This window comes from Pituophis catenifer, unplaced genomic scaffold (genome assembly GCF_029215685.1).
Source record: "Pituophis catenifer annectens isolate HBS135680 unplaced genomic scaffold, rPitCat1.0.hap2 SCAF_4, whole genome shotgun sequence".
Taxonomy (NCBI): Eukaryota; Metazoa; Chordata; class Lepidosauria; order Squamata; family Colubridae; genus Pituophis; species Pituophis catenifer.
Window position 1 is genome coordinate 85991061 of NW_027256884.1, and position 72089 is coordinate 86063149.

Here is a 72089-nt window from a genome sequence, read left to right on the forward strand (position 1 = left end):
AATGACCATGAAGTAAGTATAGGAATTGTTTGAATATTAGAACAAAAAAAAAATGTTGGTGGCATTGTTTCTGACTTCCAAGGATATTTTTGTCTCAGAATATAATAGAGTCATGATAAATATATTAAAGCAATAGTTTTACAATAGCTCGTAAGAAAACAAAGCTATTGCCAAAAAGGATCAATAACTGCATACAATTGCAGTTATCAAACTATTTTAGTAATTTGTTTGATTTCTTGGTGCAAATGCTGGACAAAACTATTGTTTCTACACTTTTATTACTTGCAAATTATACCACTGATTTAATGGAAATTGAAAATCAAACTGAACCTTTATTCAAATATGCAAACACACAAATAAAGTATAATTAACAAAATATTTAAACAAATGATTTAGTCAATATTTAGTTAATAATTATGGATGCTAAAAACCATAAATACAAAGTTTTTCTCATGCTATTATATTGTATTATATTGCCTACTGTATGTTAGGCAAAATAAATTAGAAGCTGGTAGCACCATTTCTGATTAATAATGTAGGATCTAAAGGAAATCAAGAATCAGTTTGACTTTGTGCATCTGAAGAAGTGATCTGCAAACTTGTGAAAACTTATGATTTTAAATGTTATGCCCAAAAACGGTGCTTCCAAAGGTTTTCCAATTTCAATATTTATTCTAATATAACTTTCCAAAGTTATGATCATATCAGTATAAAATTACATGGAAAAATTTATGTACCCCATCCTCCATTAAATCCATAAGTTCATAGAGCTCTTTATTTATAATCTAGATGTACAATAAACAAAAATTATGCATTTCAATTCATTAAATGTCATGACTATTTAAAATTATCAATTAAATCAGAGATGCTGAATCTGTCAAGTACCCAATTCTCTCCTCTATTATTTGTTCTCTTGTTTCTCTGTCTTTTTTAAAAAAATGTGTGTGTGTGGGTAAGTATCACTGTTCTAAATTTATGTCATTAGTTTGCTTTCCAGGGAGTGAACCAATTTGCCTTTCATAGATTAGTCTGTGCTTCATTAGGTACTGGTTTAATCTTTTATTGAAAGGCCAGAAAAAAATAAAGAGTGGGGGAAGGAAATGTACTCTTAATAAATATATTTATTGTCATTGTCCCACTGAAGGATATTTCATTCCCAGTTAGTCCACTGGATTTTTTCTGGTAAATGTTTCACTTTTTTAAAAAGTGTAGGATAATCTCTAGTTTTCAGAACATTAAACAGGTCTGCAATTCACTGTCCTTTATGATTTTGATACATTACAGAATAATATGTCATAATAGGTGCTTGCAATGTTTCACATATTTATTATCATGAAGTAACTATTTCATTAAAAATTACTGTAATCAAAATTCAGTCACTATATAGTTAATTGTATAGGCTTGTTTCTGTCATGGAATGGAATGGAATGGAATGGAATGGAATGGAATGGAATGGCATAGCATAGCATAGCATAGCATAGCATAGCATAGCATAGCATAGAACTGTAAGAGACCTTGGAGGTCTTCTAGTCCAGCCCCCTGCTCAAGTAGGAGAACCTATACCATTTCAGATAAGTGACTGTGTAGTCTTTTTTTTAAAGTATCTAGTGATGAGGTACCCACAATTTCTGAAGGCAAGCTGTTTCACTGGTTAATTGTCCTCACGGGTATATATGTGTGTATAGTTAATATTTCGGGTTTCTTCCCGTGTAATTGTGGATATATCCCTAAAAGGGTAGAAGCGACGTTTCGACAGAATCTCATCTGCCATCATCAGGCTTATGTATATCGTCCATTCTGAGAAACCCTAAGGACAAAATAGAATTAGAAAACCAAGGCATATACGAAATCCCATGTGCTTCCTGCCCATCAACATACATTGGACAGACCAACAGAAGAATGAGTGTGCGCATCAAGGAACACAAAAACTCAATACAAAAGCAAGAACACACATCATCATTAGTTCAACACATAAATACAACAGGACACAATATTAATTTTAATAACACAAAAACAGTTGCAAAAATAGAACATCTCAATGGCAGAATAATCAGAGAGGCAATTGAAATAGAGAAAAGACCATATTGCATGAATAAACGGGATGACACTTCATGTCTGCCTACTATTTGGAAACCTGCTCTCATAGATAGACGAATCTTAATACCAAATATAAAACATAGATCAAGCATTAATAAAAAAAACATGTACAAATCCCAACCAAATCATATTCAAACCAGCCACAAAGATGAAGCCCTGCCACCTAGTGGAGAAAAACCGACCATACACCCAAAGCCAAGCCAATAAACACATACTGGGACTCCCAACCAATCAGAATGAAAAGGTGGAGCCATCCCAGACTACCAGCACCAGATTTGAAATAGTAATGGCAGTTACTGCAAAAGACTCCTCACATAAACCTGATGATGGCAGATGAGATTCTGTCGAAACGTCGCTTCTACCCTTTTAGGGATATATCCACAATTACACGGGAAGAAACCCGAAATATTAACTATACACACATATATACCCGTGAAAACGTACATACATACATACATACATACATACATATATACATACATACATATATATATACATATATATATATATATATATATACATGTAGGTCTTTGGTTATTCGGGTCTTCTCCCACGTAGAATTGGAAGTGTCTTGGCGACGTTTCGACGAAGTCTCATTCGTCATCTTCAGGCTGGTGTTCTCGGCTTCGTGCTTCCAGGAGCAATGTGAGATCTCAGCTGTCTCTTCCTTTTAACTGCTAGTGGGGGTGTGAGCTGATTGGGTGGGGACTTGGCTGTGTTCTGATTGGGTGGAGGTGTGTTCTGATTGGTTAGGGGCTTGGCTGTGCTCTGATTGGATGGGGGGTTGGTTGTGCTCTGATTGGCAATTGCCAATCAGAGCACAACCAACCCCCCATCCAATCAGAGCACAGCCAAGCCCCTAACCAATCAGAACACACCTCCACCCAATCAGAACACAGCCAAGTCCCCACCCAATCAGCTCACACCCCCACTAGCAGTTAAAAGGAAGAGACAGCTGAGATCTCACATTGCTCCTGGAAGCACGAAGCCGAGAACACCAGCCTGAAGATGACGAATGAGACTTCGTCGAAACGTCGCCAAGACACTTCCAATTCTACGTGGGAGAAGACCCGAATAACCAAAGACCTACATACAAACACCCGCGAAAACCTGAGAAAACAAATATCGCACCTCTACGGGGAGGAAATCCACCATCTGACCAGGACCTATGAAAAACTCGAAGTCCAAAGAGCTTCCATTTTATGTGACCTTGCATTCCTACGCAACTGCCGAGATCAAAATTTAATCCCCACAGGCTTCCAACTGAAATTCCACTCCAACTCTGCAGCCACCAAACGCATTCTGAAAAGAACAGAACTAGCCCTAATCAGAAATGAACTCCACAGAAAAAGATTCCTCCTAGACCGAATCAACAAGGATCTCCTCACACTTCACCTCAAACTCAGCAACAAGATCCACCCCGCACTTTGGGACAAATCCAAACAACTTGCCGTCTGGAGAGCCGAAACACAGACCACCCTCAAGACAGACACACACACCAACAAACTCCGAAGACTACAAGAACGCCAGAAACAATCCCCTCCACCCTCACAGCCACACATGAAACAAACAGTGCATAACATCTCAGATAGGATCCTCACCAAAGCCGAAACCAATGTCCTCTCCAAAGGATTCAACTTTGCAGTCGCTCCCAAAAGCATCCCCACTGAAACCATTATATGCGGAGTTGAAACCAGCCTGACCAAAATCAACCCCGACGACGCAAACAGAATCAGACTCGAAATCACCAACATCCTCTGCACCAGCAAGCCACCCAAAAGTAACTTACCCAAAGAGGAACAGACAGCACTACTTAACCTGAAAGAAGACACCAGCATAATAATCCTACCAGCAGACAAGGGCAATGCCACGGTGGTTATGAACACATCTGACTACCAAACCAAATTAACCAACCTACTCCAAGACTCCATATACAAACCCCTAAACACAGACCCCACCACCTACCTGGAAAAAACCACCAGATCCAAAATAAAAGCCTCCCCCATCAGCGAAGAGATTCAGCAAAGAATCATACCCAGAGAGAAATCATCCAGATGCCCTAAGCTTTATGGTCTCCCCAAGATACACAAAGAAGGAACCCCACTTAGACCCATAGTCAGCTCCATAGGCTCACCTCTACAAAACCTAGCCAAATTTCTCGCCAAACAACTACAGCCCTATGCAGAATCCATCACCTCATATGTAAAAAACTCATTCCAGTTCATAGACATCATAAAGCAACAAAACTTACAGCCCAGTGACCTACTCGTGAGCTTCGATGTCATATCCCTCTTCACCCAAGTACCAATCAAAGAAGCCTTGACAGTTATCCAAAACAAATATAACCCCCCCAAGCACATCTTAGATCTGACCAACCACTGCCTATCCAACACATACTTCATCTATAATGGACAGAAATACAAACAAACAGAAGGAGCACCCATGGGATCACCCCTCTCACCTGTCATTGCCAACCTCTATATGGAATACTTTGAAACCCAAGCTCTAGAAAAATCTGATCACAAACCCAAACTCTGGCTCAGATATGTGGACGACACCTTCATAATCTGGCCACATGGGAAAGAAAAACTGGACAACTTCCTCACACACCTCAACAGCCTACACCCCAAAATACAGTTCACCATGGAAACAGAAGTGAACAACCAACTTCCCTTTCTGGATGTCTTAGTCTACAGAAAATCCAATGGCTCCCTAGGACACACTATCTACCAGAAGAAAACACACACAAACCGCTATCTGCACGCACTCTCACACCACCACCCTGCCCAGATCAACTCTGTAGCCAAGACACTCATTTCCAGAACAAAACGCTTAGCTGACGAACAACACCTAAAAACCGAACTACACACTCTTACTAACGTACTAACATCCAATGGATTCCAAAGAAATAAGATCACCAACCTAATCCAAAAAGAAACCCCCACTAAAATCCAAGACAGAGAACAAGAAAACGGCAAAGCCCTCCTCCCATACATAAAAGGCACCACAGACAGAATAAGCAAAATCCTCCACAAACATAACATCAAGACAGCATTCTGCACAAACCGAAAAATATCCACCATCCTAAGGAACCCCAAAGACAAAATTGAGTTAGAAAATCAAGGAGTATATGAAATCCCATGCACCGCCTGCCCCATTACATACATCGGACAAACCAACAGACGAATAAGTGCACGCATAGAAGAACACAAGAACTCAGTCAGAAAAGAGGAACCAACTTCTTCCCTGGTCCAACACCTTAAAGCCACAGGACATGATATTGACTTTAAAAAGACCAGAACTATCGCCAAAACTGAACACTTTAACAACAGAATAATCAGAGAAGCCATCGAGATAGAAAAACGCCCACACAGCATGAACAAACGAGACGATACCTCCCGCCTACCAGCCATTTGGAAACCCGCCCTTATTGACAAACGAGTCCCTAACACGACAAATGACACCAGACCCACACTCACCAGAGCCACACAGGATGTCACCACCACACATCCACGCAGAAAGCAGACTCAAACCCACACTGATAATGAGCCACGACCAAGGACCAGAAGCCAGACCGCAGCTGCATCATTAGCCACTTTAAACCCCTCCAATCCTTACATGAAGCAGACTGACACCCACCATGAAGAGCTCGCACGGCCACAAACACGAAGCCAAACAACAACAACGCAGCTCACCAGCTCAAATCCCCCTGCAACTCAGACTAAGCTGAGCACAACCAAGCCCCCACCCAAACAGAACACACCCCCAGCCAATCAGAGCACAACCAACCCCCCATCCAATCAGAGCACAGCCAAGCCCCTAACCAATCAGAACACACCTCCACCCAATCAGAACACAGCCAAGTCCCCACCCAATCAGCTCACACCCCCACTAGCAGTTAAAAGGAAGAGACAGCTGAGATCTCACATTGCTCCTGGAAGCACGAAGCCGAGAACACCAGCCTGAAGATGACGAATGAGACTTCGTCGAAACGTCGCCAAGACACTTCCAATTCTACGTGGGAGAAGACCCGAATAACCAAAGACCTACATACAAACACCCGCGAAAACCTGAGAAAACAAATATATATACATACATATATATATATATTCTCAGGTTTTCGTGGGTGTTTGTATGTAGGTCTTTGGTTATTCGGGTCTTCTCCCACGTAAAATTGGAAGTGTCTTGGCGATGTTTCGACGAAGTCTCATTCGTCATCTTCAGGCTGGTGTTCTCGGCTTCGTGCTTCCAGGAGCAATGTGAGATCGCAGCTGTCTCTTCCTTTTAACTGCTAGTGGGGGTGTGAGCTGATTGGGTGGGAACTTGGATGTGCTCTGATTGGATGGGGGGTTGGTTGTGCTCTGATTGGATGGGGGTGTGTTCTGTTTGGGTGGGGGCTTGGTTGTGCTCAGCTTAGTCTGAGTTGCAGGGGGATTTGAGCTGGTGAGCTGCGTTGTTGTTGTTTGGCTTCGTGTTTGTGGCCGTGCGAGCTCTTCATGGTGGGTGTCAGTCTGCTTCATGTATGGATTGGAGCGGTTTAAAGTGGCTAATGATGCAGCTGCGGTCTGGCTTCTGGTCCTTGGTCGTGGCTCATTATCAGTGTGGGTTTGAGTCTGCTTTCTGCGTGGATGTGTCGTGGTGACATCCTGTGTGGCTCTCGTGAGTGTGGGTCTGGTGTCATTCGTCGTGTTAGGGACTCATTTGTCAATAAGGGCGGGTTTCCAAATGGCTGGTAGGCGGGAGGTATCGTCTCGTTTGTTCATGCTGTGTGGGCGTTTTTCTATCTCGATGGCTTCTCTGATTATCCTGTTGTTAAAGTGTTCAGTTTTGGCGATAGTTCTGGTCTTTTTAAAGTCAATATCATGTCCTGTGGCTTTAAGGTGTTGGACCAGGGAAGAAGTTGGTTCCTCTTTTCTGACTGAGTTCTTGTGTTCTTTTATGCGTGCACTTATTCGTCTGTTGGTTTGTCCGATGTATGTGGTGGGGCAGGCGGTGCATGGGATTTCATATGCTCCTTGATTTTCTAACTCAATTTTGTCTTTGGGGTTCCTTAGGATGGTGGATATTTTTCGGTTTGTGCAGAATGCTGTCTTGATGTTATGTTTGTGGAGGATTTTGCTTATTCTGTCTGTGGTGCCTTTTATGTATGGGAGGAGGGCTTTGCCGTTTTCTTGTTCTCTGTCTTGGATTTTAGTGGGGGTTTCTTTTTGGATTAGGTTGGTGATTTTATTTCTTTGGAATCCATTGGATGTTAGTACGTTAGTGAGAGTGTGTAGTTCGGTTTTTAGGTGTTGTTCGTCAGCTAAGCGTTTTGTTCTGGAAATGAGTGTCTTGGCTACAGAGTTGATCTGGGCAGGGTGGTGGTGTGAGAGTGCGTGCAGATAGCGGTTTGTGTGTGTTTTCTTCTGGTAGATAGTGTGTCCTAGGGAGCCATTGGATTTCCTGTAGACTAAGACATCCAGGAAGGGAAGTTGGTTGTTCGCTTCTGTTTCCATGGTGAACTGTATTTTGGGGTGTAGGCTGTTGAGGTGTGTGAGGAAGTTGTCCAGTTTTTCTTTCCCATGTGGCCAGATTATGAAGGTGTCATCTACATATCTGAGCCAGAGTTTGGGTTTGTGATCAGATTTTTCTAGAGCTTGGGGTTCAAAGTATTCCATATAGAGGTTGGCAATGACAGGTGAGAGGGGTGATCCCATGGGTGCTCCTTCTATTTGTTTGTATTTCTGTCCATTATAGATGAAGTATGTGTTGGATAGGCAGTGGTTGATCAGATCTAAGATGTGCTTTGGGGGGTTATATTTGTTTTGGATAACTGTCAAGGCTTCTTTGATTGGTACTTGGGTGAAGAGGGATATGACATCGAAGCTCACGAGTAGGTCACTGGGCTGTAAGTTTTGTTGCTTTATGATGTCTATGAATTGGAATGAGTTTTTTACGTATGAGGTGATGGATTCTGCATAGGGCTGTATCCATACATGAAGCAGACTGACACCCACCATGAAGAGCTTGCACGGCCACAAACACGAAGCCAAACAACAACAACGCAGCTCACCAGCTCAAATCCCCCTGCAACTCAGACTAAGCTGAGCACAACCAAGCCGCCACCCAAACAGAACACACCCCCAGCCAATCAGAGCACAACCAACCCCCCATCCAATCAGAGCACAGCCAAGTTCCCACCCAATCAGCTCACACCCCCACTAGCAGTTAAAAGGAAGAGACAGCTGCGATCTCACATTGCTCCTGGAAGCACGAAGCCGAGAACACCAGCCTGAAGATGACGAATGAGACTTCGTCGAAACTTCACCAAGACACTTCCAATTTTACGTGGGAGAAGACCCGAATAACCAAAGACCTACATATATATATATATATATATATATATATATATATATATATATATATATATTCAGCATATAGAATATGTTGCTTGATGTAATACTGTAATCAGATCAACCATAGTTGTCCAGCATCTTAAAATCTAAATTGATTTTAGAGATCAATAATTCAGAAATATTACTGCATAAACACAATTCAATATTATACATTTAGACATATTATTTATCATTATTTGCTAAATTGCCAACTGTGCAAATACTTATGATTCAACTTTATTACTTTTAATGTTGTTAGTGGTAAATTTTTCATGTGATTGTAGAGAATGAAGGCAGAGGACATTTGAATCTGAGCAATTTCCATACAACTGTTAAGTGAAAATTTAAAAGCACTTGAAGGTGGACTAATGCTAACTTGCCATCCCTTTTCTCAGCTGAACAAATAAGAGGAGCTACTAAACTGGTAAGACAAATTAATAGCAATAAGTACATTCATAAAAGGACTTTCAATTTTAGTACTAAAAGTACCCTATTATGTGTGGCATAATGTAAGTTAAAAATTGCACTGATAAGTGGCAGTGTTGAAATTCATTTCTGTAACCTATTATGTTCTTAGCCATCCAGACCAGCACTCACTCTGGCTTTTCACTAACCTTTAGCTCACCACCATGACAATCAAATACTAACACCTTTCTGTTCCCAGGGGTTCCTTAATTAGCATCACCTGTAGTAGGCTATTCTTGAAGCTGCATCATCAGCAAAACACACCTGCTTTAGCACCTGCAGGTAGACTAGGGTTTAATGTTTTAGGGCTCCTGGGCATCTCATCTGTCTGCTCTAATGCAATTAGAGACAAGAACTGTGCCTGAATACATCTCATCTTCAAAGAGCCACTAATCCTGATAATTATGGCCTGGGTAGAGTAAAATGATAAATGACATTGTAAACCTGATTCATACTTCAGAGAAAATATTTCCTTGCTCTGTGTCTGAGAAAAATATTTGATGCAAGATAGAACTTAACTATTAGGCTATTCATTGTCTAACATTTGGAATTATTAATAACTTCTTAATTTATTCTTTTGCATTGGAATTACTTTTATAATTAAAATTGAGGTCGTTTGATTTGTGGAATATATATTACCTCTGCAATAGATTATTGCATAAAGATTTGGCCTGCTTATTAATAGTTCAAATATGGAAATTAGTTAATGGGAAATTTATCACAGTACTATACACTTAACTTTTGCAAACAATTTTTTTTATTGAAAAAGTTTTTCAAATACAATTTTTCCCCCTTTTCCCCCCCTCCTCCCTAACCCCCCCTCCCCTCCCCTCCCCCTGTGGCTTCTACAAAAAAATCCCCAAATTCATAACAGATTATATAATACTTTACCATCCCTTTGCTCCACCCCCCCATACGCTGACCCTTTCTTTCTAATAATATTATTATATCCCCCTTATACTATACATTTCAAAATAACATTCAACTATAACATTATACAATAACTCCTAATTTAGCATAATAATATTCTTATATCCCCCAGTTTAGCAATTTCTACTCATAATCTACCCTTTTCCTCCTCCCTCATACATATATCTCTTAATTCAAATCTTTTATATATATTAATATAACATTTCAAAGCAACCTTCAACTATAAAACTATATAATAAATCCTAATTTGACATTTATTCAACTCATAGTCTGCCCATTTCCTCCACCCCCATACATATATCTCTTAACTCAAATCTTTTACATGTATTCATATCTAAACATAATATCCCTTTTCTTAAACTAAACAATCAATAAGATAACCTATCTCCACCCACTCTCCTACAGAACTACCATTCATAATAATTTTTAATATCTTTATTCTTCTGCCCACACCACTAAGAAGTATTCCCTTATATAAATAAAATCCTCAAATGACTTTAAGCTTGTAATCCATATGATATCTTCTGTAATGTCTTTCAGCTGGATTGTTAACTCCATCACCCATGTTAGGGTAACATCACATCCTAATTCCAACAGTATGTTCGGTATCTTCAATTACCATCTGCCCCCATCAATAGTAGATGTCTTCATATATAAAAAAACCACCCGAGTGACTTTATATTTGTATTCCATATAGTGTCTATTGTAATGTCTTTCATCTAAATTATTAATTCCAACCACCATAATAGGGTAACAACCAGATCTTCTGCGTGCCCCAATCCCATAACTCTCTTGCTTTGTAGCTCAGCATAAACGTAATACATTTATCAAAGAATCCAAAATAGATAGTTCCAATCCATTCAGTTTAAGGCCATTTTCACATCCAAAAGTACAGCACTGCAGAGGTCTGTCACTCTCCTCAAGATAATATAAACCAATATTTTGCCTCAGCTATATTTTCATGTATTCAATCATCTCTTAGATAACTGGCATTACACTGTTGTTTAGTCTAAAAGTTTTTATTTTTGTAGGACCTGCTTCTTCTTTTCTTGACTTTTTGTGGGTTAGATCTCCATCCTGGTTTCCTTTCTATAAGTTGTATATCAACTGTTTGGTTTCCGTGCTGATCTATAACTTGATCTTGTTGGTTTTGCTTTTGTGGCTTAAGTCTCCATTCTGGTTTCTTTTCTATGAGCTGTATATCAACTGATTGATTTCCATGCTGGTCTGTAACTTGATAAGTCATCACATTAGAATCCAAAGCTGCCTCTCTTGTATTTGTAAATAATCCAGCTGAGACCTCTGAAGGAGAATCCAGAAGCGGCTCATCTACAAAGACCTCTGTAACTTGTTGTTTTTCCATTACTTCCACCTCCATCTGCTTATCATGAATTTCTATCTCTTGTTGATTTTACTTTTCTTTATTCCACTCATGTATTATACATGGAGATGTTGAACCCATTTTGAAAATCTTGTAGTAAAATTCTTCTGCTTTTTCAACAGTATTTAGTTGATATCTTTCTCCTTGATATCTCAATATTATACCAACTGGAGCATCCCACCTGAATGAGATGTTTTGTTTCTTTAGCTCAGTCACCAAAAATCCAAATTTCTTTCTGTCTTTTAACATCTTGGGCGGCAACTCTTTATATATCCAGATCTTTCTTCCATTCAGTTGTAGAGTAGAATTAAAGGATTTTTGGACAATATCATTTCTTATTCCTTTATCTGTAAAGTAAATCACCACATCTCTAGGCAGTTGCCTTTGCTTTGCAATCCAAGAATTTACTCTATAGGCCTTGTCAATCTTACAAGATACCTCCTCAGGATGAACCTTTAAAATCCCAGCCAGAACTTCAGCAGATATTTTTCTTAAATCATCTCTATTATTTTCCTGTAACCCTCTCATTCTAACCGCAAATTCCGTGAGCCTGTATTGCATCATTGTAACTTCTTTTTCAATCCCTTGTTTTATATTTTCTGCATTGTAAGTCTCGTGATCAGCTTCCTTCTTAGACTTTACTTCTGAGCTATTATCTTGAATATTTATCAAATCATTTTCAATTCTTTGTATTTTATTGTCCAAATTATAAATCTTATCATCAACTTCCTCCATTTTAGACTCTAATAACTTGATATTTTTATCCATCTTTATAACTATTTCTGAAAAAGCATTAGTCACTGTTACAATCTTTCGTTGCAAATTATCATATTTTAGTTGTATCAATTCTTTAATTTCCTGCCTAAATTTTTCAAGATTCTGGTTCACAATCTCGTCATGTCTTGCCATCTCCTCCAGAACAAATTCTTTTAGGTTAAAGCCATTCTTCTGAGTCTGCAAGTTGGAAACTTGTTCACATAGTTTGTAAATGGGGGAAACCCCCCCCCCCCCCGCTGCTTGTTTGTCTGGCTTTGTTAGTTTTGACGCCATCCTGCCACACAGACAAACTCTTTTTAAAGAAAGAAGACTTCTCTCCAAACAAAGTCAATATCAAATCTCCAAGAGAAAAGAAACATAAAATAGAAATTTTTCTTCTCAATTCTAGCCAGTGCTGTTTATTCTGCTACTTTGTAGCTTGTTAAACTATTCAGACAGAAGGACTTTCGCTTTCGGCTTTCTTCTTCTCAAGCCTCAGCAGTTGCCATTTTAAACTTTTTTTCCCCTTCCACTTTTAAAATCGCTTATAAATCATTAAAAATACTTGCGATTTAGGGTCCCAAGTCCAGATCTCATCCTCTTTAATTAAGCAATCTGTTGATTTTCATTGAAAGGCTTGGTCTCGTCGCCTGGCTCTGCAAAAAGCAGAGTTCTCCCGAAGCCCGGAGCAGCGGCGAAGAAAATAGGGAGCCTCATCCTGCTTCGTCCCCAAGAGTAAAACAAAAACTCTGGGGACTTCGCAGAGGGCTCTACCTGCCCTCACCTGCTCTATCTCACATTTCCTTATGGAAATAGAGTTTTTCAAGCTGCCTTTCAGCTGTGAAGGCGGCTCTTTATGGGCGACGGGGCTGGTGGTCCCGAGGGACCGTCTGACAGCGACGGAAGCCAAACCGGAAGCCAACTTTTGCAAACAATTGATGGGCTTTGTGGGGATATATGTTAAGTTAATATCATTTATTGAATATCATTCCTATTTTCTACTGATATTTTTAAAACACCGATGGATGAGAGGAAGCCTTCTTAGTCTCAGATTGTATTTTACCTAATCTATTATACTGATCTTGCATGACATACAAATGATGCCTGTGATTTTGAACATAAAGAAACACAAGTTTAAGTTCATGGATGTTTTTGTAGTCTTTCTGCACAGAAAACATGTTCAATTCAGTTTTTTAAAAGTTCATGGCTAAAGAACAGTAGGGTAAAAAGAGTATGTAAGACAACAGAAAACACTGTACAGTGACTAATATAATATAATCACTAGTGGTGGGTTGCTACCGGTTCGCACTGGATCGGGCAAACCGGTAGCAGCAGGAGGCTCCGCCCACCCACCTGGACATTTCTGCACTGAAGCATTGCGTGTGCATGCACCCATGAGCGAACCGGTAGCGACGGGTTTTGAAACCCATCCCTGATAATCACTAATCAATATAATAAATGTATTATTTCTTCAAGAGATCTTCAAAAAGTGAATTGTATTTATTACAGGGCAATTAAGTGATTTCTTGGTCAATATTTTCAGTTCCAGGGAAAACTTTAACTTTCAACATATAGGAGTGAATTATGGCATTATGAATATTGACTAGTTATAGGCTACAGGTCATTATAATCCAAAACCTGGACTGGTATCTAATATGAAGAGCCTTATAATTGTTCAGAGAGAGAGAGAGAGAGAGAGAGAGAGAGAGAGAGAGAGAGAGAGAGAGAGAGAGAGAGAGAGAGAGAGAGAGAGAAGGAGGGAGGCAGACAGATTGAAGGTTATATACCACGTTTTCCCAATTTTTTCCCAACATTCTCTACTAATAAATCACCAATAAATCATTTAGTTGATGCTATCTACCTATGTGAATTTAGCCTTCAATTACAAGTTCCATTTTAATATTAAAAAATAGAATCATTTCAAAATGATTTTAAAAAATTCAATAATAATTTTACACTTTTATAAGAGCATAATCTTTCAGTTTAATTACAAAATTCCATATCCCTCATTCTGGGATTTCAGTTATTTGAAAAGTGCTTACTTGACTTTTTCCAAGCAAACACATGCTTAGCTTTGTCGTCACCATAATTGCTCAGTTGCCAGTATTATGATCTTTCCCATTGTCCTTCTTTTACAATTAGTATAATTTTTTTCTGAATATTTCATAAATTTTGGTTCCAAAATTTGACAGAAAATTTGAAAAATCTGGTCAGTATAGAATATACTGTAACTTAAGGTGACCAGACGTCCCACTTTTGGCGGGACAGTCCCGCTTTTGAGCAATTTGTCCCGCGTCCCGCGGCGTTTTAAAAAAGTCCCGATTTTTCATTCTGCCTCCTGGTTCCCGGCTGCCTCCTGAATCCCCGCTGATGGCTAGAGGGAAAAAACCTGTTTAAACTCTTGCCGCGGGGCTTCAAAGGGCCGCCCTACGTTAATTAGCTCGGCTTCCCCCTCTCAGCTGATTTGCACAGGGCTCTGCTCTTGCTAAATTGCTCAGTTTTTTTTTCCTCTTTGTGCAAACCAAGCTCAAAACGAAATTGAAAGTAAAACAGGCTGTTGGCTTTGCGGTTTGCTTGCAACGTTGGAAAATTAGGCAGCAGATTTATTTTCCTTTTCCTCACCAAAAAAGGTAAGTGCAAACAATGGAAAATTATTTAGGGCAAAAGAGGAGAGTTCAAGATTTTAAAACACAAAAGAAAAAAAAGCTCTTTTTAACTAGGGAATTGTAATAATTGAGATATTATTAATTGTATACTGTGTTGAAAGCAGAAATGGTTAAGTTGTGGTTTGGAGGAATATATGGGGGAAATTATTTGGTTTATTATTATTGGTAAGTATAATTAATTGATTTGTAAGAAATTGGATTGCATGGAAATAATTGGAATATTCATGTTCATATTGATTAATATACAAAAAAGATAGTTATATAACTAATTGATTTATATTAAAATGTTGAATTTATATTAAACAATTTATTAAATAATTTATATTAAACACTGTATTACATAATTACATAATTACATAATTAACCAATGTGAGGATGGATATAAAAATCGATGACAATGGGAAGGGGTATAAAATAGAATAGAAGGGAAAAATTGAATTTGATTAAGATTAGAGATGAGGATGAAGGGTAATATTGTTTTTTTTAAAAAAATAGATGAGGAATAAATATGGCAAAAAGGAAATATAGAAATTGTAAATTTAATTGAAATGACTAAACACTGTTTAAATTTGTGAACCAGCCAAATATTCTGTTCAAAGAAAATACATTGTATGTTTGTATGTGTGTTTCTAATTATTGCTATTTATTCATATTTGTTCTCTTTTATTCTTTAAAGTTTAACAATTCATTCTTTATCTTAATATCTTTATATTTGTTTGGGGTTGGCTTTCTTCCCTTTCATCTTTTTTATTGTACAGCAATCTTTCTCCTCAAACCTACCACCTCTCTTTTCTTTCCTTCTTACTTTCTCTTCCCCCCTCTTCTTCTCCTCCCTACTTCCTCTTCCTTTCTCCTTCTCCTCCTCTCTTCCTCCCTCTCTTAACCGTCACTCCTACTCTAATTTCCCTTCCCTTCCTTCATCCCTCTCAATTACTGTATCCTTTTATGCATATGGACTACTCAGAGGGCTGAAAAAGTTATTTTTGACTGGTCCTCGCACTTTTGGCCAGTCCTTGAACTTACGACTGTCCTCACATTTTACATTTTTGCCCTATCTTGTCATCATGGTGAAGAGAAGCAGTTGTGAAATGAGTGACATGGTTGTTAAGAATGCTGCACGGGCATAAATGTGAGGATGGTCATAAGTGTGAGGACCAGTCAAAAGTGTGAGGACCTGTCAGAAATGACTTTTTTTAGCCCTCTGGTTAGCCCTTTTGTGCATATGGACTACTCAGAGGGCTGAAAAAGTTATTTTTGACTGGTCCTTGCACTTTTGACCAGTCCTCGAACTTACGACTGTCTTCACATTTTACGTTTTTTTCCCTATCTTATCACCATGGTGAAGAGAAGCAGTTGTGAAATGAGTGACATAGTTGTTAAGAATGCTGCACGGGCATAAATGTGAGGATGGTCATAAGTGTGAGGACCAGTCAAAAGTGTGAGGACCTGTCTGAAATGACTTTCCAGCCCTCTGAGTAGTCCCTATACACATAGCCATGGCCACCCGGTCACATGACCAGCTAGCCACGCCCACCCAGTCACATGACCAGCTAGCCACGCCCACAAAATAAGCCACGCCCACAATGTCCCTCTTTACCAATGTTAAAATCTGGTCACCTTACTGTAACTATCAGTTCTTATTCTTTATTTCTGTTATTATATTATACCCACAATATTCCCACAATCATCAGAGAAATTACTTAAAACAATGGAAATAAAATTAGTTGTATTATATTGGATCAGTTGGATTAATACAATTAGATTAGAATAGGATGAATTTGAAGATACTGATATTTAAAATATTTATACTCTTTCAATTAGCTGATATTCTTCAGAGTTTTTGCAATTATAATGAATGAAGCTTTAGTCAAAACACCAGTAACAGAGTTTTTTTCCTTCAGTTTCTATCAAATTCAAACTATAAAGCTTCTCCTTCAATTTGCTTTCAAATCTCCACTGATTGTTGCTATCAAACTTCTGAAAGCTTATTTAGTAGGTCCTGGGAAATGGCTGCCTTTTATTCTTTCCACAATCTCTGTAGCAATCTCTGCTTCGGTGACAGGAAGCAATCATTCCATTACTCACAATGGAAAATCAGCATTTGTCACGATACAGTTCTTGCAATCAGCAACTATTCTGGAAATGGTCTTTTCAACCCAGACGGCTGAAAACACAGCCACTTAGAACACCCATGTTTTTTTTTTCATTGTCTCTTTCTTACTTGCCTCTTGCTCTGTTGAATTGTACTGCCCAACTTTTCCTTAGTCTCTTGTTATTCCATTCAGTGAGTTGGTTAGGTCCTCTTTCATATATACATGAACTAAAATGAATAACATGCTACAATTCCAGAATAAAGAGTGTACAAAATGTAAAGTACAGATGATATATGGAACAATTCCACTTCAGTTTCCCTGTTCCTAAAATGACAAAGCTACTAATAAAAGTGTATCATTTTTTAGCAGCTCTGGAAATAATGAAATTTACAAGTATGGATAATGTTTCATATGCTTGCATGATCTCAATATTCATCATATATATATAATAATATTGATTGAAAACTTTATAATATGTAAGATTAAATGGAATTAAACATGCTATTAGCAAAACCTGCCTTTACAGATAGCTGTGGAAAAGTAGGGTCCAAGCTATTTGTGGACTTGTGTTTCAATTAGTATGAAAGAAAAATCACACTTTCAAAAATCATGGTATTTGTTTTTAATTCATTTATTCAATATAAGCAATATTGATTTCACCTTGAATTCAATTATGATAGAAGGATATATTTACTAGCATTCTGGATGGAAATAAAGGAATAGAGGGGATATGATTTGAGAACACAAATAGTTTATGGATAGAGAGGTAATTAAAGTTATAAGGTTAAAGCACTTTCCTGGTTTTTTTAAATTAAAGAAAACACATTTTGAAATAACAATCTTGGATGTCATAGCACCACCACCACAAAATGTGGGTAATATCACCATAGTTCTTTGAATGATATAGTCCTAACAAGGAAATCTCACTTTACCAATTGAGATTTTGAGGTATTGTATCTTAAATTTATCCGCCTTTTTTCCCCATCCTTACTAGAAATGGCCCATAAGTCATGATTAAAACAAATCTTAGCTCAGTGCAATATATGAACAAATTTGTTAAAATTCTGGAGGCCAAACAGCAACTTTTCATTTATTGTTATTGCAGCAATTACTGTTTTAGGACAAAAAGCACTCTCAAAAACTGAAGATTATTATTTCTCTAACAAATCAATGATTCAAAGAATTAGAAATAAAACCAATGGTGGGTTGCTCCCGATTCGCCCTGGTTCGGGCAAACCAGTAGCGGTAGCGGGAGGCTCCGCCCACCCACCCAGATGTCATCAAAATGCTTTGTGCATGCGCAGAAGTGCCGCACGCGCTACCGATAGCGAACTGGTAGTGCTGGGATTTGAAACCCACTACCGAATAAAACTATTGGTTTAAATTTCTTATTATTTGGTTGATAGCATTCAATGGTTTCAAAGAACTCTCAGTGTTAATATTTACTTGATTAAACTGTCTTTATTTACAAAAATATGTGTTTAATGTTAGATCACAAAACCTACTCTTCTGAGTTTAACTTCTCTTCATCAGCAATATAATGTAGTTGAACAGGAAAATGCTGTACTAATGTCAGTGATTTCTCAGGGACATACATGCATACTTAAAGCTTTTATTAAGTAAGCCTGTTGAAAGATTTAATGGAATATTATTTTACTGTACTTTAGATTTCTAATCTTATAAAGTGTCATAAAAATGGCTATAATAAGAGAAATAGCTACATATTCTCTTTCCTATAACTCCGTGATACAGCTGTTTCATTTTCTAATGAAGTGAATTCCCTTGATCTTCTGCCTGCTGTGCTGTCCCTCTGGTTTTCTTGTTCTATTGTTTTTCCAACAGAGTGATACATTGCTGTATTTTTTTTTGCTGCAGTTGAAGTAGAACCATTCATCATCCCAATCATTGCAGCAAAGGACCTTATGGACTGGGAGTAAATTATGAAGCTATGGGGAAAGAAAGGGAGATATTACTTTTTTTTCTTATTATTATTATTCTTTTTTTTTTCAGAAATAGCTATTTTCTTCTAGCACTTCTCTCCAAATATTATTCCTGTTTTGTTGAAACTGTGATAAGCCAATGCAGCAAAACAGTATAATTGTTTTTCAGAAATGAGATTCATTTTAACAATCCAAATACACTTTATATATTCAAGGCCAGTTAGTGTTTTGCTTGCATTTGACTTTGTGTTCAGTTGTGGATTTCTTGTTGGTACAATCAAATACTAAAAAAAGAACGCCCTGTCAAAATTCATACTGAAATATAATTGACATGAAACTTCACTGTATATTTATTTTTTTTACTGATGACTAATGCACTTTGAAATATTAATGGCACCAAGATATATGAAAAACTCTAACTCTTTGTTGTAACTTTGTTGTTGATAGATCAGTCTTCCTGTCAACCAATAATTTCAAGGGGAAAGAGAGAGAAAAACAAGAGAGGTTGTTGGTTGAAAAAAAACCCACCTCACATTACATGGAATAAACAGATTGTGAGGTAGAATGTGAATTTTATCCCAAGGAAACCACCATACTTGACCATTAAAATGTGGTTCATTAAAGCTGTATGGACAGCAGTGCAAAATTAAGCTATTATGTATGAATGTGGATCAAGTCTGATAAATAACTTTAATAACTTAAGTTTGATGTACCATGTGCAGTGCATACCCTTTCTAAAAAAGATTCCCCCCCCAATTATTCCAAATTAACAGACGAAAAGAAATACAACAGTTTAAACTGGTTCCATTGTGGATATATTAAATTAAAGCACATCCCTAGCAAAATGACAACATTTTGTAATCATATGCATTATTTATTCAGAAGTAAATCTTACTGTAATCAACAGAACTCATTTCAAGAAAGTGTATGTAAAAATTGCAACGTAAAGAATATATTAGGTGTGTATATGTGTATTTGTAACATTAAAGTCTGACTGATATTAATGGACAGCAAACCAAACTGGAAGTAACAAGCCCAATCTTCTATTCAATAGAGTGAAACATTTACCAATGTATGACTTTTATGGAATCATGAAAGGGCTTCCTTCTTTCCTTCTTTCCTTCTTTAATTCCTTCCTTCCTATTTAGAAAAGCTCTATTACTGAATAGTAGCTTTGAGAAAACAAATTATGGATGGGACTCTATGTATAATGTTGTTTGTGAAGAACTCATATTGATTAGCTATTGAAAATGAGATAGTCTGTTGTATGATCATCCAGTTATATTCACCAGCATCTTTCTTATGCTCAAGTCTAATAACCTGGATTTAGAAGAAAATAATTTAGTCTTCAAACTTCCAGTCTTTTGATATTAAATGGATTCTTTGAATCCCACTAAATGTTTGAATGCACAACCTATAACTGATAACAGATTTTGTTTGGTATTTGAGAATTTGTCTTAACAATAGTTAATGGTTGTCATGAACATTTGATAATATCCAAGCAGGTACATTAGAGTTCTTTTCAGAAAATATTCATAAATATACTAACCTGAAAATAACTATGACATCCTTGGGCTAATAGCTGATACTAGTATAGCTGATACTATACTATAGTGTTTTTGTTGCTGCTTGGTTTGTTCTCATTTATGTAATCACAAATATTCTTTTAGCATTATTATCATAATATCTACATTGATTGAACACAGCAAATTTAAGCATTTTAGAGCATGAATGGACAATGTGGGAAAATTTATCACAAGGGAAAATTGTGAATATGAGGTCATAAATTACAGATAAAGGAGAAATGTGGTCATCTGGAAAATTAGAAATCAGGACTGATAGGAAAAGTCCTGTCTGCCAAGAACAAGATAACAGAATACTGAAGTCAATAAGAGAAAGGCCTGTTGTCTTTAAGCTAAAGAATTTGCTAAAAGTTAGACGGCTTTTGCTCAGAAGAAACTTAAGCTGCTAACCAATGCCATGGAAGACATTGAGGCCACAAATGCATAAGTAAATCTCAGATTTCTGATGAAATCTACAATACCTAGAATGATAGGTTTCTGTGCCATATGAGTAAATGTGTGTGGATACAAATAGGGACTATCATTACTGTAAATATAATAAAATTGAATTGTAGTAAATGTAGGTATTTCATCTCACAATTAAATTGTTCAGGATTCCTCTCCAAAAAACTGCAGTGCTGGACTGACCACTGTCAAACAGATTTGTGCCTTATTTATTTATTTATTTATTTATTTATTTATTTATTTATTTATTTATTTATTTATTTATTTATTTATTTATTTATTGGTTCAATTTATATGCCGCCCTTCTCCGGAGACTCAGGGTGGCTTACAATGCGTTAAGCAATAGCCTTCATACTTTTGTATATACCTGCTTAGTAGGGCTTTCAGCCCCACCCCCCAAGCGGTGTTCTTTTTTATACAAAGTCAGTTTATTGCCCCCACAAACCAGGTCCTCATTTTACCTACCTCGAAAGGATGGAAGGCTGAGTCAACCTTGAGCCTGGTGACATTTGAACTTGGAGTAATTGCAGGCAGCTGGTGTTACTTAACAGCACTTTAGTCTGCTGAGCCACCAAGGCTCTTATGTATCTTCCAATATATCTTCATGTATTATATCTAGATAGCAATACTTAATGCTTAAGTATTAGGAAATATCACTTTCCTGTTTGACTACATATTAGTGATTCAGAACAACTATCCTGTCAGTTTTAACATAAATGCTGTTATTAATCAGGTTAATGTAAGTCATTCTGTAAAGGATCCATATAAACGATTCACATTAAAAGTTCAAATTAGTTGACAAATAAAATTTGTTTAAAAACTATATGATTGTATTTTCTTTAACTATTGCAATCTGAAGACAAAACAAAGCTCTCCAGAAACCTCTTGGAAAACAGGCAGCTCATCAAAATATACAACACTGAAAAGGTCAGCTGGAAATGGCATAGGACTATATTTCATAAATTATAGGTATTACATTTCAGAAACCTTATTTGTGTGACAAAATTGTGACAAGAACACAGGTTGGCACAAAATCAATATACTCAGTCAAGGCCTGTAATAAATAATAGAAATGAAGAACAGCATAAATATAGCTAGCTTTTATTGCAACCTAAAGTCAGTCTAATTTCCTGGGTGAGTACTAGAAACTGCATAATTTCTAGAGAAATACCAGAAACAGAATGTTTCTTATTTTTTCCTGAATGGTAACAATACAAACTTCAAAAAATGTTACTGCTTTCATATACACCAGGGATTAACCATGTCTAGAAGAGAGATGTGAAAAAATCATTAAGTGAGGTAAAATAAAGTCAAACCACAAAATACAATCAGGTACATGAAATGATATAAAGACACATCTATTGAAAAGCAATGTGCTTTTTCTGTAAAAATGCTAGCATTTTATTTTATAAGAAAAAATGAGAAATACAGAAACACTACAAATAAGGAAAGCAGAAAAAAAAATACAAAAACAGACAAATTCTGAAAAAAAGAGAAACTTTTTCGTTGTTTCCTTTTCAATAATGCAACAATATTGAGATTTAGGATTTTTTTCCCCCAGTTAAATTTCAGCTAGATTCACTTAGGTATGAATTTATGTATGTATGTGTGGGGGAAGGAATAGGTGTGTGTGTGTGTGTGTGTGTGTGTGAGAGAGAGAGAGAGAGAGAGAGAGAGGGAGGGAGGGAGGGAGGGAGGGAGGGAGAGAGAGAGAGAGAGAGAGAGAGAGAGAGAGAGAGAGAGAGATTGTTACTTGTCAATCTGCCAAAGACTTTTGTATGATGAAATACTTTCAATACATTCAGTTGAATCTGCCTTGTGCTTGATTCATAAGCTGTATTTCAACAACATGGCAGCCAGTTGAATGGAGCAATTGGTTTTGTAGTAATTGTACTTTGCTGAAGCATACGGACCAGCTGGCAATTAGCTAAGAACTTGGTATAAAGACCTAAACCATTTGAAACTAGAATACCTGGCAGATTATCTTCTTGGTTAGCTACTGATTGAATCACAGAGTTTATATGTGGATTGTACTGTGTACTCAGCAGAATGTTTCCAGTTAAATTGGGCAAAAAGCTCTTAGACATGATTGCCAAGATTATTAAAAGTATTTATGCATACAAGAATAAAGCATCAAACATAACATTTGATTTACCACTGCGGTGCCAAGTTGCTGTATTTAATACTTAAAATGTTTCAAAAATTTTATTCCTGCTTTTTTCAATTAATGGATGATTGGTATGCTGCAAGAAATATTGACATAATTGTCTGTTGGCTTCTGTCTATGAGTTTGAGCTCTTATATCCAGAACAGTATATCAATAACCAAAGACTATGCTCTTATCGTTACTCATGGACTAGTTTTCTCAATGATAAGATCTTCATTCTGGGATGTGCACCATCCACATATTCCTAGAATGTTTACAATTACATTTTTTTTCAGTACTGTCCATCCAGGTCTTCCCTCTATGTCCACTTTATATATAGGTTTTTGTTCTTATCATTCCTATAATTTTTAAATTCAAATTATTTTATATTATTTTTATACTATACTGTTTATATTATTGTTAACTACTTTGAGAATTAGAACAAGTGGAAAAAATATATTCATAAACCATTCATACAATATAAGTCTCTGTAAGCTTATGTTCCACTTAGTCTTCTCTGTAATTACTGTTATTTAATTGGAAATTAAATTAAATTAAATTAAATTATGACTGCATCAAACCACAAGTATTCTCTTCATTTGGGGTTTTTCATTACAATAGCAGTGCAATAGTTGGAGGCACTTCTTGAATATGTATAGAGAATTTTTCATACATATTACAAAATACTTATATTTTCCTCCACTTCGTGTGTATGTATATATATACAGAAAGGATGAAGAATAGCAGTTATTTTTTGTAACAATATGCAGTGCTCCAGGCAAAATATGTAGATAAAATGTATTTATTTTTATTTCTTTATGTAAAAATGTATGGCCACCCATCTCAGAGCACAAGGATGGTTCACAACAGCAATAAAACTACAAAACCTAATATCATAAAAACAAAAATTAAAAAATTTGGTGCCTCACTGGATTTCAGTTTATGCTAAATTACAAAATTCACTACAATAAGAAGGTGTGACAGCTACTATCTAAAGCAGACTGAAAAGGTGATTCTAGTTACATCTTTCAGCATGATAGCTAATAGAAGATAGAATGCTGTATTAGAAAAACTATTAGCCTGGTTTTATGTTATTAGCTGAGATAAATAGCATTTAATTATCACTACCAAAGCCATTCTTGTTTTTTATTTCCTTATTGTATCTGCTGGGTAATTATCAAAAATCATTCATGCATCAGTCATTTTCATTTTTTTCATTTCCATTTCATTTTATTTTATTGGAAGAATGTATTATACAACCTGTTCATTTTATTACTATCTGAAAAAATGACACCCAAGAAGAGAGTGTTCACTTTCTCGTATCAATCATGGGTAAAATTGCAACAAAACAGTTGATATTTAGAACTGAATAATGGCAGATATAACATCTTTCTAAGTAAATTAATATATGCAAGAGGTAGATGCATTAAAATGAATGCTATGGAGATTAAGAGACATAAATATTTCTTTTTAATTATATAATCTTGAATTTTTACTAATAGGAAAGGTTGGGCAAAGTATTACCCTTCTGCTCCCCCTGCTGGATTATTTTAATAGGGTTCACATAATTAATATTTTAGTGTACAAATTATATATTCAATGACACTGTGTGCGCATGTGTGTCATTTTATTTTAGTGAACACCAAAGCTTAAGTTGAGAAATCCACTCTCACAAATTATGATGATGATTTCTAGATGGCTGTAGAAAAGTGAACTAGTTAAAAGTCAGCTTAGATGATGCAGCCTCTAGTTTTAAAGGTAATAGCTCATGAATCACAGTTTATGGGAACAACAACAGAAAGGGGTTATTGACTGTGTTTAGTTGTAGTTCTGCAACAGTGCAAGATATATCTGTCACTGAACCAACTGAAAACAGCTTACATTAATGTTACATGGAAAATTGTCAAGCAAGTTAATTGCAATAGAGTCACATCTGACTTCTGAGTTGATCCTTATATTAAAAAAAACTAGGAACATATAAAAAAAGTAATATCAAATTCACTCTGAATGCTTGGAAGGTATTCAGAACTAGAAAACTGTGCTGATAGCCTGCTTGTTATGACATCCTGGAGGCTTATTGGAGTTCAGAAGTTTTAGCCTGATTCAAGATTAAAATAACTGGCATGAATTTAAATAGGGCATTTTAAGCTGGAAACATATTAAATTCAAAACATTTTCAAAATGGCTGATATAGAAATTCAATTAAAATGCACACCTTAAATTATAAAAGACACACAGTGTTAAATATCACCAATCTCTCTAATAAGCAGTCAAGGAAGTTGTTTGAAGAAAGTAAGCTGCTTTCCAAAGTTTATCCTGTGGAGGAAAATAAATTAGATAAATCATTGTATTTGAACTGACATTTTAAAGAAGTGAGTCAAAGATATTGAAGAAAATAGGAGAGATAGGAATGATGTTCTAGTATCATTCTGGTCAACATTGAAAATCAGCATTCTGCTGTCTGTTTGAAAGTTCCAAAATGCAATATATTTCTAAGTTCATGTCTCTATACCAGTGCATTGAAAAGTGATAATTTAATCAAATGATTCACTAAATTATATGACATTTCTGGGCAAATTAATGGTAAATATTAGTAGAGATAAATTTATCAATCACCTAAAGTGAGACTTGCCTAAATTAAGACTTGCTGAAGAAGAAACAGATGCAAACATATGACATATTTCAAATATTTTTTTAGAGCTGGAATATTCCTGGAAAATATTGCAAAATCTTCATCAAAGGTTTCTGAACAAATTTAGTAATGATTGATAACAAGTAATTAAAAAGAATGAAAAAAAAAGACAAATAAATAAATAAATAATTGGAACCACCAATCATTTTGGTTTAACAGTTATAGCTTTTCCTCTACAAAGTCAATAAGACTTATTACATTAAAACATCCTAATGGTCTTTAATTCTTTTTCCTTGGAGTACTTGATTTATATCATATTGGATGCTAATCCTAGGATTTGGGGTTGGGCTTCCTAAATACAATAATTGTTTTAGCTGCTGGAACCTGGTCTGCTCCATATAGGAAGATGGCCAGTAATATAGACAGAGAATAAGAAATTGATGGAGCTTAGAAAGAAGCATAATCTTCCTCCTGAGGCATCTATATACCACTAAAACTTTCATTCACATAACCTTTAACTGTGTGAATCGTAGGGCAACCATTTTTGAACCAAGGTAGCTAAAATATGCTAACTTACAAAATGCATCCAAAACCTGGGCTCCATTACTCATGAGAGAATTAAAATGGGGAAAGTTGTGGCTGTTTCAATGCTACTGATCTGCTGCTGCTTCAGCTCTATCAGGCTGCTGCTGTAGTCTCATGATGCTCATTTTGAATGTTCTGGAGATGTTCAGTGAATTGGGCAGCATATAAATTTAATAACTGCTATATCGAATAACAATATATTGATGTATATTTAATTAATTTAGTTTTTCTTTCCTTTTAGCTTATGTATTTAATTGATTTTGCTTACTACGTATTACAATTTACTGGAATAAATTGCACAACCTTTGCAATATTGTTTCTAAAAATATAGTGTGAAGGATACATACTGTAATCAGAGATTGCCACTTTGCCTAGCATTTGGAATTTTTCTCTTTTCCTCTCTGTCTGTTTTTGTCTGTCTCTCTCTGTCTCAGGCCTTTTTATTTTGTGGTTTTGTGAAAGTATTAGGGACATGCTCAAGCCTTCAGAAAACCTGTGTTGTACAGCACGGGTAGGTTCTACTTACCTTTACTACCGGTTTACAATGGGATCGCGTGTGTCTGCTTGCTTCGCAGATCACCAATGATGACATCCGTGGTGGTGGGTGGGGCCTCCCGCCGGTTTTACAGGCAGGATCCAGCCTGCAGGGTGCTTAAATCTGGCCTGAGAGGCTGGCCTTGAAATAACAAAGGACCGGCACACGGTGCCTCTGGCAGCCAAAACATGCCTTGAAAATAGTGCTTGGAAAAAAATTGGAACAATTGATTAAATATGAAATAAGTGTCTGAACTGACTAATTTTAAAAAAGGCAAATCCAGTTTTACTTTGCAACAGCAAAAGTTTTATTTCCATTTGATTCAATTTTGACCTGAGGTACTATGTTCACCTGGAATACAAGATCTACTGTAATGTACCAGAATTTAAGAAACATTCAGAAAAAAAAATGAAACACAATCAGCAAGAATAATCAAGAGGATAGAAAGTTCTGTGAAGAGAGATAGCTTTGAAAAAAATAGTGAGGGATTATCTGACTGAATTCTTTGATCCCTTGAAAGCCACACAGGAGAAAAATACTACTTTCTTCTTCGGTAACCTTTAATTGTATTACCGGTATGTAGTCAAATATTACTATTATATATACACACATACATATAATGTTAATTTATTACATCTGACTCATTATATACTTTGCCTTTTCATCCCACAGTCAACCATGAATCAAAGCAGAGACACTAATGGTTATCGGTTTCCTGAAAGGAAGAAAGCTCCCTGTCCACATTTTGACCTAGAACATTTACTAGAGGAATCAGTATTTATTCACTACTTGACTTGTGTCTAGATAATCTGTTTCCTATAAACCCTCTGCAGCTGAAGCCGCACTATTTTCTCCTCAAGTTTCTCTAAAAAAGATTGGAAACAGAACAATAGGTAGTTAAAAGAGCTGACTTCTCAAAGAAGCCTTCAGGAGGCAAGACACCAGCTCTTTCTTAATTGCATCTAGTGCTTCTTCAAAGAAGCACTAACTACTTTCCAGACCTTAATACTCAACCAAAAGCAGTCACTAGATGGGTCTAAATCATAGGCAGCAGAGCAATGCATGCATGATTTGTTTTTAATGCATTGTATTAACTTTGTAAATTCTTCAATATATTCATTTATTATTTCTGTAATAATAACTCACATTATCTTGATTTGAGTTGAGTTCCTAAGGATATTTTAAATAGGTTTAATACAGTGCTTTACAAAACATATTGGCTTTGTAGTCAATGAATATTCTATGGCAAAGCACATTCCTTATTTTTGCAATGTGTGTGAAACCAGTAAATCTAGATTTTTTTTAAAAAAAATTGATTTATTTGCAGTTTCAGGTACTGCAGAAGAAGTGCAACAGAGACCTGGTTCAGCATAATCCCACTGGGAGATATTTCCAAGTATCTATTTCAAGAATTTGTTTTTTAAAAGGAAGCAGATGTTTTCTATCAAAATAGTACCAGTGAAGAACTACTATTACTCCTTTCCTGAGATCATATTCCAATCATGCACTCCCTTCTTTAATTGATGCAGCAGAATGTAATAATTCATATTCTGGCTTGTTGACACAGCTTGCTTCAGCTGTTCACAGAATAAGTTGTTTGTTCACAGAATCTATGAACACGTCAGCATTCTGTAGACAAACAAAGAAGAGCTGTTGGTTTTGACAGTCACTGCAACTGTCTACTGGCCTCCAAGGGACTTTGAAAATGTATGGTAAGTACAGAGAATCACATGCAGTAAATTTTTACTGCTGCTAACTTTGACACACTTATTTCCATTAGGAGAAATAACAGACTCCCTAGAATTTCCTTTGTGCAGGCAAAGTAAAATAAGGGCACAATAAATCAAATTCTGAATTGAAATTTATACACAAAGTATGACTCTGGGGATTTTATTGCTGGAAGTGATGCTTCTCAAATAATTGTGCTATTTTTAGATATGACTTAGGAAAATGCAGCCAAAAGATAATTTTCAGGATAAATCACCATCTCTGCTTCATAGCTATTGTCAAAGTTTAGTAAGTGCTCCTTCTACCATTTCTATGGGATTCTCATGAGAGAATTGTACTGTACATTACATAAAATGGATGTGTGTGTATACCATATGTAGAATTTACATATAGTTTTGATCTCAGGGAATTAGTTGTCAGTTGAATATCCATACTAAAACAGTAAGCTGTTTTAATGAAGTAGTTCACAATCATTGTTTTGATCTCTGTATGTTTTATTTTTTGCTACATTTTCAGCTGCAGATCAAAATCAGTATTTGGTTCATAGCTCAAAGAAAGTATTTTCCTTCATATTTTGGAACATTTTCTTTGATTCTGGTATTTGGTACATGTGTTTGGTATGGAAATCTGACAGACTGATTATTTTACTGCATTTTAGTTTGATTCTGGTGAGTTTTTTTTTTTTAAGAAATGAAAAATATTCACTATCTGTATGCATGAAAAATATATGTACACCTAAACATACCTAAGCAAGGCTTTAGTGCTATATAGTGTCTGCATTACTGAAAAAAAATACAGCAGTTTTTGTTACAATACATGTCATTTTATAACAACAGGAACTCAGCATACTTTATATTTTAACAGCTGGATTGCATTTGGTTAGCCATTATCCCATATTACATAAGGACATACAGTTTCAGTAGCAACTAATTAATGTACTTGATGTGGGAGTTCAGAAATTACTTATGTTCCACTCATTCCTAGATAAGGATACTATGGCGATTACCAGCTTGAAATGGTTCATATTGGATGAACATTTCCAACATACTGTAATTGCTACTGATTAGTTTTATGTTGTAATGAAGCAATAATGACCAAAACACATGACATTTCTATGGGATTCATGAATGGCTGGTTTTGCTTCAGACCATTAACTTCACTCATTAATACCTTTAGAAGTGCACTATGCAAGGGTTGTTATTGTTAATAACAAAACCAGGATTAAAAACTTGGTTAACGTTAAAATTAATTTGCAATTTTAGAATCTGAGTTCTAAGAATTTCCCACTATCAAGCTTTTAATAGTTTACATTCTAAATGCACACACACACACAAATCTCAAACACATGATGTTTATGTTAGAACCTGTAAATAATTTGACACAACTATCACTCCCCAGTGGTTGAAAGAGGCAAGCTGTTCATTCCCCCCCCCAGAAACTAGAAAAAACAATAGTGCAAATTATTTCAAACCTGTCTATCCCCCCTTCCCCAGATATATTTTGTATTAGTGCTTCAGATGTGATCACACAAAGTGTTGCCTTTGCAGCTGCTTAACTGGCTTAAGAGTTGCGGGCAGTTATGTTCATACAGTACATATGTTCATAAGTTCCTGAAGAACCTTTAGCAACTTACCGTATTTTTTGTTTCATAAGACACACATTTTTTCCTCCCAAAAGTAGGTGGAAATGTCTGTGCATCTTATGGAGTGAATATGGGTGACAGGCAGCAGCAGTGAACGGCAGCAGTGATCCCCGCCGCCTGGAACAGCTGAATGGCGGTATTCCGGGAGGCCAATCCAACCGCCAGGCAGCTGCTCGGAAACAAAGGCTCCAGCATTCCCCAGCGGAGGCAGCAGACACAGAGGAGGCAGGCTGCTTGCTGTTTGCTACAAGGATGCTAGTCAGATGAATACCAGATTGATGCTGGGAAGCAGAGGCAGATTTTTTTTTCTTGTTTTCCTCCTCTAAACCTAGGTGCATCTTATAGTCAGGAGTGTTTTATGGAGCTAAAAATACAATAATCCAAAGTATTTCACAGCCACTTGTATTTCTATGGGAAGACAGAAGTAAAAATTAGAAAGACATTCTCATGTTTTACTTCCATATAAAACAAAGTTATAATACTTATATTTCAAAAATATTTAGGCAGAAAAGGTTGTATTTAACGGCATATTATTGATATGTTATACCTCTTTATGATAATAAGAAAGAGTTACAGTTTTGTGAATTATTTTTCAGAAATAAAGGAATCATTAACTCTATTTCATCTAAATTTTATATTAAAGATAAATACCATTATTTTTTAAAATTAGAAATTGTCAAAGGGTGAGAAAAAATAGTAATAGATTTAGAGAACTCAGGATGATATTCTACCAATTAAAGTAAATTTATTGTTCCAGAAATATTAACACATTGAATAATTTGTGCAGCAAATGTTCAATTCCAGTATCCTTAACATAACCTATGTGTGTGTATGTGCAATTTATTAATTTTAGGCTTAACGTAACAATATATATCTTGTTAGAGTTTGCAGCAATCCAACCAGCACACAAGTAAATAATTCAACAGGATTCATGTATAAAAGAAACTTCTTTATATACAGTAATATAAAGCATGATGCATATATACAACACCCATGCAGCAGACGCCAGAACCAGAACTCAGAAGCCAGAAGCAATATAATCACAGAAGCAATAATGCAAAGACAAACCAACTTTTTTATACAAAACAGTCAAGCTAAACCACGCCCAGGCTCCAAACTGTCTGAGTCACCAAACAGTCCGAGTCACCAAACAATCCCCATTGGCTGACCTGTTGCCATGTCTATTCCAATTCATGAATTCTTATGCACTGACATATCTTAAATTTAGTTATAAAGTTTCCTTGAAGTTCTTTAAATATTTGAATGCCTTTTGTTTTCTTATCTACGCAATTACGCAATTATATTAAATCCTTCTTCAGACACTTTAGCTTTACTTTTGCTATCCTACTATCCTGATGTCTTAGCTTTTAAAAAGATAAAAGGAAAGGAAATGTAGAGAGGGGGTGGGTTCTTGAGGCATTTGGTATCTGTATCACTTCTCTATTCTATTATGGCTCCAGGCCATCTTTCTAATGTGGCCTGTTTCTCAGAACTGCTGAATTCCTTCACCCAGTGATTTGCTGAAAGATCCTTCTTTCCAGATTCTGATGCTATTATTCAGTTCTTCATCACATTTCCTTCCTTTACTGAGCCAGAATGGTGCAGTGGTTAGAATGCAATATTGCAGACATAGTTCGATCTTGACTGGCTCGAGGTTGACTCAGCTTTCTATCATTCCGCGTCTGGAAAATGACGATCCAGATTATCAGGGGCAATATGCTGACATTTGTAAACTGCTCAGAGTACTGTAAAGTGCTATGGAGTGGTATATAAATCTAAGTGCTATTGCTACTGTCATTGATCATTTTTTTAACCGTGTCCCTTCTTTTCATCAATGTCTTCATTTTCCTTACTTCCATTCAGTGAGCCCAAAACACAAAGCTAAGCTCCTTTTCTTTTCTTTTTTTTTTTTTTGCCAACCATACGCTTAAAAGTCTTAAAGTAGAAGGTAGATATGGTTGTCGGATGTTCCAGGAAATTAAGAACTCTCCAATTGTGAAATTCTCCTCTATTGGTATCTTCCCAACTGTTTACATGATTCACTTGCAGCATATAGCAGACATACAAAAATCTAAACCTGAATCCTCAAAAAATAAAAGGCAACACTCTCTCAACTGTCACATAAAATGTCTAACCTATATATGTCCCCACTGCTCCATTGTCCACCAAGAGTTAACACTACTACGCAACCCATAACTCCCACAATCCCACCTTACCTTAACTCCTCCCCCTGGGTACAAAAGGTCCATACACATGGGCAACAGCCAGTTCCAGATGTATACCTGAGAAGAAAGGACATAGGTCAGTTACTATTGCATACTTGAGCCTGTGATATATTTTAAATTGCAAATAAATAAATTGCAACTATTACTTCTTTGCATCGAGAGTTATTGGGCTAGATCCTCCCTTTTTAACAAGATGGTAGCAGAGGATGGTTGCCCATAACTCCCAGCCATGTCTGAGCAAGCTGTGTACTCAACGAAGAAGAACAGAATAAACACCAGAGCATTTACCAGGCAGATGGCAGCGCAACTAACACCCACCAGAGCCATACCGAAAACCACCCCAACTGGACCATAGACTTGAGCACACCATCCAGGGGTGAGGAACTGCGGGGGGGAGAAAACGATGACTGCAGAGATGCATCACGAAAAAATGATGACTTCAGACAAGCCATACTGAAAATGATGGAAATGCCTGCCTCAAACGAGGACCTCATTGCGAACCTCCAGAGCCTACTCGAGAGCCATGGAACAGCGATTGAAGGACCAGAATCTACCCAAGAAGCCACCACCCCGGTAGGAGAGGAGCCGTCCCAACCCAGCACACCAGAAACAGCCAAAACTACTTTCGCGCCTTTTTCACGGCGGCCATCTTTAAATGACCAACAGCCAATGGGAGGCCTGGATTCAAACCTCTTGGCGCGAACTAGCCCTGAACTAAAAAAAAACAAGGGGACAACCGAAAATAATGAAGAAAAACAGAAACAAATCACCAGGAGCTCGCCTACCAAGCTCGAAATAGAAAAGGCCATTGAGATCCTTGCGGCGGCATTTGGCCCCGCCTACAAGCCACCCAAATTATCTCCGAACCTCAGAACGATCCACGAGGTCCAAAGAAGCAATCAAATGCCCACCGACGCCGAGACACTGACCGCAAAACGCCAGAGGAATGTGACACCAGTCAACAACAAGCCACAGTCATCCACCTTCAACACACTGACCCCATGGCGCACCGCAAACCAGCCCGCACAAGACCCGAGGCCCAGGGGCCAAGCGGACTACTCACCGGCACCGAGACCTCCGCCAGGCTTCTTGGCCCGCTCCACAACCAGCATCTGCAGACCGGAGCCATTCACCGCGACCACCGACCAGCAATCTTCTGGAGGCCCCATCCAGTGAACGCAAGTCTTCTGGGCCTCCTGATGACAACCGACAACAATCCCGCAGCCAAGGACCAGTTCCAGACTTCCACTGCCCAGCTCCGGGCCCCCAGGGGTGAGTCCGACCTTCACCTGGCAGGGCTGGGCCTAGCTTCAGGAGCCGTGGCTGTGAGCTTCTCACTCGACGGATCCCAGCACAGAATGAGCTTCGCGCATGCTCAGTTTGCCCCTGTTGAAAATGAAGGAAAAAAAAATGGACGCTTGTTTTTTTAACCTGTCAGCCTGTATACCAATCCCTTACTGTGAGTTCCCTCATATCCAGGACCATGGACAGCTGCCCTTTGTAAGTATCAGTTCTCACAATTCTGGGACTTTACCCAATGGTTTTCCCAAGCTTCAATTAGATGGAAAAAATCTCCTGGAGTGGAGCCAACAACTCCAAATAGTATTTATGAGGGAGAATGTACTTTTCCTGATTTCTAAGCCACCTAATAAGCCATGGTCTTTTGAGATTGATTGTATGCACCACAAAGCATTTTGCTTGTTGTTGGCAAGTATCTCACCCACCATGTATCCCAGCATAGGTAACCACCTGACCATCTATGAGGTTATGCAGAAACTCTATGGCTTATTCTACAGTAGAAGCAGGGCTACCACTACAAGAATATCGAGGGATTTTCACTCAGCCAGGCTCAGGCCAGGGGTGTCCATGAGTGAGCATTTATTAAAACTCAATGCCACCAGGGCTGAATTACTGCAGAGAGGTGAGACTATCATGGAGGAAAGCATGATGAGCATAATTATAAATTCACTAGATCCCAGCTGGGATAACTTTGTCATGCAGATAGACAGCCTGAGTATAGGACACATATCATTAGATAGTCTCACCAACAAATTGATTGCGGAAGATAGTTTAAGAAAGGACCGCCACCTGTCCAGAAAAGACCACAGATCCATAAAAAGGGTTGAGTTTCAGGACAGGATAAATAACATCCCTGAATGCTTCTCATGTGGTTCCAGGAACCACTTCAAGAGGGACTGCCCCAGAAATACTAGGGACAGGAAGTACAATGAGCACAGGGAAAGGCCTGAGTCCGGATGAAGGTACCAAAGGGGGCAATCTCCAGACCACAGACCCACACAGGAACGAGGGCGCGGGTGGTCTCCCAACCCCAGACGAGGCAGAGAGTGCAGGGACAGCTTCCGAGACAGCAACACGGGATCTGTCTATGGCTTTAGGTATGGAGAACCAACTCTTAGTCAGGAAGACAAGAAGAACATTTGGCTCATAGACTCAGGGGCCACCAATCGCACATACAATGATAAATTATTCACCACTTTTACTGAGGTGAATTTTGAGATAAAAGTAGCCAACCAGAACAGCGTCAGAGTGATTGGGAAAGGAAACGTACACATCCCGGGGATAGGAGAAATAGAGGGGGTATTATTCGTACCCGACATACCATACAACGTACTGGCCACCATAAAGTTAAGTTGTGACACAAACATTGAGGTGGTATTCAGAGAAGGTAGCGCACACATGTCCTGCAATGGAGAAAACATCGGGGAAGTAACTATACGTGATGGCCTACCATACTTACCGCCAAACGAGAGCGATCAACAGTGTGTAAATGCAAACATGGCCAGGGAGGACGGAGAAACAGAGGGGGTCAGCCAGGAAACCACCAGCTATAAGTCATCCAAAGGTGCCAAGATTTCCCTAGGGAAACCCATCCACGATAATTGAGCTCACCTCCTCCATAGGAGACTAGGCCACATTAGTTTCCCAGTCGTCAAAAGGATATTTGAATGTACTGAGGGACTGAAAGTAAAGAGTTGCAAAAATTACCTTGAGTGTTCTGTCTGTAAATGTTCAAAGATCAAAGCTAGGCCAAAGAAATCAGTGCGGACCACTAACTCTACTTTCCAGTTAATACACATGGACCTGGTAGGGCCACTGAAACCATCTATTAGATATAGGGAGTGGTTTTTCTTAACCATTGTGGACGATTTTAGCCGCTACGGTTTTGTATACACACTTAAACACAAAAACGAAGTGTTCCATGGATTCAAAGAATTCTATAAGAAAGTGGAGGTTTAACATAACACCAAAATCAAACAGATAATGACAGACCGTGGTTCCGAGTTCATGTCCAGGGACTTTTCCAAATGGTTGAAGGAATGCGGCATATTGCATTTCACCTCCTCCCCTTTTTCGGCCTTCCAAAACGGTGTGGTAGAACGCAAAATGGCGTCCTACGAACCATGATGAGATTTGTTCTGGAAGATGCAGAGATGGGCCAAGCCTTCTGGTCAGAAGCTCTCCATTACTCAAATTGAGTAAAAAGAGCCTTGATAGTACAGTGGTCTAAGCACCCTGTTATTAACACAGCTGACTGCAATTACTGCTGGTTCGGATCTCTCCAAGGCTCAAGGTTGACTCAGCCTTCCATTCTTTCTAAGGTAGGTAAATTGAGGACCCAGTTTGTGGGGGCAATAAGCTGACTTTGTATAAATATACAAAAGTATGAAGGCTATTGCTTAACGCATTGTAAGCCGCCCTGAGTCTCCGGAGAAGGGCGGCATATAAATCAAATTTTAAAAAAAATATTATACATTAAACAGGTTATGGTCCAGCGTAATTGACAAAACACCATATGAGATGATGCACAAAAGGAAGCCCAACCTGGCACATCTCCACGTGTTTGGTGTCCCAGCAGATGTACATATACCCAAACAGTTAAGGAGAAAAGGAGACAAGGTCTCCAAGAGACTAAGGTTCATGGGTACGAACCGGGAATGAAAGGCTTCAGATTCATAGACAGCAACAACAAATTCGTGGTGTCAAGATCAGCAGATTTTCATGAACACTCCAACTGGTCCAAACTGCACTCCAATGACATCTTCCTTGGGGGAGACATATCCAGACATGAACAGAAGGAAAGGGAACAGGGCGCAGACAAAGTTGATGAAACCAGAGCCCACAGACCCAAACACCATGGACTCAAGATTGAAGAATGGAAGAAGGACACCCCACACTAAGCTTTGACAAACTCACAGACAAAGAAGCCGAATGCCTACATGAAACAGACGCAACACCGGACAGGTCAGTCAGGGTAAACAGAAATAAGAAACCAAAGAGATTCGAGGACTACATCATCTCGATACCGACAAACAACATCACCCCCAGCTCATACGATGAAATACTCAAACTTCCTCAAGAAGAAAAAGAGAAGTGGGAGCAGGCCATGGAAAGGAAAATGAGGAGTCTTAAAGACCTACAAGTGTACACACCAGCCAAAGCACCGGATGATAAAAAACCAATTGGGACTAAATGGGTATTCAAGATTAAACCACTGGAAGATAATAAGGTATTGTACAAAGCAAGACTGGTTGCCCAAGGTTTTGCTCAAAAATACCCAGAGGACTACACAGATACCTACTCGCCCACAGTCAGGGCCGAAAGTGCGAAGAGCGCCCTAGTCATAGCTTCCATACTAGGACTGGGGGTATATCAGTTTGATGTACAAACAGCATACCTGCATGCTGATTTAGACAAGGAAATTTATGTCAAGGCCCCGCCTGGAATTAACGATGGGAAAGGTAGCACTTGGCTCCTGAACAAAAGTCTATATGGTCTCAGGCAGTGAGGCAAAAGATGGTATGACTGCCTAGCCAGGGCCCTAAAATCAATGGGTTTCACAACCACCTCAGCAGACAAATGTTTTTTCACAAGAAGGGAAGAAAGGTCAATCAAGAGCGTCCTTGTTTACGTAGATGATATATTATACATAGGGAAGCAGAAATCCAGATGTGATAGTTTTGCTGCTGAATTAAGGAAACATTTCTCACTAAAATCATTGGGGACAGTAGATAAGTACTTAGGGGTTCATATAATCAAAACAGATAAGGGTTTCAGACTCTCCCAAAAGGAGAAAATCATAGAGCTATTACACAAATGTAACACGTCAGAAGCCAAACCCAGCGAAATCCCCATGCAACCGGACTTCCTAAAGAATATGTACAATGAAGCAGAGCCATTCACAGATAACAAATTATACAGATCTACCATAGAATCACTACTATACATAGCCAATTGGACAAGTCCCGATATTGCATTAGCAGTCAACCTACTATCCAGACATGTCAGCCAATCCACTGTCTACCACTGGGAAGCCATCAAGAAGATACTCAGAAATTTGAAATACAGCGCTGATGCTTACTTATGCCTTGAACCCGATATATCCAAGGAACCAAAACTATCATGCTACGCTGAAGCCGATTGGGCAGGGGACATCAAAAGCCGGAAGAGCACTTCTGGTTACATCTTCTTCCTCAACAACAGCCCCATACATTGATATACAGGTAAACAAAAACTAGTAGCCACCTCCACTACCGAGGCAGAGTTTTTCTGTATGTCGAAGGCCGCCAATAACCTAACCTGGTTCGATGACCTACTCAATGATATTTGGACAGAACCATTGTACCCTATAGTGATCCACGAGGACAATAAAGCGGCCATCGAAATATCAAAAGCCGACGCCGTTGGTCAAAGGTCACGCCACATCGATATAAAATGCAAACACGTCAGGCAACTCTCAGAGATCGGTTTCATCAGAGCCATACATTGCAACATCGAGGAGCAAACAGCAGACATACTCACCAAACCATTACAACAGAAACAACACGCATACTTTATGTCAAAATTACGTGTTTATATGTAAATCATATGTGTGTACATGTACTCTCTATCAGTTAGACATTTAGAGGGGGTTTTGTCACATAAAATGTCTAACCTATATATGTCTCCACTGCTCCATGGTCCATCAAGAGTTAACACTACTACACAACCCATAACTCCCACAATCCCACCTTACCTTAACTCCTCCCCCTGGGTACAAAAGGTCCATCCACATGGGCAACAGCCAGTTCCAGATGTATACCTGAAAAGAAAGGACATAGATCAGTTACTATTGCATACTTGAGCCTGTGATATATTTTAAACTGCAAATAAATAAATTGCAACTATTACTTCTTTGCATCAAGAGTTATTGGGCTAGATCCTCCCTTTTTAACATCAACTATGATAGTTCATTCTACCACAAAATATTAAAACAAGTCTCTGTGTTGTTGTTGTTTTTTATAGTACATAAAGGACTGTTTTAAGTAAGAACAAAGTAACTTAAGAGCCTTTCATCTGTCCCTTTCTTAGAACTCTTCTGTTGAAAATTCAGTTCAATGACATACAGTCTTTTATATGCTAGAGGGAAAAAAAGAAGGAAGCCTCAGTTTGCTAGGACAATAGTGTAAAGAACAATGTTAGTAAGTAGTAAATAGTACAATTACTATTACATTTAAACAAAGGTCATAACATATAATGTACCATAAAATACAATGAAATAACAGTAAAAGAGTAAGTTTTATAGAATAAAGTAATAAAAATAATATTAGATATAAAGGTTAAAGCAAGGTAAAGGCAAAGCTACTGTACATCTAAGAACTTAAATATTTCTACATTACAATGATAGTAGAGCAAAAGTACCAGCTTGGTTATTGACAACTGGGAATATGTCTGCAAGAAGATAATTCAGTTTTTTGAGGCCTGAGCCCTTGAATTCACCTATCATCAATGAACATTGAAAATATATCCACGTCTTATTTTTATTCTCAAATTCAATTTCCCAAAGTTCATGCAAGAGACTGAGAAAAAAACAATAATTTGTTATAGTTGTATATTGAACTAAATGTATTTGTTCTTACTTGGAAGCACCCATACATAATAAATGTTTTCAAAAACTTATTGTTTTATATTTGAAAAAACTCTCCTTGTCTTTAATATATATGTTCTGATGTCTAGAATCAGTTGTCAGGATTATGTTCTAGATAAGCTACATCCATAGAGTTGGTGACAGTGAAGTGAGAAAAATGACATTACATTGTCACAAATAAAACTTTTATGCATGCATTTGATGTAGCATGCTTATAGAACATTGCTTTCATTAATTTGATACAAGCTTCAGATCCTGTGCAAAACATCTGTCTTAGATTTATAAGATTTAACATGTTTCATTTAATAATCCTATGGATAAACACTGATTAGAATACACTAAACTCAAGAGTATAGAAGGTCCTGGAAGAAGCAATTTGAATATCTACCGTGTTTCCCCCAAAATAAGACCCTGTCTTATATTTTTTGAACCCCGAAATAAGCGCTTGGCCTTATTTTTGGGGTGCATGGAGCAAGATGGGGATCCTCTTGCCATCTTACCTGATTTCCAGCTCTGTCTCCCTAACCCTAACAAGAGGAAATAGCGGGGGACTGGCTGCGCATGCCAGTCCCCCGCTATTAATAAAATATTTTCAGGGAGGGCTTATTTTCAGGGGAGGGCTTATTTTCAGGGGGGCTTATTTTGGGGGTAGGTCTTATTTTTGGGGAAACATGGTCGTTCATAACCATTGTTGAAGAATGCTTTGGTTTCTATATCTCACATTTCTGTAGATTTAATGTTATGATGAATAAAAGAATTCATATCTGTTAAAATCTTTGGGGGGTTTTGTAAACAAGAAATTGTGTGCAGTTAATTATCTGAGATGTGGTGCTCAATATGCAACACTGGTTCACATAATGTGCTCATATAAAATAGTGGTTCCCTTTTGGATAGACATTATATCATATATTAATTTTGTTCTGGAAGTCTTATTGTTTTCTATAGATGCTTTTTCTTTTTGATTTATATATCAATGATTTTAAAACTACTGTAAGAGAATGATAGTTTAAACAGATACTGTCTATCCTTCTAGGACTTAAAAAAATGATATTACAAGGTTTGAAGGACATACATTTTTCCTTAATTTATGGAAATGTTCTGAAGAATTTACCTGTATTTTTTAAAAAAAACATTTTACTACTAGAATTCTAGTTTGCATTGATGTGAAGAATAAAGTGCTGTTTAGAAAGTACTTTTCAAAGACAAATTGTTTTGCCTACATGTGATTTATTCCTTATCTGGGGAATAAACCAGGATATGTACAGTAAAATAATATATTTTGCATCAGCTTTTACGCATATATATTTATTCAAATATTTTTGAACTGCAGAGAAGAAACACATAATAACCAATTGTGTTTTTTTTACTAAATAAACTCCCAGATGCATTTTGATACAATTATGTATACAGCATAAAAAATAGCACTGAAATGTTATGCATATATTAACACCATTAGCTACTCATTTTCAGCTTTTCACTTTGTGTTTAAAAAATAGAGCACAGGCCAAAAATACTTTACTTCCAAGTCTAAATTAAATTACTGCAGAATATCATAGTTTAAAACAAAACAAAACCTAACAATAATTCAATAGCATGTTAGCAAAAAAGAAAAATATATATTTTCCCTCTGTTATATTGGATCCATTTACAAAGCCTGATTTTACAATACTTAAGCATGAATATTTATATGGAATATTACCAGCACTACATTTGTCAATTTGTTTTTTTAATTCATGTATTTTTCCTTTGTACTACATAATTGAATTTATCTAAGATAGATGTTTTGGATATATACTAAAATATTTAGTGATGCCTTTTTTGGATTCCTTTAAAAGCAACAGAAAGATGGTATTTTTATATTTTTATCATACCAATTTAATTTTCTGCATTAAAATATCCTAATTTAAAGGGAAAAAATTGTGATTTTAAATGACAAGCTACCACCTTCAATTTTCTGGAAATTTTATAGAAAACAATAAATTGTAAATTACTTCTTATAAAAATATAGAAGAAAAATGTTTTTATATGTTAGCCTAAGCTATATGAAAATAGAATTTAAGCTGTGATTTATATTTTAGATTAAATTGCATTAGTGGCCATTTCTGCTTCATATTACTGCATAAAAAGTGTTCAATAAAAGTCTGCTATTGGTTTGTTAATTAATTTTCTGTGATAAAACTTACAAATGGTGGTATTTTTCCATGGCATGTTGAACCTACATAATAGGCCATTATTCTGGCAAGATTGTGCAACTATTAACAACAAGGTTTGCTATGGTCACTGGGTTTTTGCTATTAAGAGTTTTAATTTAATCATAAATAATATTGACAACATATATTGAGGATAATCATATTAAAATTCTACCCCAAAATAATAACCTTGGGCTGATTAAGAAATAGCATCCAGTTCAATCATTAAACAGGAATTGAATTTCAGAGGCTATGGCTTTGTGATTACAAATACCTGAAATAGTTGTAATTGCTTGCTAAAGATTGTGAGACTCTCTTCCATCATAATAAGTAAAAATGAAAAGATGGTTGGAATTCTCTATGTTCTGAATCACAAACCTTTACTTTAGTCTATACAATCTTGAATTTTCTTACTAGTATTTTTGAAAGAATATAGTTTGTAAGTTAAATTGTACAGGTTTTCTGGCCTCCTGGTTATTTGTATTCATTCAGGAACATTTAGCTGCATAATTGCTGTTGTGTCAATGAAAAATGATGGTGGTGGTTTGTAATTGGTACATGAAATCTGCAATGCAAGCCAATGACTTCTTGTTATTCTGATAGTACCCAAAGAATACCTAGTTAATGCGTCCTGATTGCATGCATTATGTAATCCCTTTGCCTTTTGAAAATATGCCCTAGTACAGAAGTGTAAAAATTGAGGGCTACAAACAACCTCATAGGACTAGATGGCAACTCTCACATCCCTTTGAAAAACTGCCTCTTAAATATATTTTTTAATGAGACAGTAGAGTGAAATCATTAAACATCAAGATGAATCATATTAATTACATGCATTCAATTGAAAATACATTTATAGGTGATGAAATCAAATTATTTTGGGTCTGTTTGTTTCCTTGCTTTCTGGACTTATTCAGTTTTATTTTTTTATCTGTGGCCACTGACATGCCACTCAAAGGACAAATGTGGCCTCATCTCAAACAAAGGGCCATCTAAGACATGGTGGTTTAAGGTGCCAGGAAATATACTATAGATATAGACAAGAACTGGAGATAATTTAATGCTGGGTAGAATATTCTATGTAGAACCATGACTACCAAAAAAAAAAAAAAAAAATCCAGATTATTCTAGCAGACATTTAATCAATATAGATTGGATTCATCAAGTGATATAATTGAAAATTTCCAGCAAGTATTATTATTATGCATCAACTAAACAATAAAACATTAGCACTGTAATAGAAACACTGCAATTGTACTAAAATATATTCTAAATTATTTTTTTTCAAACATTTAAACAAATGAACATTTTCCAAGCATTAATCTCATCTGCTTTTGTGAACTAGATTTAAGGAAAAGTTTCCCCATCTAGCCATATACAACCACTGCACTTCAAAATAGCAAAATGTATCATCTGTTAATGAATCAAAACAACATGGTTACATAGAGTTCTTTTGAAATAAAGGTTATAGATGGATATACTGGAAAACGTTAAGGCAGCCATCTCTGCTATGTTAATTAATTAAGAAGCTAAGCATGATCTATGAGCTATCTTAAGCTAATTAGTGATCCTTAGGTCAATTTCATGTTGAAAAATTAAGGTTTTGAGTTCTTTAGAAATTCAATTAAAGTATGGTTCATGGTTTAAAGTCTTACAATTAACTAATACTGTATATGATCGTAATGTTTTAAATGGAACAGTGTTTGCTTTTGGGGGAGTCAATGGGGGACAAAAAAATCTTGATGGTTGGTTGCAACATGTAACCATGCATTTCCTACACAAAAAACAAAGGCAGCAGAGCTTTATTTATATATTTTATTTATTTTTTAAATTTTTATACCGCCCCCTCTCCCGAAGGACTCGGGGAGTTGAACAGCCAAAATTAAAAACACACAATACAAATATTAAAATACATTAAAACAAAATTAAATTTATCTTTGGCTTCCCCAATTTAAAACCCCTTACCCATAAAATTCCCCAATTAAAAGATTTTTAACCCAGCCCGGCTTGCTGAAATAAAAAAGTCTTCAGGGCCCGGCGGAAGGTCCGGAGGTCCGGGATCAGTCGTATCCCTGGGGGTAGCTCATTCCAGAGGGCGGGTGCCCCCACAGAGAAGGCTCTTCCCCGGGGGGTCGCCAGCCGACATTGCCTAACAGCCGGCACCCTGAGGAGGCCCTCTCTGTGGGAGCGTGTTGGCCGGTGGGAGGTTATCGGAGGCAGAAGGTGGTCTCATAAATAACAGGGCCCTAAGCCATGGAGCGCTTTGAAGATGAGAACCAATACCTTGAAGCGCACCCGGAAGACCACTGGAAGCCAATGCAGCTCACACAGGAGAGGTGTCATGTGGAAGCACCATGTCGCCCCCATAAATACCTGCGTGGCGGCATTCTGCACCAGTTGGGGCCTCTGGGTGCTCCTCAAGGGGAGCCCCATGTAGAGAGCGTTGCAGTAGTCCAGGCGGGAAGTAACGAGGGCATAAGGAGTCCCGATCCAGAAAGGGGCGCAACTGGCATATCAGGTGAACCTGATAGAAAGCCCCCTGGCCACGGCCGTCATATGCTCTTCTAAAGACAGCCGTGCATCCAGGAGGGCACCCAAGTTACGCGCCCTCTTTGTGGGGGCCAATGTCTCGCCCCCAATAGTCAGCGACGGCACCAGCTGACTATATCGGGACGCCGGCAGCCACAACCACTCAGTCTTGGAGGGGTTGAGTCAGAGCCTGTTCCTCCCCATCCAGACCCGCACGGCCTCCAGGCACCGGGACATCACTTCAAGAGCATCGTTGGGATGGTCTGGGGTGGAGATGTACAGCTGGGTGTCATCAACGTACAGATGGCACTACACCCCAAAACCACAGATGATCTCACCCAGTGGCTTCACATAAATGTTGAACAGGAGAGGCAAGAGGACCGACCCTTGTGGCACCCCACAAACCAAGTGCCTTGAGGTCGACCTCTGCCCTCCAGCCAACACAGACTGCGACCGGTCAGAGAGATAGGAGGAGAACCACCATAAGACAGTGCTTCCCACTCCCAATCCTTCCAACCAGCGCAGCATGATACCCTGGTCGATGGTATCAAAAGCCGCTGAGAGGTCTAATAGGATCAGAACAGAGGAGCAACCTCTGTCCCGAGCCCTCCAGAGATCATCTACCAACGCGACCAATGCCATTTCCATGCTGTACCCGGGCCTGAAGCCGGACTGGAATGGATCTAGATAGACGGTTTCATCCAGGTACTGTGGGAGCTGTTGCGCAACCACACTCTCAACAACCTTTGCCAAGAAGCGAAGGTTGGAAACTGGATGATAATTTGCCAAAACAGCTGGGTCCAGAGGGCTTCTTGAGGAGGGGCCTCACCACTGCCTCTTTCAAGGCGGGAGGCAAGAAACCCTCACTCAAGCAAGCGTTTATAATCCTCTGGAGCCAACCTCGTGTAACCTCCCGGGTAGCCAGCACCAACCAGGAGGGACACAGGTCCAATAAACATGTGGTTGCGTTCAACCTCCCCGGCATCCTGTCCACGTCCTCGGGGGTCACAGGGTCAAACTCATCCCAGGTAACAGTCTCAAGACACACCTCGGACGCCTGTACCCACCCAGTCAGAGTCCAAGCCTTCCCAAATTTGAGCGACTTTATCGTGCAGATAATGTGCAAAATCCTCAGCACGTCCTTGCAAGGGGTCTTCCTGCGCTCCCAGATGAAGAAGGGAGCGGTTCACCCTAAACAAGGCAGCTGGGCGATTATCTGCCGATGCGATAAGAGAGGAAAAGTAATTACACTTCGCCGCCTTTATTGCCACTTGATGTAAGACCTCACTAGTGTATGGTCAGATTCGGAGCGACTGGCCCTCCAACTACTCTCTAGGTGTCTTTTCTGGTGCTTCATCCCCCTCAGCTCCTCGGAGAACCAAGGAGCTGGGCAAATTCGGCGCTGGGTCAGAGGCCGCAAAGGCACGACCCGATCTAAAGCACCAGTGGCCGCCCTATCCCAGGCGGCCACCAGGTCTTCCATCGAGTCGCGAGCCAGAGTCTCAGGAAATGGCCCAAGCTCCATTCGGAACCTATCAGGATCCATCAGGCGCCTGGGGCGGAACCACCTGGTCGGTTCCGCCTCCCTGGGGTGGGGTTTAGCGGTTAGAAAGTCAAGTCTAAGGAGGGAATGGTCTGACCATGACAAGGGTTCAATGACTATATCCCCTGTATCTAGGCCATTCAACCACTGACCAGAGACAAAAACCAAGTCCAGCGTGTTTCCTCCTATGTGAGTGGGGCCCTGAATTAACTGGGTCAGGTCCATGGCCATCATGGAAGCCATGAACTCCCGAGCCACCTCAGACGCTTCACTGATGGACGGCAGGTTGAAATCCCCCATGACTAAAAGCCTGGGGGTATCAACCGCCACCCCGGCTATAACATTGAGGAGCTCAGGCAGGGCCGCTGCCATGTAGCAAGGAGCCAGGTATGCAACCAGCAGGCCCATCTGCCTCCCATGGCCCCACTTAACAAGGAGAGACTCACAGCCGGCTATCTGAGGTACAGTGGCCTCCCTAGGATCAAGACCTTCTTTTACAATAACCGCCACCCCCCACCCCTACCCTGGGCCCTCGGCTGATGAAATGCATGGAAACCCGGTGGGCACATTTCTACGAGAGGGACCCCCCCTCCTGGCCCAACCAGGTCTCTGTAATACCCGCCAGGTCCGCTCCCTCCTCCTGAATCAGCTCACAAATGAGGGGGGCTTTATTAACCACGGACCTGGCGTTGCACAACATCAGCCTAAGACCCAGGCTCTGAGGCTCTGGACAACCCAGGGAACAAGAAGAGCATTGGGAGCCGGAGCACGTTATCGCTTGGAGACAGCGGGTACATGCCCCCACAACATGATATGGCCCCCTGCTCCCACCATATCTGCCCCTCCCACCCACAGTACTGATGACATTGCCCTCTTCCCTCGCAATACCCACCCCCTCAGATCCCCGCTCCGCACCTCCCCTAACGCGACCCTGTGCCGGGCCTGGCACCCCTCCAACAAATCACACCCTCTATCCTTTGCCAAACAACCCTCCCCCCTCCCAAAACCCCTTAAAAATTGGCAAATGACAATTTTAAAAAACCCCTCAACCCCCTCTTCGCCACATGCCACCTCTCTTTGACATCATACCTTTTTTAACCACTTGTCTGCCCAGGTAATCCTGATTTACTTTAAGGAAATAATAAAAACTGATATAATTATTTTAATGGTAATATTCCTGATACTATACAATATTCAGTTGTAATGGCAGCATCTAACTGATGATGGTTAACTTTAAGTTAGGTTGTTCTAGATTATTTCTTGGATGGGAACCACTTGAAAATTCCAAGACTATTGGTTAGACTGAGAAGTTGAAAGTCCATTCCACAAGAAGGAAATGGCAAGCCATCTCTCTTTCTGGAAGTTTCTGGAAAATGCACGAATATACATAACAGTTATTGAGCTCAACTCAAAATACTGTTATGTTTAATACTTTTCTTAATATTCAGTTATTTGGGAATTTAAAAGATACTATTCCATTATTCTTATGAGCTATTCTGCAGAGACAATAAGAATTAAACTGCACTTCCTGGAAATGGGGTTGTACCTTTAATCTGGATAAATACTTTTCATCGTTAATAAAGCCTATGCATTTGATTGAACACAAATAGATTTACAAAGTCCATCAAGCCTATATATTTATGACTATACAACTGTGTGTGTTCTGAATTATTGCATTTGTCACTGTTTTACAACAAATGTACTTGAACCAATCAGAACATATGAATAATCATGGAAAAGTAGATTTACACTAGAATGCTATGGTTCAAGTAATATATCTAAAATAAAGTCTAATTTATATTAATTTGTCATCTAGTCAGTGGTATGCTAGAATAAAAATCTCAGTATTTGATTCCCCTGAAAAGAATAGGGTCAAAACAGATGAGGATTATAATGTTCATTTATATTTTAATTTGTATTTGCAGACTAAATACCAGTGTTTTGTTTGGCTATATCTTGATTTCTTTCAAATATCAATTTTATATTGAATATATAACATTAATTTATGATACATTCATGCCCAGTTGGTTTTAAACAATTCTCAGAAACAAAGGCTCCTGGAATCAATGTACAAAGTGATTGAGTATACTATTCCTTCTCTAGAGGAATCATTAATTTTAAAAGGTTCTATAGCTTTTAGTTCATTTTTGGCCCTTTGCCAAGTAGATTAGTTTCCCACCAAATTTGCAATTTATCATAAAGAAATCTGATATATTTTACCTGTTTTGTTCTAGAATTTTTTTTTATTAATCCAGTGTCATTAACTTTAAAGAATATCCATATTTGGAATACTTATAAATGTAACTTATAATTTGTCATAGCCTGTAATGGATAATGGTTCATAAAAGGTCAATTATAGAATTGAATCTTTATACTAAGTTGCACAATATTTTTTTTCTTCAATGAAAAACTGTTTAGGAACTAAACTTGTGAAAGCTGAGTACTGTATTTTCTAAAGATTTTTTTTTTTTAAGAAAGTGTGGCTGGAACAGAAATCACAGCATTCAATGTAAACTTTCCAGAGCTTTGTATGTATATTAGGAAATAAGAACTGCTCTAAAGTCTGAAACAATTTTTTTGTGATTTCCTTTCTAAATTATAGTCATATTAATTTTAGAGATGGTTCAGGGGAAAAATAGCATTCCTATTGGCTATAATAGATTGAAAATATACTACTTTTTAATCTTAGGCAATTATACTGATTTTAAGCAACACATTTTCAAAACAAATTCTTCTTTCCTTAGTTATAACAAAAAGAACTACTTTTATTATTGAATAGATTTAAAGAAGAAAAGCAGGAAGCCAATTCATTTCATTTATGTAAAATCATTTTTTAAAAGTTTAAATATCTAGAAATCCATTTTTATATCATTTTCCATTGAAATGTTCTTTTTTAAATAACTCAACGCTTCTTTTGAGTGTTATTAAACCATCTATTTTCATTTAAATTAAATTTTATTTAAGAATTTCATTTAAAATGTTCAGACCTATTTCTGAGGTAATTTTAGTAAATTAGTAATATACAGAGATATCTGTATATTAAGGAGAAAATATGTTAATGGGAAATGAAGTAAAACCAAGTTAAGAAACTGTCCTGACATTCCTTTATTAAGGTTAGAGTAGCAGCATCTTCCAAGCTCACAAAGGTATTTCCTAGTTGTGTCACCTGAATTAAAAAGGTTAAGATATATAGCCCAATAACAGCCCAGAAAATTCTTTATTTCTCCTCTTCCTTCATGACATTGCTTTCATCTCCAACTCTTCCTTAGCTGTTCCTGTGTTATAATAATGGTTTTCTGTATGACTGTAATCTGAGATGGATCATTGAACATTTGATTTGTTTCACAATCAGGTACTTTCAGGTAATGGAATCAGCCTAGCACCTATTGGTCACTTTAAGCAGATGGCATACCCTGTTCTTTTGGTCCAGACCTTGAATACTTCCATTCCCAAGAGCCTTTTTACCTTGGGCAACATAATACTATAGTAATTTCAAGCTAGGGTATGCCCATGTATCTTACAGGTTGGAGCATGATATCAGCTGACTAGCAGGGCTGGTATAGGAGGGTGAATGCAAGTTAAACTGTAGAGAGTAAGCAATTCTTGCTGCAAATATGGACATTATAACTGCTCCTGCATCAGACAGATGTTCTTCAGGTTGTATCTGAACATCTGTTTAGTTATCTCTGAAATAGAATTACCCCATTTTCAAAATGGTCCTCTAATATCATGTTAGAGTCAGTATCCTTTGAATTACCCTGTTCAAAGTATTTGCACAAAACCAGAGTAGATTTTGGCATATTGCCAAACCCATCAATTTAGCTGCCAGTCAAAACTCATCAATAGGGAACACCAATGGAGCAACAAATGTTATACCGGTAAGGATTTTCTGGCAACTCAAAAATTAGTAGATATCATTTTTACTTGGCCTTCATAAATAGAAATTGTGATTTGTATATATGAAGCATATTTCAGGCATCCAGAGCTGGTTGATTGCAAAGTTTGCTAACTGAAGGATTGTTACTTCAGTCATAACTTGGAAATAATCTCTCTCTCTTTTGCCAGTAGGATTTCCTTGCAGTGATATATGTTATCTGGAAGATTATCTCTGTAATCTTTGGAGATATCTATTATTATAGCTTCTTGATGAACAGTATTGCATAGTAATTTTTATTCTGCACTTTTATTTATTGGCAATTTTTATATATTTTTGTTATCTGTTTTATTTGTTTATATTTAGTAATTTTCAGGGTTTTATTTTATTTTGAATATATATATGTGTGTGTGTGTGCGCGCACGCATTGTATTTACTTACTATATGTTTTTGCAAATAAAAAGAAACTTTAATCTATTATTGTGATATAAATTTATATGAGATAATTAATAAGTGTATTGCTTCAAGATGCGCTGGAATTACAAATTCCTAAAATCCTCAGCCATTGATCACGCTTGCTAAAAGTTCTTGAAATTGAAGTCCAATGGATCTGAACGGCTTCAGTGTGGCAGACTGTCATATTTTCAGCTCAACAGGGATTACTAGCTTCCAATTTATATATAGTTAGCCTAGTCAGATATATAGAACTAAAGACTTCATTCTGAATATATATTCTATCTTATTTTATCTTGTAAAAGATTTAAGCCTGCTGTTCAGTTGTTTTTTGAATCTGTATGAAGAAACTACTCTGAGATCATATTATCTTAAGAACCTCTATTGGGACAAAGTTACCATTAAAAGCTGACAAACTAACTTTGCATTACAATTTTATCTAACTGTAACTCTTCACCAAATGGTCTACAAACCTAAACATGTTGTTTGAGGTTTGACTCAATGATCTGAATCCAATTGTATTAAATTTATGTTTCCATAAATATATTTTACTGGGAATATAGAATGTAAATGTCCTCAAAATGTCTCAATACAAATTGTCTTAATACTGAAAATGTGAAATAATCTTCATGTCCTTCTTCTTTAGCAGCACATAGCTTACAGTAAGAATGGGAAATAATGTCTCTCCGATGTTTTACTTCCATTATTTGTATCACTATCTTTGCATTAAAATCATTTTTCATGATTTGGTTTATTTGTAATGTGGAACCTTGTTTTCTGCTGCATTCATATTTCCAAAAGATAAAAGAAATATGAGAAGAAGCAGGACTATCTAAATAGTTTATGAATCATTGCCAACCAGAGATTGTATTCTTACTTCTGGTTAGAAATAGTTTTTTAAACATTAGTAATTGGAAACCCCTATTAGCATGAGCTACTGCAGCTGTGAATCACTGCCAGACTCTAGCAATACAATTATGGATGGATAAACACTGCCATGAAATAAACCAGTGCCTTCTCTTTAAACTATCACTTACAAAGGGTATTTTTTAATGCAAGGTTCATATGTCAAGTCTGGAAAAACTCTAGCTGCCCTGTCCTGTTAAAATAAACATAGCAGAGATTAATTACATTCTCTTATCCTTTAAAAATAATTCCTTTACATAAAAAAAAAAACTTAAAAGTGATTTCAAGATTCAAATATATTGCAAAAAAGGCAATGTCCTTATAATAAAATATTATGATTATGCCACCAAACTTTTTTCTTCTAGATTATTTTCACTTTTGTAATCTACCATACTCAACTGCCATCACCTCCATTCTAGACAATAATTGTTTCACCCAGTACAGCTCTAATTTTTAAAAACTTATATTATATACTTAAATTATATACTATAGGCCACAAGAAATGGAAGGAAAGTATATAAACTACTGAAACACAGGTACAGAGGGCTTAAATAAAATATATTGTAGGCCCAAATGTGTAAGAATAGAAGAATTTTCTTAATGGTAATCTTGACCAAAATTTCTGAGATGTTACAAATTATTACAAATTTTAAAACTTATTTATGACACACAGTAAATACTATGCTTGCCAAAACCCTGGGAAATTAATGCAGGAACCTTGTAAGTAGTCATGGTATATTTTATAGTCTTGTTTTAATCTTCAGCCATACTTTATTATAAAGCCCAAGAAACGATTTTATTCATTATCTTAATTTTACACTATCATGTTTCATCTATAGAATTGTTAAGTCTATTATGGAGTAGAATATTTTGCTTATAACAAAGTTAAGATATATAAGATAAGACTGTCATTATACTTTCAAAATGATTTGCTACGTATTTCTTTAGTCTATTGCTACATAGCTATTCTGCCTTTTTCTTACAGTGAGTTAATGTTTCACAAAAGCAATGAGCCAGTCATGCTATAGCAATATTTCTAAATATTTGAATGGTGGATAAATATGAATTTTGGTTTAATTTATGATTATAAAGGCAAGTGCAGGTCCTTGATTGAAATGATACATGAATAACCAAGGTCAGATACTATAATATACTTTTCTGGGTACAGCTTAAAATAATAACTCATAATCAGCATGGTTAGAGGTCAGAATAAAGGTTAATGCTGGTAAGAGGAAATAAACAATAGATTTAAATGTTAATACAAATGCCAAAATAAAGAATAATGTACCAATAAAGGAGAATATTTGTAGTTCAGGGTTGAAATGAGGGGTCCTTGATGCTCTGTGAGCTTCGCTCTTTTCTTGCAGAAATTTCATTATCCAAACTAGGTAACTCTATCAGTGCTAATAATAGAAAATAGAAAGGAGCACACCAATGCTTTCAAAATGCCAGAATTTCGCTTCATATTTGTCACAGAAAATTTGTGCATTGACTAAACTGTAAGATATAAATGAAGGCTAATCACAAATTTTAACTATCCTAATATTTTACAAGTGTAAAAATGGGCTTTAGAGCCTATTATTTCTTACACAATGTGAAAGGTCAGCTTTACCTATTCAAATAGATATTATGCTGCAGTACTACTAAATACTTATCTAGAGGAAGAGATAGGTAGGTGTGTTTGAGACAAGGCACTGGGACTTCTGTGGGCACTTATGAGCTCTACTTCAGGAGTCCAAGTTAGACTTTGTTCTGCAAGTTGTATTGTGTTTATGGGTGCAATATAAAGTGCTGATGAAGAACTTTAAAAGTTTTAAAGGCTTGGGACTAGGACTATTTAAGAGACTGCCTCAAACTATGTCTCCCAGTTATGTCTACCTATCCCTTTAATTCTGGCAGAAGAGGCTTGCTTCCATTCCCGTCTGACAGGGAATGTCATCTGGTAGAGACCAGGAAGCCTTTTCTGTCATAGTGACCACCCTGTGGAATGTTGACTTCTTAGAGATTAGATTGGCCCAGTCTACTTTTTCTAAAAGACCTTAAACACATAGCTTGCCACCAGGCTTGAAGTTCTAGATATGTAGTAAGTAAAACCAGGGATGAAATCTACTTATCGGTTCAGAAGTGCATGCGCAGAAGATTAAAAAACACATTACTTCCTGGTTAAAACCAGGAAGTAATGACACCTGGGCGGGTGGGTAGAGCTTTGCTCCGCCATCGCTACTGGATCACCGAACCAACCATGACAATCACTACCGGATCGCCTAATCCGGTCCGAACCAGTCTCATGTGGCAACTACACATTAGGCTGAATATATAATTAAGCAAAGTAGTATTTTTACTATGTTTTAAGAAATATGTTACGTTTGTCCTTCATAGAACTTTTATGAGAAGTATAATACTCAAATACTGTGTAGTAGAAATGTCAACATACCAAGGCATTAGAAGATATTCCATTTTTATGAGAATCTCTAGTACTAGAAAATGGGATTAGATCGCATTCCTGTCATTACCCAGACTGAAAGCTAAAGTAACTGGAAAAAATATTGTGAGGAATGCTCTTCTTAAGGGACTTGTCAAGGATGAACCTTTGCCCACTACATGCCTCTTTGTTTCAACTTGCCTTTAGAATAAAAGGGGGAGGTGTTGTTTTTGAATGGGTTAGATGGAGAAACGAAACTTCTATGAAACTTCTGGAGACTGTGAGAGCCTGGAACTTTTTCAAGGACATCATAACAGGTATGGAGTAGAAGCAGACAGTTTCCACAACAAAGAGAACTTGTTTACATGGATTAAGTGAGAGACTGTGGGTTTGGCTAGGAAAATTATTGTTTAATTCTATGAACTGGTGTTTGGGAACCTCAGAGTTAGTTTTGCCTTGACATTACCATGCAGTGTATTCAATAAACAGTAAGATTTTCAGAAATGGAATGATCCTGGAGTTTTATTTGGATTCTTGAGCTGGATTTATTGATTTATTGATTTATTGATTTATTGATTTATTGATTTATTGATTTATTGATTTATTTATTTATTTATTTATTTATTTATTTATTGCGATTTATATGCCGCCTTTCTCCCTAGGGATTCAAGGCGGCTTATAAAATGACAACTTCAATACAAATCACAATACAATACAAAATTAAAATCAGTAACCCAATTAAAAACAATTTAAAATTATATCAGTGTACCCCCAAACGGATCATTTTAATTGGAGGAAGAGCCACGTCTTCAGCTCGCGACGGAAGGAAAGAAGGTCGGGGGCTGTCCTGAGCTCAGTGGGCAATCCATTCCAGAGGGTCGGGGCTCCCACAGAGAACGCCCTCCCCCTGGGGGTCGTCAGACGATTTTGTTTGGCCAACGGCACCCTGAGGAGGCCGACTCTGTGAGAGCACACAGGACGATGGGAGAACGGCTGGAGATGGTCCTGCAAGTACCCCGGGCCTAAGCCATGAAGAGCTTTATAGGTGAGCACCAGCACCTTGAAACGTATCCAGAGTGCCATCGGTAGCCAGTGCAGCTCACGCAGGAGAGGTGTTACACGGGAGTATCTAGACGCCCCCATAACTACCCGCGCGGCTGCATTTTGGACTAGCTGAAGCCTCCAGACACATCCCAAGGGCAGCCCCATGTAGAGGGTGTTACAGTAGTCCAACCTAGAGGTAACAAGGGCGTGAGTGACCGTGGCGAGGGCATCCCAGTCTAGGAATGGGCGCAACTGGCGCACAAGACGGATCTGTGCGAAGGCCCCCCTGGTTACGGCCGTCAGATGGTCATCTAAAGACAGCCGAGAATCCAGGAGGACACCCAAGTTGCGGACCCTATCGGAGGGAGGAAGGGTTTCACCTCCGATCATTAAGGATGGAACCTCCAGATCCCGGGATGCCGGCATCCACAGCCACTCAGTCTTGGAAGGGTTGAGTCTAAGCCTGTTCCTCCCCATCCAAACCCGCACCGCTTCCAGGCAGTGGGACATCACGGAAAGGGCATCCCTAGGGTGGTCAGGGGTGGAAATATAAAGCTGGGTATCATCAGCATATTGATGATACCTCACCCCAAAACCGTGGATGATCTCACCCAGTGGTTTCATATAGATGTTAAAGAGCAGAGGGGAGAGAACCGAGCCCTGAGGCACCCCACAAGTGAGAGGCCTCTGGGAGGATCCCTGACCCCCCACCCAAACAGACTGCAGACGGCCCGAGAGATAGGAGGAGAACCACTGTAAAACAGTGCCTCCTAACCCTATCCCCCTGAGCCGCTGCAGCAGGATACCATGGTCGATGGTATCGAACGTCGCTGAGAGGTCAAGAAGGACCAGGATGGAGGAGCAACCCCCATCCCTGGCCCGCCAGAGATCATTTACTAGGGTGACCAATGCCATTTCCGTGCTGTGGCCACGCCTGAAACCAGATTGGTAAGGATCCAAGTAGTCAGTTTCCTCCAGGAATTGAGGGAATTGCTGTGCCACCACGGACTCAACAACCTTCGCTAAAAAGCGAAGGTTGGAGACTGGACGGTAGTTGTTAAGTACGTCAGGATCCAGGTTAGGCTTCTTAAGGAGGGGTCGAACCACCGCCTCTTTAAGTGCAGCGGGAAAGACCCCTTCCTTTAGAGAAGCCTTGACAACAGCCTGGATCCAGTCTCCAGTCACCTCCCTGGCTGCCGAAACTAGCCAGGAGGGACAAGGATCCAGTAAACATGTGGAAGACCCCAGCCTACCCATAATCCTGTCCACGTCATCCAATGAAACAGGCTCAAACTCAACCCAGATGTCTCCACCAAGACTAGGCCCTGTCACCTCAACGGACTCTGTCCAGTTGGAGTCCAACCCGGTCCAAATCTGAGTGATTTTATCTTGCAGAAACTGTGCAAAGTCCTCAGCACGGCCCTGTAAGGGGTCCTCCCTCGCTCCCTGATTAAGGAGGGAGCGGGTCACTCTAAACAGGGCTGCTGGGCGATTTTCTGCAGATGCAATGAGAGTGGCGAAATAGTTTGTCAGGGCCATTCTTGGACCCAACAGCATGGACAACTTTTCCTCAGGGATCAACCTTTCATTTTTGGGGAAGATTATTGAGAAGGGAATTGGTGTTCAGCTGCACAGGTCATGGGTAATCTGCATTCTGTTCATTCTTGGATCAGGCCATAATATAGAAACAGCATTGGTCACATTTGCAGATGATCTCTGGAAAGCTCACAAAGGAAGTGATGCTACTGTTATGACCTTCTGAATTGTTCTATAACATTGGCCACAGTATCTTTGTAGACTGGCTCTGCGGTTTGGGACTGGGAAGCACTGTTTTGTGCTGTTTCTCCTTCTTTCTCCATGGCCAATTCCAGCGGGGGAGGGGAGAGATTTAGTCTTAGACCTCTACAGTATGGGATGCCTTAGGGCTGTGGTCTCTCACCATTCATCTCACCATTGACATTTACATGCAATTGATTATATTTTCACATAGAAATCCTGTTAATTTTCCAGAACATTATAGAATAGGAGAAAGATGGTTCAGATTAATAAAACAACTGTTCTTTAAAATTGGTTTGAGACTCCACTAAACAACATTTCAGCACAGATAGGAGATGGAAGTTACTGTATAACCTGTTGGATATTACATCCCCATGTAACCAACTGTTTTCTTCACACTGCATAGAGGAGTAATCCTCAGGTATTCTACTTTCTCTTCTATTATGGGATTGTTTTGTACAAAAAAGGGCTAAACCTGGAATAATCAAAGGCTATCTTCTTTGCTAATTACCCACAGAATTCTCCATGTTAATTACTCACAGTATTATTTCCAGGGTCTCTAGAAACTTCTGTGCCTTTTTGTTGAGTTAATTGAGTTATAAATATGGATCATTTGACTGTTTTTAAATCTTCTGTCCTTTCCTCATCTTCTTCCATATATGACTCTTCTTCTACCTTGTTTTGCTTGCATTTTGCTAATTTTTGTCACATAGGTGAATTTCTTTTTGATTTTTTTTCTATATGCTGAGATATAATAAATAAAAATAAATTTATATTTTCTTTTAGTTTAACTGAGTGATATATGTGCTTGTTCTGATATCAATACAGGGGCTGACTGAGAGTCATTTGGGTGAACATTATTTGTTTATTGGTTTGATTTATATGCTGCCCTTCTCCGGAGACTTAACAGCACTTTAGTCCACTGTGCCACCAAGGCTCCTTGGAATTAAACTAGGAATTTCCCACAGTTCCAACATAAGCAACTTAAAATAATAATTTATTTTTTTTTAAAAAAACCTTTCTGAGTCTTGATGGTTTCAAGCAATTCTTGAAACAATTCTTGTAATTTAGTTATATGCATAACTTCGGCCATTAATAATTTTGAGATAAAAAATGAAACAAAAAATGTATTTATTCGATAAAATGAAAATGTCTTTGTTTTGTATTAGATGTGTATCTGCCCTTTCTTCCAGGAGTCTGATGCATCAAACTTGCCATTCACTAGTATCTTAATTACAACTCAGAGTCCTTACTCCTTCCCTGCCCTGAAGAAAACCTTGGTGCCAGTTTGCTGTTTGGAATCCAGTTGAGACATGATGTTGTGTTACCATCATTACTGTAGATCCTTATATCAGCAATAATGGCAAAAAGCATTGGGAGAAAATAATATATTTTCAACCAAGATGGCAGAGAAAGCAGAAGCCATAGACAGATCATCCTGTTCTTAGTTTTGTATGTGTGAAATGTGAGGAAGAATGTTTGATTTGGGACCTACCTTGATTGTGCTATTAGAGGACAAGCTGCTGTGGAACATGTTTGTTAGATGCATTTAAGGCTGCTCTGTTGAGGGAGTGGTGGTTTGTGCTCTTCCCACAGTAAGCCTTCTCTAGAAGGATTTTAGTGAAGGCTCATCATATGTTTGTGAAGAAAATTGGTGAAACTTTGTTGATTGGTGGCAGTGGGTAGCTGAATGTTTTACCCAGCACCACCACTTTGAGTGGCACAGCCAATCATATTTGTGATGCTGGTGTTGCTGGAACTTTTGACTGCAGTGTGATATGTGACCCTGTCAATTGATACTGGGAACTCCACTTCCTATGGCTTTTTGGTGGGGGTCTATAAAGACATTGGGGATTCTTGTCAATGACTATGCAGAGGGGGTCATGGTGGCAGAATGACAGATTACTGTTGACATCCCATAGAGGACTCCTCCTCCTCCTCCTCCTCCTCCTCCTCCTCCTCCTCCTCCTCCTCCCCCCTCCTTTCTTCTTCTTTCTTTTTCTTTTGTCAGCACCAAGGAGGACATCACACTAACCACAAAACCATAGCAATTACTTGCTGTGCAGGACTTTTTTTCCAGACAGGTGCACCTAAGACTGGATGGTTTGATTCCCAATGGAAATTTTCCCAGAGAGGCAATGATTTCTGATTCCTTTCCCTTGGTAAGAGCTGGGAAAGAAGACTGGGTGGACATTGAGAAGGAACCCTACCAGATGGTGTTGAAAGCTAGGGTTGAAGTATCTCAAAGGATTCAGCTGTCTGAAGGTGATGGAACTCAGATGGAGAACAAGTTTCCAATGAACCCTATGAGTGGCTCTGAGTTTTGGGGCCTTCTTTTTCTCAGACTATAGCATGTTTGGTACTGAATGGGGTTGCACTGACCCAGATAGGCTCAGTGTACAACTTGAGAGTTCTCCTCTCCTCCTGACAGCTTCTTGAACAGGTTTCACAATTTTGAGTTGTGTATCAATTGCACCCATTTCTGGATTAGGAGGCTTTGTTCACAGTCACTCATACTCTGGTCACTTCCCAGGAGGATTACTGTAATGCATTCTACATGGCTGCCCTTGAAAAGTATCTGGAAGCTTTAGCAGAGGCAAAATGAAGCAGCATAGGTAGATATGTGTGCCCTTTTCTGCCCTAGCACCCACCCTTGATGTCCCTCTGGAAGTCCCTTATAATATGGGTATGTCAGTAGGTTTGGAGATCTCATGAAAATGGAAATTTAATGAGGTGGCTTCATTATGTTTAATATCTATGCTCTCCCTGTCCTGTTCAACTTTTTTAAAAATAATAACATTTAAGTTTTAATTTTAGAGTATTTTTATGATTATTGTTTTTTTATAACTTTATTGTGTGCTGCCCAATGTTATGTTTCTATAAAATGGGGGAATATAAATGTGATACATAAATAAATTTATAGTAATATAGGTTTAATTTATTGGAAAAGCAGTGATACACTTCATTGCTCATGATGAGATCTGAAACATGCATAATACAATAAATATTTAAAAGCCATACCAAAGGAACAGTGTGTTGCAACATAGTCCTGGAAAATGTACACTGAATATCTATTTTATAACTGTGTAATAAGAAAATTAACACTGTTATTTTTTTTTAATATCTAAAAATATTTAAAAATTAATGATGTTAACTTTCTTGTCTATGGAGATTCTCAGTCATCCAGGTCATGGTTGTCCCAAAAAAAGGTGAAAAAGCACCTTTGGGTTAAGTTTCTTGAGACATAAAAGTGAGTGTCACAATGGGATTCATGAATTTTATATATATGACCATCTTTCTCTATTTATGAAAGCATTTCTAACATGCAAGCAGAGGTCAAAATTAAATTTTCATATACAAGTATGGTGTCCCATATGATACCGTAGTAAATTGACCTAATGTGATAATAAAATGCTAAAAGTGCTCTTATGCATATTTAGATGCTCCAATTAATTTCAGGCTGCAATGGACATTCTTTGTATATCCGTTTCTTTAATTATTTCTTTCTATGATATAATAAATGCCACACAATAACCCTGGATCACCTAGCCAGCAGTATAAATCATGATATCTTTGTAAAAGATAGGTATAATTATAACAAAATAACAGTTCAAAACTGCTTACAATTTACTTCTTGCCTTTGACAAATAGTAGAGAAAATAATTGCCTAAAGACAATGAATAACACTGATTTAGGTGACATACTGTACGTGCTAGGAAAACACTATTCTTTTCAAAACAATGTCTCTACAGTGGTGGCACATTAATTTTCTCAGGTTCATAAGATTGCACATTTATAATTTTCAACTTTTTTCTTCAGAATCCTTTTAAGCTTTATTATTTTTCATCATACATGTGTGATTTATATTTTTATTTTAAGCTGTAATTCAATTTGTATACTTTGAGAAAGATATAACTAAAGGAAGAATCTTAATGTTTATTAACTACTACTACTTTTTCAAATAAAGATGAATATTTCAATAATTCTAAGAATTTAAAGTTTACTGTATGTCTTATATTTGCCAGTTAGCAAATGAATAAAATGTAATCAAATTAAAATCAAATTAAAATGCACAGAAATTAATATCAACTGTCATATGCTTTCTTTACTCCCTCATATCAGGGTATGAATTTTCCAATATCTTTTCAAGGAAACCTGTGTCTATTCCAGATTGCTAGTTATTTCTCTAGGACTGATATATTTTATTTATTTTATTTTATTTGTGAAACAAAAATTACAAATTCAAACAAAGAAAATGAAAAAATAAAAATGTGACATTTGTGGTACAAATGTGACAAAAATGTGGACTTATGCACAGAAATTAAGTTAGATATATTGTCATCTTCACTCTGGGATTCTGTTGTTAGGCCTATATGAACTTTCCCAGCAAATATTGAGGTGATCTATCCATTTAAGAATTCAGAGAGACTGCTTCAAAACATTTTGTTTGAACACATGCATGAGCTTTGTTTTAGAAATGACCTGATCTTCTGTGTATGCTGACAATGTCGTGAGATTTCAAAATGGACTTTTGATAGGATGTGGTACTACCAGACGTCAAGCAAGAAAACTGGAGAGGCACTTGGTTACTTTATGAAGCCTCCCTTCCACTGTGTATATCTCATTGTTTTTGTTATCCAAGATTGGTGAAGCTAATGTAGAATAATGTTTGTGAACACTACATCAGTGCCTGATAATAATGCCATGACTGTTCCCTTATACAAAGGGAATAATAACATGAGTAAATGCAAAGCTACATCAAATTAGTTTAAATGTACCTGCAAAAAATGTTTGGCAGAAATCTAATTGGAAAGATGTAAGAAATGACAAAGAACAAAATCTGGGAAATGAAATGTGACTTAATGCTGAATTTGAGTGTCCGGACTAAATTTTTGCACTTTAGCAGGTTATGATAAATGCATGATCTGTGAGAAAGATTGTTGTATACTTATTAATTAATAAAACAATGGGATAAATAAACAAATGAATAAATGGAATAGATTTGAACTGCAGAATGTTTTGTATGAATTTCAGTCTGCACCCCGGTTGTTCTATAACCCTGGTGGCGAACATGGCAGAGCCCTTTCTGTAGGCATGTGTGCCGTTGCCCCAGCACAGACGAAATGCTGCTGGACACACACCGAAACAAGCGATGGGCAGAACAGGGCTCTGATTGGTAGATGCAATTTCATTTCATGCCTCTGGTTTAAGTTGATAGATAGCCAGGGGCCTCTTTGCAAATGGTCCCCACTCCTTTCCTTCTGTTTTGAAAAATCCTCCCTGACCTTTTGCTTTTTCCACCCCCGAATCCTTCCTGTAGTTGTCATTTGCTTGCTGTCTTTCAAAAATTACACAGATACACAAGCAAATAACCTGTGTGTTGATGAAACCTAATTGCAAAGAAGGGGGGGATTAAGACTAGACTAGAGGGATCTTGCACACCACTCTCTATGTCTATAGAAATAATGGATTCCCTCGGTACCCACCTCCTCGCCTCATGCTTGGTCCCCTTGGTGTGTTCTTTTCCTGTGTCAGGATTGTCTTGGATCATGTGCAGAGTGCCTTCACTGGTCAATGCCCCCACCCCACCAAGGTCCAGACTAGGATTAGGCCTTTCAAATCAACCCCTGCAAATTTTCAGGCCTCAGCAGACCAATAGAAAGGAGAGAAGGCAAGGAGGACTCTTTAGCTTTGCCCTTCTTCGGTCCGGCTCCCTCACACCCTCCTATGCCGTGGAGACCCTTCACATTCTCCCCACTTCCCTGCCACATTCCCATGAGGACCACTCCTCCATCTCCTTTTGGGAGCGTGCCTGATCTCCCTTCTAAGGCTAGCCGTGCTTTGCTGCCTCCTCTTACCCTCCCCACACCAGCAGCAGCAGCAGGTAAAGGGAGGTCAGCTGCCCTGAAACTTTGGCAGGGTGCCCAGAAAAGGTCTGGCCTGGGGAGAGGGTGGCGGTGGGAACCCCGCAGATGCTGAGACCTTCCCTTGTCAGAAGGGCTTGGCTGACCTGGTACAAGGACAAGGATGGTGGAGGCGTTGCGGGGATGGTGTGTGCATGTGTGTGTGTGTGTGTGAGAGAGAGAGAGAGAGAGAGGGAGGGAGAAAGAGGGAGGGAGGAAAGAGAGAAAGTGAGAGGGGGAAAGAGAGAGGGAGAGAGAGACAGAAAGATAAAGAGAGAGAGGGAGGGAAAGAAAGAGAAGAATGGAAAGAGAGAGACAGAAAGAGAGAAGGGGGAAAGAGAGAGAGAGGGAGGGAAAGAGAGAAATGAGAAGTGTTTCTTTTTTATTGTTGCTAAACATATATTTCAAAAGCAGAAAAAAATGAAAGGGCATAAACGTGCATTTATCACGTTTTTCTTAGAACAATTAACTGAACTCTGCCTTGTTTATCATTATTCTAGGTAGTAAAATGTCAATATTCAGGTTAAATTGCCGTGTTGGCACTTTGCGATAAATAAATGGGTTTTGGGTTGCAGTTTGGGCACTCGATCTCTAAAAGGTTCACCATCACTTTTCTATAACTATAATAGAAGTAAAGCATAGTATAAATGATATTTTTAGAAAAGGAATGACGTTGCTTGTTTGTTTAATGTATTTCTAGATAAATCTTTAAGGTGACCTTATTTTTTTTTTTAAATATTTATTTTAGAAATTTATAAGGTCACACAACTCTATAGAGATTGTTTTTGTCAGATTCTTCCAAAACAATTGTTATTCCATAATGTTAAGCTATGGGGACTTACATTAGTTTTAGAGATGCTAAGGCAAAACTTAGATTCAAAGTTTTACATCTATCTATATAAAAAAAGGCTTTATGTATGTATGTTCCAGCATAACTCTGGAACGCCTCGAGCTATTTCAACCAAACTTGGTACACAGATGACTTACTATCTGGAAACTAATACTGTGGGGGTAAAACATCCCTGGTGTGTGTGTGATCTAGCATAACTGTGGAATGCCTGGGCTGTTAAGGAGAGCAAGTGTGGTGTACTAGAGCGGCAATTGTTTGTGATGTCATGGGAGGGGGAAGGGAGAGCCTGGGCCGTTAAGGAGCCTAGAGTGGCAATTGTTTGTAATGTCAGTTCCTTTGCATCTTCCTCTGGAAAGGCAGCCGTGATGTTCTCTCTCCAGTGGAGCAATGGGGAAGTGCCTGATGGATTTGGGGCAAAGTGCCAAGATAGTAGACAGGGCAGGAAAGAAGAGTGCATGGCAGGGGGAAGGGATAGGCCAGGGATGATGGGTATGGGAGTAGGGGGAAGAAAGGCCCCTCTCAATGGCTCCCTATCAGACAAAGGCTTTGATGTCTATAACGCCGGGTTACCAGCTACTATCTATTAAAGCTGGCATAGGAAAGCAAATTTTCTAAAATGACAGCAATAGCAATAGCACTTAGACTTATATACCGCTTTACAGTGCTTTATAGCCCTCTCTAAGTTGTTTACAGAGTCAGCATATTGCTCCCAACAATTTGGGCCCTCATTTTACCCACCTCGGAAGGATGGAAGCCTGAGTCAACATTGAACCTGGTGAAATTTGAACTGCCAGATTGCAGGCAGCTGGCAATCAGCAGAAGCAGCCTGCAGTACTGCACTCTAACCACTGTGCCACCACAGCTCATAATGTGTCAGTCTTGATCGCAAAAGTTCATTTTAACCATTCTGTGAACTATATAGGCTGAGGATAAAATATGGACCATTTGCTGACCAGATATTTTCTATGAGTCACCAGACATTAATTGCAATAAAATCAAAATTGGTTTCTAGACACCTTCATATATAAAAACTTCACTAATTATATTCAGTGACAATATCTCTGACAATACTTTGCCATTCATGAAGTAATATTTGATGCCTTTAAATAGATTTTTTCCATCCACAGATGCATTGGCACAAGAATATATTGAAATTACACATAACTGCAAGCCTCCCACACATGACAGCATGTTAAGTTCATCTGTTAGGTTAGATAAAAGAGCATGTTTGGCTCTCTATTCCTGGAGGAAATCTCAGATGCCTGTTTGAGTTGTCTCACTGATAGTGTGATTTGCCTTCTAAGGCCTCACATATATCCAAAAGTCCTGAAAGAGATGCAGAATAATTTGATGTGCTTAGAAGGGAATGTTGGAAGAAACTCCAAAAATAACAAACCAGCATTGGTTGACTCTTTAGAAAGAATGATCCAGGTTGCTGCTTTGAAAGTGTGAATAGCTCTTATGCGTAGGATTTTTTTCCTGATATACAACCAAAATATCCCACCAATGTAAATATGAACCATTGCAAGATTATAAATCTATTTTATTAAATATTTTATTAAATTACCCTGACATCAACTGGGAGACAAACTCTGCACCAAGTGGACGATCCAACAGGTTCCTAGCAGACAACTTTGTTTCCCAAAAAGTAGAGAAGGGAACAAGGGGATCAGCCATATTGGACTTAATTCTCACTAACAGAGATGAAATGATAGAAGGTGTTGAAGCTACAGGAACCTTGGGGGCAAGTGATCATGCAATATTGGAATTCAACATTATGCAAGCACAAGCAATAGAACAAAGTCAAACTAGAATCTTGGACCTTAAGAGAGCTAATTTCAATAAACTTAGAGAAAGCTTGAGAATCCTCAAGGGCAGGAGTGGGCAAATGTGGCCCTTTTACAACCTGTGAACTTCAACTCCCAGAATTCCTAAGACATCAAGTTGTCTCAGGAATTCTGGGAGTTGAAGTCCACAGGTTGTAAAAGGGCCACATTTGCCCACCCCTGCTCAAGGGGAAAACAATTCAAGAAGCTTGGGAAATTTTGAAAAGTGAAATTATAAAAGCCCAGTCTAGCACAATACCAATGAAGAAAAAAAATAACAGCTCTCAAAAGAAACCAGGATGGCTGCATAAGAACACTTTGTCAAATTGAAAGACAAAAAGGACAAGTATAAAAAGTGGAAAGAGAGGTACATAACTAAGGCAGAATATCAGTAAATAGCCCGAGCCTGCAAAGATGAAGTGAGGAAAGCTAAGGCTCACAATGAAGTAATTACTTTGACTTTAGTAAGGCATTTGATAAAGAAGACCATAACGTACTACTTGATAAAATAATGGGTTAGACAGCATCATCACCAGATGGATTCGTAACTGGCTGACCAGCCACATTCAACATGTAGTGCTCAATGGAATTGCATCTACTTGGAGGGAAGTATGCAGTGTGGTACTCCAAGGCTCTGTTTTAGGCCCAGTATTCTTCATCATCTTCATCAATGATTTGGATCAAGGGATAGATGGGAAATTCATCAAATTTGCAGATGACACCAAGGTAGCAGGAATAGCCAACATCCAGAAGATACAGAAGGATCTTCACAGACTTGAACATTGGGCACTATTTAACAAAATGAAATTCAATGGTAAAAAAAGTAAGGTTCTACATTTAGGCAAGAAAAACAAAATGCACAGGTACACAGTGGTGGGTTGCTCCCGGTTCTGTCCGGTTCTATAGAACCGGTAATAAAACCAGTAGGAGGCTCCGCCCACCTTCCACGACATCATCATGGGTGATCTGCGCATGCACAAAAGCATGCACACTCCCCCTGTGAACCTGTAGTAAAGGTAAGTAGAACCCACCCCTGCAGGTACAATATATATGGTACCTTGCTCAATAGTAGTAACTGTGAGATGGATCTTGGAATCCTAGTGGACAATCATTTAAATATGAGCCAGCAGTGTGCTGCAGCTGCCAAAAAAGCCAACACAGTTCTAGGTTGCATAAACAGAGGGATAGGACCAAGATCACATGAAGTGTTACTAACACTATAATGCATTGGTAAGGCCACACTTGGAATACTGCATCCAGTTTTAGTCGCCACAATGTAAAAAAGTTGTGGAGAGTGCAGAGAAGAGCAACAAAGATGATTAAGAGACTGGAGGCTAAAACATATAAAGAACAGTTGGTGGAACTAGGTATGTCTAGTTTGATGAAAAGAAAGACTAGGGTTGACATAATAGCAATGTTCCAATATCTCAGGGGCTGCCACAAAGAAGAGGGAGTCAAGCTATTCTCCAAAGCACCTGAGGATAGGACAATAATCAATGGATGGAAACTAATCAAAGAGAAAAGCAACCTAGAACTAAGGAGAAATTTTCTGACAGAACAATTAATCAGTGAAACAACTTTCTTCCAGAAGTTGTGAATGCTCCAACACTGGAAGTTTTTAAGAAGAGATTGGATAACCATTTGTCTGAAGTGGTGTAGGGTTTCTTGCCTAAGCAAGGGGTTGTTCTAGAAGATCTCCAAGGTCCCTTCCAATTCTGTTATTGTATTCTAAATACCACTAATAATAATGGCTGCCAAACTAAAACATTTTGAATGACACTTAGAAAATCTGAACCTTGACAAAATTTTCATCTGTCAATTATAAAAGACCACACTGCTTGGATCTGTACATATGCCTTGCTGATACATTATGACATCCTTGAGAAGAATTTGATGTGTAAGGCCAACAGCAGCTAAAGAATTGGTAACTCTGATTTCACATGTGTATCTTCTCGCCCTATCATCTGGATAATTTTAAATAATCCTGCCATGATTTCTACTTGACATATGTTTGAATATTTCAAGACAGCTTTAGGATGGTAAAAAAAAATTGCCATCAATTGCACCAACAATTGCAAATAATTTAACTAGCAACAGCTGATATCTTGCGACAATACTTTTAATATTATTACACATCTGCCAAATCCAGTCTAAACATCTGCCTGACTGTGCAATCAACCATAATAGATTTCTTCTCCTATTTTCTAGAATAATTATACTTGACAGCCCTTTGGGAGCATCAGAGAGCTTTAGGATGGCATTTGTTGTTTTTGCAACTATATTACACAGTTGACTCCTGTTTGTCTTAAAATCTACTATGTCATTCAGATCCCTTTCTCATGTAGTGTTGCTGAGTATGGTTTCTCCATTTTATTCTCATGATTTTGTTTTGCTTTACACAATATAGGATTTTGCATTTGTCCTTACTGAAAGTCATATTCTTTCTGCCCTCTGTTCTACCTTGTCAAGATTCTTTGGAATCATGATAGTATCTTCCAAAGCAGGGCCCTTCAATTCCCTGGCCATGGCCCATTATTGGGCCTTGACCTATTTGGAATTGGATCATGGGAATGGCTGGCCAGAACCAGCACTCATGCAGCTCAACTTGGTCAAGCATTAGGCCAGTGGGCACTTGTGCATGTGCGTGCTGACCCACTACTTACACAAGTTGAACTGCATGCCTGCACACTGGTCTGCCACGTGCACAAGAGCTGTAGGAGTGCACACACGCATGTGGCCCAGTTCCCCCCTCTTTCTCCAGCCAGGCTACCAAGCTGCAAAGGTTAGGGACTGCTGTTCTGTTTCATTATCTTCATATCTTTCTGGTGTCTGAAAATGTGAAAATAATCTCTGACCCTGTATTTAGGGATGGCAGATTCAAATCCCCCAATACCATAAATCCAAGAAACCTCATTGTTAGCCCAGCCACAGAATCAATGAGCTCAGGCAGGGAAGTAGCCACATAGCAGGGATACTGGTGCAATAGTAGCAGTCCTACCTGATGTCTCCTGGTGCCCAGTTTAAGAAACAGCATCTCACACCTAGCAACATGTGGGGCAAAGCTTTCAGATGCCTTCCAAGTATTTTGGACAACACTGCAGCCCCACTTCCTTGCCCTGGGGTTTCAGCTTGTGCCAAACCAACTGGAAAGATCTCAGTGAGCCCTGTTGTCACAGCCAGGTCTCAATAATGCATGTGAGTCATCAGTGGCAGCCTTATGATGGCAAAGTTACATCAGGTAAGGGTCATTGGGAGGTGAACTGCTGGTGGGGGAGAGGTCTTGCCTGAGTTGGTTGAGAGTTGGTACTGTCTCTGATTGGCTGTGCAGCTGATTTGGATTCTGAGAGGTTCGTAGGCTGGTTGTAGATCAATGTGTCTGTTGATGTAGTTGTGGAGCACCAGGCTTTGATGAACTCACGAGCATGGTGGATAGTAGAGTGGCAGATGATTTTTGTGTTTCTCCAATCAAAATTGTACTGTTTGGTGTCAGTATGGGTAGAGATTAGAGATTTGGGAACATGGCATTTGATTGCCAGCCATTGTTTGTGGATCCTGGTTTTTAATTCACATGATGTTTGTCCCACATAGAATTGGTTGCAATGGTTACAGTTAATTTTGTAAATTACATTGTTTCTTTCATCCTTCTGTACCTTGTCTTTGGTTCTGGATAATTCATGAAAGAGTGTGGCTATTCTTGATTCCCACTGATGACTCCCACCTGACCTATCACAAGACCCATTAAAACACTGTCACTTGACACACCCACACCTGACTTATCAGAAGACTTACTGACTATATGAAGCCAGGGCCGGATTTTCCTATAGGCTAACTAGGCTTCAGCCTAGAGCCTCAAGATCAAGAGGGGCCTACACAGTGGTGGGATTCTGAGGGTTCTAGGGGGTTCGGCCGAGCCCTTTGTTAAATTGCTGGCTCGCCCGCCCCTCGCCTCCCACCCGCGCAGCGCCAGCCTACCGTAGCCAGGGGTAGGCAATTGTGGCTCTTTTACAACCTGTGGACTTCAACTTCCAGAATTCCTGAGACAGCTTGGCTGTCTGAGGAATTCTGGGAGTTGAAGGCCACAGGTTGTAAAAGAGCCACAATTGCCCACCCCTTCCCTAGCCTGAGTTCCGCTGCCTGGGATCCACGTGGGCTCCGGACGCAAGAGAGCAGGATGGAGAAAGCAGCTTCCACGCCTTCACTCACCCTCCCTCTCTCTGCTCTGTTGGATCGCCTGCCGTTCGCTTACCCCGCCCACTCCCCATCTATTGCTGTCTCCGATGGCTGGAGGAAAAAAAAACTTCAAATTCTTGCCTCGGGGCTTCAAAGGGCCGCCCTAGAGCCAGTGCTGCAGCCGAACCCTTTGTTAAATTGCTGGCTTGCCCCGCCCCTCCGCACCACTATTTATTGCCAATAAATAGGGCGAGGGGCGAGGGGCGGGGGAGCCAGCAATTTAACAAAGGGTTCGGTGTTTTTTTTGTAATCTTATTGGCCCACGGAGCTGCTTCCTTGCAAAGAGTGTTGATTTTTTCCCCCCTAACTATGCTGAGAAACGAAAGTGAAACTGCTTTGCTGTTGCTGCAAGGTTGGAAAATTAGGCAGGCAGAATTCTTTTCTTTTTCCTCACCAAAAAAGGTAGGTGCAAACAATGGAAAATTTAGGGGAAAAGAGGAGAGTTCAGGATTTTAAAACACAAAAGAAAAAAAAGCTCTATTTAACTAGGGAATTTTAATAATTGAGATACTATTAATTGTATATTGTGTTGAAAGCAGAAATGGTTAAGTTGTGGTTTGGAGGAATATATGGGGGAAATTATTTGGTTTGTTATTATTGGTAAATATAATTAATGGATTTGTAAGAAATTGGAATGCATGGAAATAATTGGAATATTCATGTTCATATTGATTAATATACAAAAAAGGTAGTTATATAACTAATTGATTTATATTAAAATGTTGAATTCATATTAAACAACTGTAATATTACATAATTAACCAATGTGAGGATGGATATAAAAATAGATGACAATGGGAAGGGGTATAATATAGAATAGAAGGGAAAAATTGAATTTGATTAAGATTAGAGATGAGGATGAGGGTAATATTGGTTTTTTACAAAAATAGATGAGGAATAAATATGGCAAAAAGGAAATATAGAAATTGTAAATTTAATTGAAATGACTAAACACTGTTTAAATTTGTGAACCGGCCAAATACTCTGTTCAAAGAAAATACATTGTATGTTTGTATGTGTGTTTCTAATTATTGTTATTTATTCATATTTGTTCTCTTTTATTCTTTAAAGTTTAACAATTCATTCTTTATCTTAATATCTTTATATTTGTTTGGGGTTGGCTTTCTTCCCTTTCATCTTTTTTATTGTACAGCAATCTTTCTCCTCAAACCTACCACCTCTCTTTTCTTTCCTTCTTACTTTCTCTTCCTCCCCCTCTTCTTCTCCTCCCTACTTCCTCTTCCTTTCTCCTTCTCCTCCTCTCTTCCTCCCTCTCTTATCCTCACTCCTACTCTAATTTCCCTTCCCTTCCTTCATCCCTCTCTATTGCTGTATCCTTTTATGCATATGGACTACTCAGAGGGCTGAAAAAGTTATTTCTGACTGGTCCTCGCACTTTTGATCAGTCCTCGAACTTATGACTGTCCCCACATTTTACATTTTTGCCCTATCTTGTCACCATGGTGAAGAGAAGCAGTTGTGAAATGAGTGACATGGTTGTTAAGAAAGCTGCATGGGCATAAATGTGAGGATGGTCATAAGTGTGAGGACTGGTCAAAAGTGCGAGGCCCAGTCAGAAATGACTTTTTTCAGCCCTCTGAAAAAAGTCAATGCACATAGCCACGCCCACCCGGTCACATGACAAGCTACCCACGCCTACAGTCACGTGACCAGCTAGCCACGCCCACCCAGTCACATGATTGCCAAGCCACACCTCCAACTAAGCCACGCCCACAGAACCTGTTGTTAAAAAATTGAATCCCACCACTGGTGAAAGGGCCTCATGAGTGGAATAGCCTAGGGCCTCTTTCAATCTAAATCCGGCCCTGTATGAAGCCCTTATAAACAGAAGAATACTGACATTGACATCCCCTAAAACCGTGATGGCGAACCTATGGCACGCGTGCCACAGGTGGCACGTGTAGCCATATTAGTGGGCATGCCAGTTTAGCTCTGCTAAACACGCCAGCCTCAGAAGGCCTGATTTTCAGGCCTTCTGAGCATACCAGAAGTAGGGAAACGGCTGTTTCCTGCTTCTGGAGGGCCTGGGGGGGTGGGGAAGGTCCGTTTTTCTTTCTCATCTGGCTCCAGATTCTCTCTATGTGTCTGGGGAGGGTGAAAACAGCCTTTCCCACCCCCTCAGAGGCCCTCTGGAGGCCCGAAATGGCCTTTTTCCCAACTTCCAGTTGAACAGGAAGTGACATTTTTTGCTTTCCCCAGCCTCCAGAGACTCCTAGAGAGGATCTGGAGCCAGATGAAAAAGAAAAATGGGCCTACCGGGCCAGGAGCGGAGGGGAGGGGGGTCGTGTGCACATGCGCAGGGTGGGGTGCATAGAATTATGGGTGTGGGTACGCACATGCATGAACCTCCCCTGCCCCCCCTCCTGGCATGCGATGGCAAAAAGATTAGCCATCACTGCCCTAAAATCTGCTGAAGATTTTATGTAGCCTGGTAATGAAACGTTCGGAAACCAGCCCACAAGTTCAGAGATTGAAACTTCACCCTCATCCTACACTCAAGCTACAGATAATCAGCCCCCCATTGCAAATCTCACCACATTTTCCTCTATCCACTGTTATTAGAATCCTATAGCCTCCCCCTATTCCTGTTCATAGCAATACATGTTCCAACCTGTGGTTTTCACTATGTATATGCAATTCCTGAGTGGGTTTTGCTATCTAAAGTACTTCTGTCTTACACCCAATGCTTATGGGCAATCAGAAAACTTCCTCAATCTTCCAATTATAATCCAACAGCAGTCAGTCAGTCAATCTTCTGTCAATGGACTGCTAAGCACCTAACTACACCTCCCTTCAATGCTATCACCCAATAAGGTGAGCTGCTTCAATCACCAAACCTTCCAACTAATATCAATCCCTCAACTTTCTTGCAGAGTCCATTTGTTTTCTTGACCAGTTTATAATCATTACAGATATTTTTCATTTTTTCTATTGACAAGGAAAAGGATTTTGTCCTTTTGAAGTTTAACCTTGATAATTTTCATTCTGCATATATATTAACTGCTTACTGGTATATCTCCTTGGTGACTGCCCTATTTTTCAAGTTTCATGCATATTCCTTTAAACCCTATTAGCTTTCAATGCATTCACAACACTTTCCTAAGATGTTCCTCATTTTTTTCCTGTTGAATAATGTGCAATTAAATTTCCAATATTTTGAAAGGTTTCTTTCCCCTTAAATCTATGACCTTAAGATTTCTGTCAATGGGATTCTGCCTAGTACTTCTCTAAGCTTTCTGAAATTGGTTCTCATGAAAGATAATATGCATGTACAACTATACTAACTTTATCTTCAGATAAATTTAAACCTCAGGATAACATAGTTATTCCGATTTTCCACTGCTTTTACATTTGTAACCAGTTCTTCCATTGTGTC